This window comes from Gossypium hirsutum, chromosome A05 (assembly GCF_007990345.1).
Source record: "Gossypium hirsutum isolate 1008001.06 chromosome A05, Gossypium_hirsutum_v2.1, whole genome shotgun sequence".
NCBI lineage: Eukaryota > Viridiplantae > Streptophyta > Magnoliopsida > Malvales > Malvaceae > Gossypium > Gossypium hirsutum.
The window spans coordinates 82,385,426-82,457,514 of record NC_053428.1 but is presented as its reverse complement, the minus strand read 5'-3'; the positions used below and the strand labels follow the sequence as shown (position 1 = coordinate 82,457,514).

At 34.2% G+C, this 72,089-nt stretch overlaps 3 protein-coding genes and 1 non-coding gene across 5 annotated transcripts in view; 1 reads left to right on the top strand and 3 right to left on the bottom strand.

The window, feature by feature from the left end:
• Positions 1–21,985: 21,985 nt before the first annotated feature.
• On the bottom strand, positions 21,986–22,092 carry LOC121229906 (small nucleolar RNA R71). The gene has a single exon (XR_005927859.1). It is a non-coding gene; the product is annotated as a small nucleolar RNA R71 (small nucleolar RNA).
• A 12,323-nt stretch (positions 22,093–34,415) lies between these two features.
• Positions 34,416–38,194, top strand: LOC107948506 (V-type proton ATPase subunit C-like). Its single transcript, NM_001327547.1, is given in 11 exon segments — positions 34,416–34,539; positions 34,621–34,689; positions 34,914–35,041; positions 35,152–35,251; positions 35,357–35,424; positions 35,505–35,646; positions 36,804–36,920; positions 37,077–37,202; positions 37,288–37,377; positions 37,464–37,543; positions 37,899–38,194. Coding segments are annotated over 11 exon segments (1,134 nt in total). The 5' UTR covers positions 34,416–34,425; the 3' UTR covers positions 37,999–38,194.
• Positions 38,195–38,928: 734 nt separating this feature from the next.
• On the bottom strand, positions 38,929–41,789 carry LOC107948507 (pentatricopeptide repeat-containing protein At3g26782, mitochondrial). The gene is made up of 2 exons (XM_016883080.2): positions 40,562–41,789; positions 38,929–40,451 (listed from the first exon to the last, which is right to left on the bottom strand). The coding sequence occupies exons 1-2, from the start codon at positions 41,495–41,497 to the stop codon at positions 39,408–39,410; spliced, it is 1,980 nt and encodes a 659-aa protein (XP_016738569.1). The 5' UTR covers positions 41,498–41,789; the 3' UTR covers positions 38,929–39,407.
• A 29,325-nt stretch (positions 41,790–71,114) lies between these two features.
• LOC107948508 (probable alpha-mannosidase At5g13980) overlaps positions 71,115–72,089 on the bottom strand; it is a 13,894-nt gene continuing 12,919 nt past the window's right edge. For both annotated transcript variants that reach the window (XM_016883081.2, XM_041112530.1), the window contains exons 28-29: positions 71,620–71,688; positions 71,115–71,510 (exon numbers count right to left, since the gene is read on the bottom strand). In XM_016883081.2, coding sequence (XP_016738570.1) covers positions 71,262–71,510; positions 71,620–71,688 — 318 coding nt within the window. In that variant the 3' untranslated portion in view covers positions 71,115–71,261. The remainder of the gene's footprint in view (positions 71,511–71,619; positions 71,689–72,089) is intronic.

Here is a 72,089-nt window from a genome sequence, read left to right as displayed (position 1 = left end):
TAGATTATGAGTCCTTATTGATAAATAAACAAGTTTTGTAAAGTGATTTTTAATGAAAATGACATTTAGGGACTTGTTTGTAAAAGTAGTAAAAGTTCAAGTTAAACTTATGAAATGATGGTTTGTATGAGTTGATATAGGTCCCTAAAGAAATCGGCTAGCTTGAGAAAAGGATGAAAATGCTTAGATTTCAATTTATGAGCTTAAGAACTAAATTATAAAAAAGTTAAAATGTTAGGGGCAAAATAGTAATTTTTTCAAAAATATGAAATGTGGACTTAATTGAATAATAGATATATTAAATGGATTGAATTTTTCTATTTAGATTAAGATAGATCGCGTATGGATTTAGATCAGGGAAAATCTAAAGCCTCGGATTAGTTCGACTTCGTTTTACGCCCTAGTAAACAAGGTAAGTTCGTAGTGTTTTAATATGTAAACGAATTTGTATTTGTGTACTTATATTATGATTCTTTAATTATTATTTATTTAAAAAAAATATTTTTGAATTGCACATACGTGCCACTGTTAGTACTTGATACCCCTAAATTGCACATACGTGCCCCTATTTGTTCTTCGGTACCCCTGAATGCACTTTTGCACCATGTTTACCCTTTGGTAATTCTAAATTGAATAATTTATGAATCGTATTCAATTCATTGTTTGATTAAATGATATACTATGTTCTTACTAAGCTCTATAAGCTTATTCATTCTTGTGGATTTTTTTGTAGATCGTTGTTGCTGACATTTTGGACGGATCAAACCGCTAGCTCACACTATCCATGGATATTGGAAGTTTTTGTATCTCTTAGGGTAGTGGCATGTATAAACTTATGTAGTTAAATTGTGGTTGAAATGTATTTAGGATGTTTTAAAGTTGTGTTTTATGAATATGTAAATAATAGCTAAATGTGTTTGTGATTTGGTGTCATGTATGCATAATAGGTTGTAATGTTCATTTTAGAAAGTACCTTTGGTCACTTTTGATAATTAATGATAATGGTTTATTAGTATCATTTAATTGTTTGTGTCATTAAGCTACCTTATGTTGTATGTTTATTAAGTTCTTGGAATTAGTAGTTGATGAATGGTAAGTGGTAAAATTTGCATGATTAGGTAGGTTTTGGTGATTGAAATTGAGGTGCCTTGAATGGCATATTGGTTAGTTGATTTAGGAATCTTGAAATGGTATTTATATTTATGTTTTGATACGGTCTTGTTGCCTTGAATAGGTGCACAATTGGCCTAAAGGGTCATGCATAAGTTGTGTTGGAAATGGCTTGATTTTTGGCAAATTCATGTCCACACGACCTAAGACACGGGCGTGTGACTCAGCCGTGTGTCCCCTGTAAGTTCTATTGCATACAAGTTAGACAGTTACAGGGCCTAACACACGACCTGGCAAACGGGCGTGTAGGCTATTTCAAGAGTTACACGGCTTGGCACACGAGCGTGTGACTTGGCCTTGTGACCCTACTCAGAGAGTTACACGAGTGAGTACACGGGCTAGGTCACGGTCGTGTCTCTCTAATTTTATTGTTACACAGCCTAAAATATGGGCGTATGTCTCAGTCGTGTGAGGCACACGGCTTGGCCACGCGACCATGTGATCCCTACAGTCAAATTTTTATAACTTTTTTTTGAAATGTCCAAATGTTTCCAATTTAGTCCCAAATTATTTCTAATACATTCTAAAGCCTCGACGGCTCAATTTAGGGATGATATGTATAAGAATGAATATATTATGATATGTTTTCAATGATGAATGAAATGTATATTAATGTGTACTATTTGTATGGTAAAGCTTTGTAACCCTAATCCGGCAACAGATACGGGTTAGAGGTGTTACACGAATATCTAACATCTAACGTATATCTACAATTCAAAAATAAAATACCTAGTTATTTCCTGAGTATTTATAGTCTAAAGTTTGTCTATAGTTTTTGTAATACAGTAACTAATTAGGATCGGCGTTGGAGTCTCGAATTTAATTTTTGAAAAAGCTTTATAAAAATCACTTGTGACATGGTTTCCCTAAATACCCCATTTTAAAATATACATGTAGACCCAAACAAAAACCATAGTCCAAGTTTTGAACTTGACTCTGATACTACCAAACATAACCTCATCATCGGTTGCTTAATGTCACAGCAATAATGTGCAAGCGTACACTGTTGATGCAAGTATAGTAGACAAATATGAGTCTGTCTGATATCGATCCCACAGGATGGTTGTTTTTTGTTTATCAAAGTCAGTGCAATAAATGGATAGAAATGAGATAAATTGTGAGAGTAGGTGTCGAAGTAATAACTTGAAAACAACAAGATAAAATATGATAATGATAAACTGGGATCCCCAACGTGAATAGTCAACAGAATGCTAAGTGCTCAAAAGGTATAAAAGGATAGGTGATTGTTGATGCACTAAGTTGCAATGAGTATCTTACCAAGCTTAACTTCTATAGTTAATCAAAGACTTAAACATGCATATTAGCCATACCTTCTGGTGATGGCTATGGAACACTATTAAGAACAGGTGGATTAAATTCCTCTAATCCTCAAGCAACTTCCGTTGAACTGTTGCTGCACCTTTCAGTGTCAGTAACCACAATAACATTTATTTAACCTAGAAATCATGTGTACTTCTATACTAACATGAAATAGAAAGTAATCAACAGTGTTTAGAACATAAAAATAGAAGAAACAAGTGGAGAATACTATTCCTAAACAACTCAACTTGAATCTATCTATTCCTTCTTATGTCGCACTCAGAGCTCCTCACCAAGAGCTAAGCTGCATCTTTTTCACTTCGGTTCACACATCAGAGCTTAAGCCGCCATAGCTGAAAGTTTCAAGGGATAGGTTGAAAAAGATGATCCAAAAAGCTCTCCTCCATTTTTTTTCCATTTTTTTTAATCTTTTTTTAAATAGCCCAGGTGTCCTTTCATCAGAATCATGTTGCCTCTATACATACAAGTTAGTTGTACCAGACTGGATAGCTTACAAATTTTTTTCCTATCCAAATAGTTGTCATGTGCGGTGACAATTCTAGGCACAATCTGAAATTACTCATGTAACGACATCAATACCATAATATGACAATTAAGGGTAAATAAACTGAGATCCATTGAACCATAACATGTAAATTACTAAACTAAAAATGCTAAAATATGTGCTAAAGATAACTAAATGGGGACAAATTAACCAATAAGTAGGGAGAAAACATGTGTTCTTTCTAGTACTATTACACCCCCAAACTTGAGTTTTTACTTGTCCTCAAGTAAAACAAAAACTAGCAAGGCTACACAAGAATTCACTAAAGCAACATTCTAGCAACTTGAATCACCTAACATCCCAATGAATGAGTCACATTCAGATGTAAAAATATTGCATCGAGAATACATAAATATGAATGAATAAGATTGCAACTTCATCAAAACTAGCATCATGCTTTAAATACTAAATTTTATCTACCAATACAAAATTTATTGCATAATATATGTCTCTTTTTTTTGTGAACAAGGGATATCGTTGACTTACTGTACTATTGTTCCAGAAAAGTAACGATGGAGTGCAACAAAACCCTAAGGAGTATGTAATTGTGCGACATACACTCATGCAGTAACAACCTTTAGCCAGATTTATTTTTCTAACGCTTGCATTGGAGTGTTCCCTCTTTAACATTTCATAATACACCCACTTTGGAGTGTCTCTTATTCATAACTATATATACATATGAGTAGCTGTAAAATGTAGATTCATTCAAGATTCAAGAAAAACTACTAGTCATATATTATTAATGCAACCTAAATCATTCATCAAAGAATTGAAGATACAACATTCAGTCAAATTTATCTGGCTCATTCATTGATAGTTCACATGATTCAAGAATTAAGCATCGAATGAAACAAAAAATTTTAACACATTTGCATTAACCACAAATAAACTTGCATGCTTTATTAAAAAAAATAAAATGTGGGAGTATTTCCAAACCCCATATGCATTCCCCCCAACTTAAAGTTTGCATTCTCTCCAATGCACTAACATTAGAATACGATGACAATAAAAATGCAACGACAATGTTCACTAACAAAATGAAAATTACAGCTACATGCAATGCATGAATACATTAGTTAAAACTTAAAATAAACTAACTCAGTTTTCCTCGACCATCAATGTGGCTACACGATGTTTCTTCTTCCTCTTCTTTTTCTCTTCCTTCTTGCGCTTTTTGTGTTTGGAGCGCTTTCTCTGCTTTTCTTTAGGCTTCACATGGTCCTCGGATCGCTTTTCAGTTTCCGGCGCTGTCCAGGCATCACCAGCTACTTCTTGTATAGGAGGGGTCACCTTAAGTGGTCCTATATAGACCACTATAGCCAATGAGTTGTGGTGCTCCTCATTTGTTACCTCTGCAACTTCCGCCAGTCTAACTCCATCTTGCTCCAGGTTATCATTAGTTGCATCCACAAACTTAGAAGCATTGACAATGTCCTTAACAGATTATTTTTCAGCAACTTCTATCTCAATATTTTCTTCCTCGGTCTTCGCATTCACAACTTCAACAAGGAAATCTTCCTCTTCCATAGCTACGTCCTCCTCAACAGCAGACACCTTTTGACCAGTAATGACGTCACCCTCGATCAGGTTATCAATCCTTCGCATGCACTCCTCAACACCCTTTGAGCCCTCTTCTTTTTTAACATTAGAGACATGCATAATGGGAAAGGATTCCACCGATCTGTTTCAGTCCCCTAGGTTATCTTCCTCGGAGAAGGGTTCATACTCTTGTATGATCAGTGGGAACACTGGAAATTTTGGGAGTGGGGTCGGGCTTAACTGACATAAAGTGTAAAAGTGGAATTCTATTAGCTAAAAGTATCTAATAGCTATAGAACCTTAAACTAAAGGTCCTTAAGTATTAATTAGCCCAATATGGAGTTAATGGAAGTTAGTGGCTTGGTATTTATGTGAATATTAAAGTTATTAAAGGTTAATTTAGTAAATTGGTTAATTTAAGCTAAATTAAAATAAAATAAATTAAATTATCATCATCTTTCACTATTTTCAACCGAAACATAGAGAGAAAAAAGACATTTTTTTCTTCAACATTCGGCAACCTTAATCTCTTCAATTAGGGTATGATTTTTGTCTCGTTTTTAATAATTTCTATGTTTTTAAGATTATTGCAGCTAGGTCTAGCTAGTCCAGGGACTATTTTGCAAAACTGTTAAAGATTTTGAATGATGCCATTGATGAATACATGTGTATTTTGAAGTTTCTTGATAGATTATGAATGCTTGTTGATAGATATACAAGTTTTGTTAAGTGATTTTTAGTGAAATTATATAGGATAAAATGTGAAATAAATGAAAAATATGGGCTGCTAAGGGCATAATAGTAATTTAGCTAAGCATGGGTATTTTGAAATTTCATGAATTTGTGATTTTGTATAATAAGGACTAAATTGTAAAAATATGAAAGTTTAGGGGAAAATGTGTAAAATAGCCCTAATGTATATTTTGGATTGAATTGAATGAATAGATGATTGGATAAGTCAATCTTGAATATATTTAGATCAAGAAAGGAGAAATACGGACTTAGATCGGGGAAAGAATAAAGTTACAGAATAGTTGACTCGATTCGCCGTTTTAGCATCCGAGGTAAGTTCGTATGTGATAAATTTCAATACAAATGTATTTCATATGCTTTGATATTGCCTAAATTACGAATATAAGACTGTGGATATGAACGATAGTAATTCAACGATGATTCGACAATCGAAATCCCGGTTGAACCTTAGGAATAGTTTAGGATGCTAGTGACATGTCACTAGGGAATAAATTAAGTTGGCTTCGGTCCATGATATTAGCACTTTGGGTGCGAGATATACCGATTTGGCTTGGGGTCATGCATATCGGCTGATTTGGCTTCGGGCCATGATATCAATACTTCATAAATAAGTTACCTTGATTTGGCTGCGAGTCATGGTATAGGTACTTATCGTATGAGACCCTTGAGTATCTGACTTCTATTCCGAATGGTTCAACGGGTAAATGTAAGACGAGAATGTGTATGAGATTTGTTCGAGATGGCACAGGTATGTGCATAAATTATTTTAGCATTGAATCTAATAAATGATGATGAAAGTATATAGTTTTGTGAATGAGTATTTGAAAGGTTTGTTAGCTAATGTAAGCTACATGTTGATGTATTCAAATTATTGAATTATATGTATGTGATTGCATTAATTTTATTTCATATGAGCGTACTAAACTTTATAGCTTACTTTTTTTTATTTTTCCCATGTTTTATAGTGTTAACAAGTTAGCTCAGATTCGGGGATCGTCAGAGATTATTTCACACTACCACCTATCACTTGGTACATTTGAACTTTGGTATTTTAAGTATATGGCATGTATAGGTATTTTGAGTCATTTTGATTATGGATTGATAATGATTTTGGTTATTTGTAATGACTTGTAATGACATATATTTTGGTTTGTAAATATGGCCATGAGTGTTGACTTAATTTGGGGAATTTAGTTATGTGCATATATAGTCGATATTTTGAGTTCATGGATGGATATTTGAATGGCTTATATTATGAAGCTTGTGGATATTGATATAGCATATTTTAAATGGTTGATATTAGATATGAATTATGTTTGTGAAATGGTGCAAAATGATGTATATTTGGTAAAGGTTTAGTTAGTTGATTTGTATATGTGTTTTGGTATGTTTTGATTGAGTAAGACTTAAGGTTATAAGTATGTTGGTTGTTAGCATTGGAATTGGTATGAATTAGCCTTGATTGTGGCTAAATTAAATGTTCATTTATGCTATGAATTGGTGTCATTTTGGTTGTGTAGGTATATGCATATTTTGGTGGCAAATTGGCTTGGTAAATAGCCTATTTTTGTCCACACGTGCAGAGACGCGGGCGTGTGTCTCAGCCGTGTGTGACACACTGTTAGTGCAGGTACCATAATTTGAAATTACTCGGGCATGTGACTTGGCCATGTGGCATAAGTCAGTATACCCTACAGGTTTGGCATGACCTGGCACACGGGCGTGTATGGCCATTTTTAGCGCACACGGGCGTGTGTGTTGGCAGTATGACCCAAGTTAAAAAGTTATACGAGGTAGGACACGAGCTGAGACACGGCTATGTGCTCCCATTTCGAATGCCCACACAGCTTGTGACACAGGCGTGTCTGGTGGCCATGTGAGACACACGGCCGGGCCACACGAGCGTGTGTCCCCTGTTTTGAGAAAAATTTTCAAAGTTTTGTGAAAGTTTCTTAAATTATCGGTTTAGTCCCGAACCACTCCCAAAACATGTTTAAGGCCTCGTAGGCTTGTATTAGGGACAAATTGATTGATATTGAATGATGAATGGTTGAATTAAGAAAATGTATGCTAAATGAATGTTTAATTGTTTTGTAAGTCCAGTAATGCTTTATAACCCTATTCCAGCGTTGAATACGGGTGAGGGGTGTTACAGCGTCTACTAAAGGAATATTGACTTGAAGTTGCTTAAGTGTGTTCAAGAACTGTTGGTACTGCTTGTCCTACTCATTCTCTTTGGATCTTTGCCAAATAGGTAAGGGTGGAGATATATCTGATTGCACCGACACCTTTGGTTGCGTCAACATTTGCGAGGGTCGAACATTAGACATATTAGTGACAATTTGTGGAGCTTTTTTCCGGTACATTGACAAGCTCTTCAGATTCAACTTTCTCACTAGGGATTACTTCATCAATATCTTGAGGTGCAATAATAAAGTCTGTAGTCGACTCGCTAGTCTTTTTACCACTCCTAAGTGAGATAACCTTGCAGTGTTCTTTCCCTCTCGGACTGGGATTTTTCATGTCACTAGGTAGTGTGCCTGGTGGTTGAGTATTTAGATTCGAAGCAAGTTATCCTAATTGTGCCTCCAACGCCCAAATGAAAGATGAATTCCCTTGCACAATAGCTTCTGTGTGAGACATATGCTCCCACATTAAAGCCTCAAGAGCAGCTAACGGGCCAGAAGGAGAAGCTTGCTTGTACTGTTTTCTTCGATGGTCCGGAACACGCTGATTCGGCATTGAAGAATGTTGTGACTGCATTTGATTCTGGTACGGGTGCATCTAGCTTTGTTGTGGATGTATCTGACTGTGTTGATTGTAGTTCTGTTGTTGTTGATTGTAATTCCCTTGTCTTGAATTATAATTTCCTTAAGTAGATATATTCCCATATCAGAATGTCGCATTATTTTGCCCAGCATTCTGAGTTCCCTAAGACTGTTGATTGCGTGCATAATTATTATAAGAGTTGTCATAATAATTGTTGCAGATGTTACTGACATACAAGGCATTCTCTGTATGTTGTAGACAATTTTCATAATATGGTTGTCACTGTAAATCTCACAACAAAAGGTAGGAACATCAACTTGTTGAGCAACTTGTATAAGGGCAACGTCACTAGCACCTTGCATATTTTTATCATATTTGCACGAGAAGAAACTTGAGCACTAAGTGCAGATATTGCATCCAGTTTAACAACTCCTAGAGTAGCTTTTTTGTGCAACTCTAGAGATTGGATATTGGTAATCATTCTAAGCAATTCTCTCCAAAATTTCAATAGCATCATTATAAGTACAATCTAGCAAAGGTCCATTGGCTGATGCGTCGACAAGATTCCTCGTGTGTGAATTTAGTCCATTATAAAAAAATCTCAATTTGTGTTTCCTGTTGAATGCCGTGCATGGGACAATGTTGAAGCAAAGATTTATAACGTTCCCATGTGGTGTGAAGATTCTCATCGTCCAGCTGATAATAAGCTGTAATATCATTTTGGAGACGAGCATTCATTGTTGGCGGTTAAATCGCAAAACAAACTGTATTGCTAGTACATTCCACAAAGTAATTGATTCGGTAGGTAGCCCAAGGAACCAAATATGAGCTCTTCCCTACAAGGAATAAGGAAATAATTGCATCTTTAAAGCATCATCAGGAACGACTTGTTGACTAAAGGAAGCACAAATCAATAAAAATGATTTAAGATGTTCTCATGCATCTTCATGTGGCAGTCCAGCATATTGCCTATTAGAATTCAGCATTTGAAACATTACTGTCTTGAGTTCAAAATTTCCAGCTTGGATTGCTGGCCTAACAACTCCCGGTTGTAAGTCATCCAAGACAAGTACAACAAAGTCTCGTATAGTTCTGTTTTGTATTTGAGCGTCTTGCTGCAATGGTGGGTCATCAGCATTTTGGTTTTACATTGGGGGTATGATTGCATTCCTTTATTCTCGAAGTCTCCTCCAAAAGGTTCTTTCAATTTCTAGATCAAAATCGACAATAAACTCTAAATTGCTTTGGGTCATACAACACCTAAAATAAAATGTGCAAATAACAACAAAAAGAAAACAAGTTAGTAGCAACTAAATATTATGAAATAAAAACAAACACAATAAAAATCAAACAAACGCCATCCCCGGCAACGGCGCCAAAACTTGATCGACTGTTTAATGTCAGCAATAATATGCAAGCGTACACTATCGATGCAAGTATAGTAGACAGATATGAGTCTGTCAAATATCGATCCCACGAGGATGATTGTCTTTTGTTTATCAATGTCAGTGCAATAAATGGATAGAAACGAGATAAATTGTGAGAGTAGATGTCGAAGTAATAACTTGAAAACAACAAGATAAAATATGATAATGATAAACTGGGATCCCCAACGTGAATATTCAACAGAATGCTAAGTGCTCACAAGGTATAAAAGGATAAATGATTGTTGATGCAATAAGTTGTAATGCTTTAGAGGCTTTTACAAATTTATCAAGAGAGTCTTTTTGTGATTTTATTAATGCTTCAACTCTTCTCTCTCTTTTTAGTTTTGATTTATTAGATTCATTGACATTTTTTTTTATTTTTTTAATATAAGATGCCTTCTCTTAATATCTATTAGAAAAACAAATATAAAAACAATATTGATTATATAGGAAAAAAAATAAGTTCCAATAAACCAATAATCCAAATTAGGTAAAATATAAATTAGTAATATTAACATTCAAAGTTAGAATAATATAATCTTATTAAAAGTTGGTTACCAATGACCACCCAATAAAATTTAAAAAGATATTTTTCAATCTTGATTCTGGGCAAATGGATTAGAGGGTTAAGAAGCACTAAAAATATTTACAAAGCTAAAATCTTTTATAAGAATGAGAGAATTACAACACTGAATGCAAGTTTTTCGATTATTTTTAATTAAGAGCTGGTAGAAAATTACTTTCCAAAACCTCATAATGATGGCTTTTTGGCTTCTAATAAGTAAACATAGAAAATTGTAAAGTAATAAATGAGTCATTTAATAGGCTTACTTAGTGGAAAGTAATGAATGCTTTTTTTTTTTTTTTGCTAAATGACCCAAACATATTTATTTCATAGGATCTTCTGCTTTTTTTATTTTAATTTAAATTTCACATTTTTTAACTATTTAATCATTTTACTGATTTAAGTTTTTAAATAATTAGTTCAACTGTTTAAACAGATGACATTAAATGTCTTTGAAAATTAAAATAAATTATTTAATTACATTTATAATTATATTAATTGGATTTTTTAACTCAAAAGGAAAAAAATAAAAATTGAGACCAACTGTAAAGTCTTGAAGGCAACCATAGCCCTACGCAAAAAAATAATCACTAATTCATCAAATATCGCCATTAAATTAAAATTTGAAAGTATTTTATTTTTTTATTTTAAAAAATTAATAAATATATATACAATTAATTTTTTTTATTTTAAAAAATTAATAAATATATATACAATGAGATTTAAATTCACATCAATTACATTAATAAAATATTTAATTTATTGTATAGTTAAAACTTTATTTTAATATATTTGTATATATTTTTATTTTAATATGCATACTTTATTGCCTCTATTAATTGTATATATTAATAATTTATTTGATTAATGATAACATCATGATAAACAGTTTATTCTTTTTTTTCATTTTAATATCGCACATATTTCATGTAATACTATTATTAATTAATTTCAAATCATACATTTTATTATTAATTATATGTTTTTGTTAAACACATATTTGTGTTCTAAATTTATGGTTTTCATACAAATATGCATGTGATAGGAATTTTTGTACTAGGGCATGTTTATTTCACTGAAAATGGCTTTCAAAAAATAATTTCTAGAAAATGACTTATTTTTCTGAAAAAGTTAATATTTTCTGGTATTTGGATGAATCTGTGTAAAATATTTTTTATTATTTGACAAATTTCTTTAAAATATTTCATAAAAGTTGTTTTTAATGAAACAAACATAAATTTGAGATTTCATTATCTTTTCATTGTTTAATTGAGTTTATTTTATATCTATAAATTTATATTTTACATTATTCTTGCATATATTAAAAGTATTTTGTTAAATTTAAGTTTATTACAACATCATTTTTTAGTTACATGACTACCAAGTGAATATTTTTAATTTAAAGACATCAATAAAACTAAAATATTAAATAACAAATTATATTAATAATTTATTATATGACTAAATATAAATAATTAAATATGTATGTTTAATAATATTGAAAAATATAATATTTTATTTTAAGATTTTTAAGATTTTTAAAAATAAAAATAAAATTTATTATCAATATAATAATATTAAGCTTGATTTATGTTAATTTTTATATAAAAAAATTACCTATAGAGGAGGTCTTTTCCGAAAAATGACTTATACTTTTTTTTAAAATTGTAAGTCATTTTACAAGAAAAAGAGTTGATTTTACGTTGACTTATAAGTCATTTTCCGTTGATCAAACTGTTTTCTGTTAAACAAACACAGGAAAATGCAGAAAATATTTTCCTATTTATATGTAAACAAACGGACACTTAATAATATTATTGATTGAGTTAGTGTCACAAATTAACTCAACATCAACTCATGATTGACGACAACACCATGATAAACAATTGTGTTTATTTAATATTCTTAATCAAATTTATTTGTGTGTTTAAATTTTGTTTTATTTACAATATTTTATTTTTTTATTTTAACATTATGCATATTTCATGTGTTATTATTAATTAGTTTCACATCATACATTTTATTATTTATTATATATTATTTTTAAGTGCACATATGTATTCTAAATATATGGCTTCCACACGTAAATGTGTGCCATAGAATTTTTATTTTTGAATAAAATGGTTGAGTTAATTAGGTTTGGATATTAAATTAACATTGTTTAATGCATCAATGTGGTTTGTTTCTTCAAATAGTAATTTTTTGAGCATTAATCTTATTATAGGTTCTTCTCATATCTTCTCTTTTTAATACAAATTTAGAATTACCCATAGCTCCTCCCCAACCCTAAAATTGGAGGATAATATGCTTTAGCACATTCGAATCTACGTCCTCTTATACTGGTAATAATACCAATACCAATCGAGCTAAGACTCAATCGGCCTTTAAATAGTAAATTAAACTTTTGTTGAAAGATAATGTTTGAGTTTTAACTATAGTATTAAGAGAAAGGATTGTATGAAACAGTGACGCCATGTCATCTGTATCCCTTTCCAATAGTTTTATGCCACATCAGTATTCTTATCCTGAATTTCAAGATTTTATCCTGAATTTTAGTATTTTAATTTGGATTTGATTTTTTTCATGATAAAATCCTGAAATCTAGGATAAGAATACTGATGTGGCATAAAACTATTAGAAAGGGATACAGATGACGTGGCGTCGCTGTTTCATACAATCCTTTCTCATAGTATTAAATATTGGTCGCTGCTATAATATAGTTTCTACACAGGCTTTTACATATAATATTATAAATTGATTTTAAATTTTATACAAATACCTATACACAAAATTTGTATTAATATTAAAAAATTCTTTTACTTTTATAAATTTTATTAAATTAATTTAATACCATATAAATTTAAGGGTTTTTTTTACAATAATGATATGTGTTATTTTGTATTTTTATAATTAATTTTTTAAATCTTATATATGATACCTCATTTACTTTCAGTAGCAACATAATTACAAATACGAAACGAGATTTATTTGTGTAAACACCCAAATTTCAAATAATTGCAAATATAAATATCAATAATTAATTCATGTTTGCTTTAGATATTCAATTTATTATATTCTTAATTTATATTTATCATAATTCTAAAAATTAAACATTTATATTTTTAAAATTTTTTAACCGTAGTATTATTGAAATGTTATAATTTTTTTTAATAAATAAATATAAAATGTTAAAATTGATACATACAACTGCATAGGATAAAAAAGAACTAGTTAGTGCATATAGGATTTAATGAGTGTACCAAAATAATTTATAATTATAGAAGAGAAGAGAAATGGTTCAATTCATTCAATTATGATATTATGCAAGATGTGCTCTGTCTTATGCTAACAACGATAATTACAACATCTGATACAATACTATTTTAGTTGGCAATTTTTCACTGCGTTTTTATATAATATTATGCAACAAAAATAGTAAGTAGATAAGGCATGAGGCATGAAGAGTTCTTTTTGAATTGAAGATTATATTACCGTAGATAATGAAGGATTTGAGGGTGTCACCATTTCTAATAACCACATCTTATGAGATTTTGAAAATAAAGATATAACTTGTCACAGTTGATGTTCAGCTTAACTCATTAATATTTATATTGTGTTTATTTTAATAGATTTGATTTCTAAGTATAGATACTCAAACTTAGATTAAGTATGAATTATGTTAATAATCTTTTTGAAGTGTAACATGTATGGTACAATTACAAATGCAAGTTCAAGTAATCACAAGTATCAAACTATTACAAACAGACTGTCTAAGTAACCACCAAATAGAATTAAAGACTAAAACTCATATAATTGTGCATGTTAACAATATTTATGTGTAAATTTTTATTGTTATTATTTCTACTATTGTGGCCACAACTCTTCCAAAACATAAACTATCATGAATTCAAGTGGTATCACAGTAAACACATGAAATTAAATCATATGAAATATGTTTCAATGATTTTAATTAGATAAAATCTTACTTACCAAATTGTTTAAATAATATATTTAAATAATTCAATTAAGGACGTACATATTATTTTCAAAAAATATCTTATTTAATTTTAAAATCTCTTAATCCTCCGAGAACATGATAGCGGTTATTCAAAATAATTTGAATAAGACAAAAAGTTATTATCCCATTATTCGAACTTAGCCAAAATTCTATGTCTAGCACATGAGTTTTTCAAGAAAATATTTGAAATATTCATGAGAGAATTTTAATCGTATTTGCCGGGTGAATTATGTAGAGGCCAAAGTTTTTCCAAATTGTTACTAGAGGTTTGAAAATAGCACTTAGAACACACATTCCTCTTAGGCAGATTTGGCTCCTACAATATCTAATAAAATTTTAAAATGTTTTCATTTGGATATGTTATCTCACACTTGAACTATGAACAAGAATGACCCTTTTTTTTTCTTTGCTATGTTAACGGTGCTCCAATGACCTAATATTCTCAACATGACCTAACTTGTTCAAAAGTTAGGTACTCTTCTTTGACATTCCTGCTACCTTTGTAAATCTTCCATTTTCCTTATTTGAAAGGTCTACTAATCTTTCTAAAAGATCTTCAAGTAGTAGATGAACACTTAACCTGACTTGGTCAACTTTTATACTCCACATACTTTGTAATTAGGTTGAAGTTTTTCCTTTTTCAACATGAGTATCCACTAGAGTTGTCTATGTTCAAGTGGCCCGCCTAGCTCAAATGTAAATAAAATTATGTTATTTAAATTTGATTATAAAAGTAAATAAATATTAATATAAAAATTTATTATTTTATTATTTTTAAATAGTAATATAGGCTTTTTGAGCGAGACAAGCTCAAGCTTAGAATATTTTATAAAATTGAGCTTTAATCCTGCCCATGTACACCTCTAATTTCCACACAAGTTTAATGAAAAGGGTTTTAAAACTTTGTATCTTTAATCCCCAACCCACCTTCATTTTTTTTGTTTGATTAAGGTTTCTCAATAGACACAATGGAGCTTCCTTTTATTCTCATCCCACCACAAAGGAAATTTTTATTAATGCGTTCGAGATCTTTAGAGGGAATCAATAGCAGCTTTGCACATAGAAAGTAAGTATTGTAGCAGTGGTGGATTGTATGAGTGTGAGTCTACTTGCAAGGAACAACAATCTAGCTTTTCACGCATTCCAACTTTCTCCATAATAAAACAACAGACATGTTTCACTCTTTTGTGATGGATTAGGAGACCCCATACTAGTCTCATAAATGTTCAAAATTTGGGAAACTAAATCACATTGCATCCAGTGAAGTTAATCAAATTTTATTTCACCATTTTCGAAAAGTTTGCTGCTTCAACCACTGGAAAAGTGATTTATGAAATTTCTATTTTCTATAATTAACAATGTTTAAAATAGATAGGAGACATATCTATTAACAGTAGTTTCCTTTCTTTAATTTATTTCCCATTATTACTCAAGAAGCCCATATTTTTATTAAATCTTCTTTGCTTAAAAATGAGTAAGTGAAAAAAGAAAGTACTCTCGCTCATTATGATTTGGCTTTATTTAGCTTTGCTTTTGAAAAACACTTTTAGGACTTTTAACTTTAAAAGTTGTGTTAAATAAGAACTATTTGCTTGAAAATTTTGACTTCTGAACAACACTTTTGCTTTTTTAAGCTAAAAGAACTTTGGGCTGCTAATTTAGTTTTTCATCCTCCATTTTTCTTCCCCCAAAACACTTGGTATACTTCCAATTTCCTTTTCTTTTTCTCTTTCAAAGTCGGTTTTCTGGTTCTCCTTCTCTTTTATTTTCTTTAATTCTTCCATTTTCTTCAAGGTTTTTGATGCTCCCTCTCTCTTTCGCTCTTTCTACTCCCCTAATCTCATCTTCTCATTTCAACTCTTCATTTAATTTTTGTTTTTATTTTTTCCCCATCTTACGTTAAACTATTTTTGGTTGCTACTTTTTGTGTTAGCTTCTTTTTTATAAATCTCAGGTTAGCTTCTTTTTGTGTTATAGTTTGTTGGGTTTATATATATATATTCCATTTTTAACTGCAGTTTTCCCTCTCATGGAGAATCATGGAAATTTTAGATTAGTTTTTGGGATTTCATTTCACTAGGATTCAACCTTGTAGATAACTATTTGATAGATTATGGATCCTTCAAAAATAGATTATTAGGTGTTCGGCAATTTGTAGCTGATAATACAAATACTTCATCTTATACACTTTCAGCCTTAGAACATAATTTTGCCAATTCCAGTTCAAACTTCATCTCACTTTACCATGATTCAACACTATATCAAATTGCTAGTGTCACAGAGCTAGATCTCTTGTCTCGTGATCCATGCGGCCTTAGGCGATTCGTTCATTCCAAACTCGCCTAAGTCAGTCTAACCACCACAAGTAAGGGTTCCTTTAGAATTCCTCCAAGGTACCAATTTATATAGCGAAAGCAATTGTGCCAAAAAGAGCCACAAAAGAACAAGAGAAAGCTACAAAAAAGAATGCACAAGAGGTGTTTGAGTAAATGCTCTCAAAATGCTCTTATTCACAAAGAATAATGAAACAATGAATGAATGAAGTGAGTTACAAGTGAGGGGGAGGCTCTTTATTTATAGTTAAGTTCCCCTAAAACCTACGATCTAGATTAAGTTACATCGACGAACAAGATTAGCCTATCCCTTAAATCATGGGATTTAGAAGATATATAATATCAAATCTGATATGATCTATACAAGATATTATTCCTATCAATCTTCTAAGATTAGTTCCTATATTTACCAAGGTAGCCTATGTTGCCGTATCTTTATCATTGGGCCACCCAGGCTTCTCCAATAGTTTTTTGAATCGGGCTAGTTCTCTTGGGTTAAATGATCCTCATCTAATCGATAGACCTCTATAGGGTGCATCTTGTGCCATGGTCACGAGCTTTGCATTTTGGTCCATGACACTAGAATCTTCAATGGACCTTCCTATTACAGCTTTTTAATCAAAGAACAAGGGAGGCACTAAATTTGCCTTCATTTCTTTCGATTTTTATTTGAAGAGTATGATGTGAGCAAGGCTAAATTCTCTGTTTCAGCTCAAAACTTTAGCCTTACTAGAGAACCCCAATCAAGGAATATTTATGTTGTTAAGGAATATTACTTAAACATTACTTCTAATAACTTGATTCTTAGTTTTATCCCTACATCCAAGTCATTTGCTTTCATGGGAATAAATAGAACTTATCTTTATTAACAGGATATATAATTTTTATCCTTAGAACAATCATTTAGCATTTGGAATAATCATGTAATTCAATAGTTTCTTTATAAGAAATATATGTATTTATCTTATTTGATTCCATGGCTAATTAAAACCCTATAATTAACCATTATAAAAAACTAACTAATCATTTCCATCTTTCTTCATTGGTGTTCAAATTTATTTATTTATTCTTTATAGCACATGCAATCAATTAAGAAAAATTTAAGCATTTTCTTTATTACACATAATTGGCTATACATAGGATGTGAAATGGATTCAAACAATCACCACATTGCCAATTATGGTGAAGGGTGTACTCATTACTGAAGATAGGTGTTTTAATTGTATAAGATGTGTATGATGGAGAAAGTGATGATGATGAATCATCAAACAATTCAAGTTGTCGAAACCATTTTTAAGTTTGAAAAAACGGGGATCGACTTTAAAAACGAAAATGGAGTCGCCATCAATCCTTTTTGTTTAGGTTTGATCGGATCACCTAATAAAACATTTTGATTTACTAAAATACTAATTTTGGCCTACAAAAATCAAGAAAACAGGTTTGGGAGTCGGTTACGTACAAGGAAGGATTAGCACCCTCGCAACGCCCAAAATTAGTACCGAAATGATTAATTTATGTCCTTATGTCTAAAATTTAAAAAGATTTTGGAATACGGTTTCTTTTAAAACATTTGAATAACTCAAATTGGATGTAAAAATTTTCTTATTACGAAGGAATAAAATATCACATCCACTACATTAGGACATGACCTTTTAAGCCCTCGAAGCCAAAGTCAACTCTTGAACTTCAAAAATTCATACATTTGGAAATTACCAAAAGATATTCGGTTATTTGGTCTAACGAAAAACCGAAACATGATTCATCGGATTTCCAAACATGGAATATTGCCTTGTTTTGAAGTTAAGAAAACACGAGCAAAATCTTAAAAGGATGTTTGTTTATTTGGTTAAATGGAAAATCGAAACCTAATGCGTTAGGGCACAATTTCCCTAATTTCCAAACACCAAACGTTGCCTTTTTTTTAAGAAATTTTCAAATAGGCAATTATAAAACCGGTTCAAAATGCATTTATTTAACTTACTTGAAATAAAAATGAGACGACCAATTTTAATCAAAACATTGAAATTTGAATCACGACACAATAATGTAGAAAAATCAAAGTTACAAACATAGAACAATATACATAAATGAAATATTATACAAATGAAAAACACATGAGAGGGCTTGAAAATGTTTACATATATAAAAAAAAACTAATAAAATATAAATGAGTATTAAAATAAATATTATGAAAGAAGGAAAAAAAAGAATATATATACATAACAACATGGAATTGATAATGTACATAGAATAAGGTTGATCTTATTACAAATTATATATATAATAATATACAAAGGTATTGTTATTAAAAATTATAAAAAACTTTCAAGATAATATAATATAAAAGAGAATTTTAAAACAATACTTTAATAAAACAAATATAAAAACATAAAAATAGCATGCTAAAATAATGTAAAATTAATAAACAATTTATGTCATAACAGGTTTAAAAACTGAATAATAAATAAATTAAAAGAAATGAAGAACTACAAAAACTAAAATGAACAAGCTCACTTGAAATGAATGCAAACTAAAAGGAGTAATTAATAAATAAAACCAACTATTGAGGCAAAATCAGGGACTAAAACTCAATGCGCACAAATCAAGAAGGATTAAATAAATAAATAAAACAAATATCAAAACAGATCATTTAAATGCGTACCAATTTGAAACAGCGCGCAAATTCCAGGAGAAAATTAAAAAAAAAACAAAGAACATAGAAATAAGGTCAAATTGAACGCATTCGCGAAAGAGGGGGACTAATTGCGCAAATCCCCTATTCAGAACCAAAATGCATGGACCCTCCCTGCGGGTCGGGTCAAGCGCGAGTCCTGCCCCCACCAAACAGCGCCGTTTCATTCTTATTACTTAAACCAATTTTTGCTTAAAAAACATTTTAACCTTTGTTTTAAAAAAAACCTAAAGCTTTAAGATGTTTTCTCAACTTCCTCACTCTCCCCTTGTTTTCCAGTCGAAAGGCTAATATCCAAGCCCTCAACCGCCCGAAATCCGATTGCAACCAACAGAGCAGGGCCCTCCGACGTCGCGAGCACGACGCTACTCCAATAAGCCTCTTCCTCTCTCTCTTTCTCTTATGTTTAGCATATGTGTTGTGGGTTCGAATGAAAAAAAGAAAAAAGATAGAATAAAAACAGCGGTAAACCGCCTTTGAAATGTATTTTCCTGACTGTTTCTTGTTGATTTCTGTATATTTGCTAATTTTTTTGGATTTGTATCCTATCTTTCTCGGAAAAAAAAAAGGAAAAAAATGTCTCTTTACAACGAAAATTTGAAGGCTTTATAGCTGAATACAAGCTGCTTCTTACTATTTTCTTGCTCAAGTCGCAGGTTGTGAAGACGTGGAGGAGGAGTGCACGGACGTGGGGCATGCGGCGCGCGAGTTGGGGGTCGTGCGGGCGTTGATAAACCGTTAATTATACATATTTTTACCCCATGTTTAATGTATTTTATAGATGATTTCTCATTAGAATTGGTGAATTTGATACTCCTAATGCTTTAATTTCATGTTTTGTACTCAGGAGAGCACCAAGAGTCAAAAGGAGCCAAAAACGAGCCAAAAAGGAACAAAATGGACCAAATCGAGAAGATGACATGGCCTAAGCCTTGCCATACGGGCAGCTCATACGCCCGTGTCTTTCGAGGGTGTCGACCAAGGCTTTCACAATTCACACGGCTTGGCCATTGACCCATACGGTTGTGTGTAATTTAATGGATCGAACACGGTCTGGAAATCACGTCACACGGGCGTGTCCCTGCCGAGCCCAAGTTAAGTCCAATTCAGAAAAGACCACTTTGGAGGGTTTCGAGGCATTCCAAAGCCTATAAATACACACTAGAGGAGGAGAGAAAAGAAGACAGAGAATAGAGGGTAAGGAATTACCTTAAAGAAGTCGATTGATCCATCTTAAATGCCGGATTCATTATCAAGACTGAAGATCTCTCCTCAATTTCCCTTCAAGAGTTTTGGGTTTTCTTTATATTTTGTACTCTTTATTCTTTTAAGATGTTTTCTTATTTAGTTATGAACTAAATCCCCTAAATACCTAAGGGGAATGAAACCTAAGACGAATCTTGTTATTATTTTCTGAATCGTATGATAAATATTTAACTTGTTCTTAATTATGTGTTCTTAATTCTTGTTTTGATATCCCAGAATACTGATTCAAGACATGCTCTTATTCAGAGGAGGAATAGACCCTGTCTAAGAATACTTTTTTCATAATTAAGTGGAGTTGATTGCGCACTTAGAAATAAGGTGACAAGATTTTACCGGATTAGGGTGAAACTTAATAAGGGGATCCATAGATCGAGTTAATGCAACCCTAGAGTGTTAATTAGAGAAAAGTCTCGGTTATTCAATCTAGGGATTAGACGTTATTATTCTTGAATAGGAATAATAACATAACTTAGGGATCTCTACGGAACAAGTTGAATGAATAAATCGTCCAATTCGGAGCCCGAATAACAAGTACAGTCTAGGTGGATTTTTCCTTAGGTATTGTCTCAAGTTAATCGATTTTCCCAAAAAGAATTCTCCAATTCTTTTCTCTATGCGTTCTTGGTTTAGATAATTAGTTAAATTAAAACAAAACCCTTTTATTCTTAGTCTAGATAATAAAAAGATAGTTATTACTAGTACTTTTGGTTCCCTTGGGTACGATATCCCGGTCTTGCCATTACTATACTATTGTTCAATAGGTGCACTTGCCTTTTCATCATGATAATAGTTAGTATAGGTTTGATCTTCATTATAAATATTTATTACTTGTTATGAATCACGCGATCAAGTTTTTGGCGCCGTTGCCAGGGAACTGAAATATTAGGAACACTAAATTTTTATTACTTTAGCCATTTATTTTTCTTGCAATTTCATTTTATTTTATTTATTAATTTATTTATTTTTTCTCTCTTGGCAGGTTTTTATAGTTTATGACTAGAAGAAACCCATTAAGACCATTACTCTTTGACGAAGAAATCGATCGTACAATTCGCAAAAATCAAAAAGAAATAAGGCGTAGTTTACGTTACACAGAAAACGAACGAGAAGGCGATACTCAAACCCCAACCGAAGAGATGGCCAAAAATCCAGTCAATCAGCTGCCTCCTGCAATTGCAGCTAATCAAAATCCTGCTCCACGTACTATGTATGACTATGCTAAACCTTCTTTAACAGGAACTGAGTCTAGTATAGTTAGACCTACTATTGCTGCAAATAATTTTGAACTAAAACCTAACACAATTCAGATGATACAGCACTTTGTTCAGTTTGATGGTTTGCAGGATGAGGATCCCAACACACACTTGGCGAATTTTCTTGAATTTTGCTATACATTCAAAATCAATGGCGTTTTTTATGATGCCATTCGTCTTCGGTTATTTCCCTTTTCACTGAGAAACAAAGCTAAACAGTGGTTGAACTCGTTACCACGAGGGTCTATCACTACTTGGGAACAAATGACCGAGAAGTTTTTACTAAAATATTTTCCACTGGCTAAAATAGCTAAATTGTGTAATGATATCTCTTCTTTTGTGCAAATGGATTTAGAAACACTTTACGATGCATGGGAGAGATACAAGGACTTACTGAGAAGGTGCCCTCACCATGGGTTTCTGCTTTGGCTGCGAGTTCAAACTTTCTACAATGGTGTGAATCCCTCGACAAGGCAAATGATTGATGCAGCTGCTGGCGGAACCATCAACAATAAAACACTGGAAGATGCCTATGAATTCATAGAGGAGATGTCACTAAACAACTATCAGTGGCAAGTTATGATGATAAAGCCAACGAAAACAGCCGGCGTCTATAACATCGATTCAGTCACCATGCTCTCTAATCAGGTAGAACTTTTCAATAAAAAGATTGATGGTTTACTTGGTTCTACGCAGGTACATCCAGTAATGAGGTGTGACTCAAGCGGAGGAGGTGTGCATACAGAATACCAATCCTTCAATCCTACAACCGAAGAGGAACAAGTCAACTATATGGGTAATAATAACTTTAGATCTCAAAATAACCCATACAGTAATACTTATGATGCAGGTTGGAGGAACCACCCAAATTTTTCCTAGGAGGTCAAGGAAATCCAAAGCCACAAAATCCTTAGGGTTTTCAACAGCCACCTTATCAACAGGAGAAAAAACCAAACCTTGAAGAGATGCTTTCTAAATTCATCTTGTTGTCAGAAACCCGTTTCCAAAATACTGAGACAGCACTTAAGAATCAACAAGCATTGATCCAAGGACTCGAAACTCAGGTAAGCCAGCTGTCTAAGCTAATCTCGGAAAGACCACCAGAAAATTTATTTAATAATACCAAATCCGGAGAGCATGTCAAAGAAGTTACACTAAGGAGTGGGAAAGTGTTAGCGGAATCTGAAAAAAAAAGTTAGCACAAGAAGCCGTGGAAAGTGAAAGGAGGGAAGAAAAACCCAAAAATAGTGACAAACTAGTACCGGAGGAATATTCACCACCGGTTCCATATCCAGCAAAATTAAAAAGAGATCGCATTGATGTACAATTCGGTAAGTTTCTTGAACTTTTTAAGCAATTACATATCAACTTACCTTTTGTTGAATCTATCTCGCAGATGCCTACATACGCAAAATTTTTAAAGGAGCTTTTAACAAATAAAAGGAAGTTTGAGGACTTATCTATAATAGAACTCAATGAGGAATGCTCTGCCATACTCCAAAATAAGCTTCCAACCAAACTAAAAGATCCAGAAAGTTTTACTATCCCTTGCTTAATTGGTAATCTGAATCTTGAAAAAGCACTAGCTGATTTAGGCGCTAGTATTAATTTGATGCCCTATAAAATGTTCAAACAGCTTGGTCTTGGGGAACCTAAACCCACTAAGATGAGTATTCAATTAGCCGATAGATTTGTTAAATATCCCAAGGGTATTATAGAAGACGTCTGAACCCTAACATGAAGGAAGTTGTAAAAGCCAAGGTAATTAAACTTCTAGATGCTAAAATTATTTATCCTATTTCTGACAGTTCTTGGGTAAGTCCAGTGCAGGTTGTCCCCAAGAAAAGAGGCATGACGGTTGTGACCAACGAGAAGAATGAGCTAATCCCAACACGAACGGTTACAGGATGGAGAGTTTGCATAGACTACAGGAAACTAAATGACACCACAAGAAAAGATCACTTTCCCTTGCCATTCATTGACCAAATGTTAGAAAGATTACCCGGACACATGTATTACTGCTTCTTAGACGGACTCTCTGGTTACTTCCAAATCCCAATAGCTCCTGAAGATCAAGAAAAGATTACATTCACATGCCCATATGGTACGTTCGCTTATCGTAGAATGCCTTTTGGATTATGTAATGCCCCTGCTACTTTTCAGTGCTGTATGATAGCTATATTCGACGAACTCGTGGAAGATGTCATGGAAATCTTCATGGATGATTTTTCGGTATTCGGTAAATCTTTCCATCTTTGCCTTAAAATTTTAAAACGAATTTTAATAAGATGTGAAGAAACAAACCTTGTGCTTAACTGGGAGAAATGCCACTTCATAGTTCAGGAAGGTATTGTACTAGGGCATAAAATTTCTAGTAAAGGGATTAAGGTGGACAAATCTAAAGTAGAAACAATCGAGAAATTACCACCTTCTAGTTCAGTTAAGGCTATTAGAAGTTTTTAGGACATGCTGGTTTTTATAGAAGATTCATTAAGGATTTTTCTAAAATAGCTAAGCCTTTAACTAAATTGCTAGAAAAAGATATACCTTTTAACTTCAATCAGAAATGTTTAGAAGCATTTAACACTCTAAAGGATAAATTAATTAATGCTCCAATTATAATTGCACCTGATTGTAACTTGCCATTTGAACTAATGTGTGATGCGAGTGATTTTGCAGTAGGTGCAGTACTGGGACAGCGAAGAGATAAGCATTTTCAACCTATCTATTACGCCAGCAAAACCTTAATGGCTGCACAAGAAAACCATACTACTACAGAAAAGAGTTGCTAGCTGTGGTTTTTGCTTTTGATAAATTTCGATCATATCTCATATTGTCTAAAGTTGTTGTTTACACTGACCATTCCGCCCTTCGCTATCTTTTAACTAAAACTGATGCAAAACCTCGACTCATCCGATGGATTCTCCTTTTGCAGGAATTTGACTTGGAAATTCAAGACAAGAAAGGAGCTAAAAATTTAGCGGCTGATCATCTGCCCAGGCTCGAGAAAACCAATACCAGAGAACTAGATGACGTAGAAATAAATGATTGGTTCTCTGAAGAACAATTTTTCGCTATATCTGACTCCGAGGTACCTTGGTTTGCAGACATCGCGAATTTTTTAGCTGCTAACATTATCCCAAAAAGGTTAACACACCAGCAAAAGAAGCGATTCTTTAATGATGTAAAAAACTACTTTTGGGACGATCCATTTCTATTTCACAGATGTACAGATCAAGTCATTAGAAGATGCGTTACAGGATCAGAAATATCAAAAATATTGGAACACTGCCACTTAGGGCCAACCGGAGGATACTATAGTGGAACAAAAACCGCACACAAAATACTTGAATCAGGTTTTTATTGGCCTTCGTTATTCAAAGACGCTATCAAGTATGTTACTTTATGTGACAAATGCCAACGGGCATGTAACATATCTAAACGTGATGAAATGCCTCAAAACTATATACTTTCTTGTGAAATATTTGACGTGTGGGGTATCGATTTCATGGGCCCATTCCCCAGTTCATTTGGAAATAAATATATCTTAGTAGCAGTTGACTACATATCCAAATGGGTAGAAGCTCAAGCTCTACCTACTAATGATGCTAGAGTGCTAGTACGTTTCCTTAAAAAACTCTTTCTGAGATTCGGAACACCTAGAGCAATTATCAGCGACAGTGGCACTCATTTTTGTAATACCCAATTTGAAAAAAACCCTTAAGAAATATGGAGTTCATCATAGAACGGCCACCCCATACCATCCTCAAACTAATGGACAAGCTGAAGTAGCAAACCGAGAACTCAAACGGATCCTTGAAAAAACGGTAGAATCAAACAAACAAGACTAGACTACAAAAATAGACGATGCCTTATGGGCTTACAGAACCGCTTTTAAGACTCCTATAGGGACATCACCTTACAGACTTGTTTATGGAAAAAATTTTCATCTCCCATTCGAACTAGAGCATAAAGCTTTTTGGGCTATTAAATTTCTAAACCTTGATCCTAACCTTGTAGGAAAAAAAGGTTGATACAGCTGAACGAGCTAGACGAATAGCGAGCCAATGCATATAAAAATTCACGCCTATACAAGGAAGCAACAAAGTGGCGCCATGATGTTCGTTTAAAGCAACGAAAACAATTTGAAGTTGGAAATCTTGTCTTACTATACAACTCAAGACTCAAATTATTTCCCGGGAAACTAAAATCACGATGGTCAGGACCCTTCGTAATTCAATCTGTTCATCCATATGGCATGATAGAGGTAAGTCACCCATCATATGGTACTTTCAAAGTAAACGGACAACGTCTCAAACTTTATAATGGTGAGGATTTTAAAGTCGATGGAGAAGAGTTCTGACTCCACAAACCGCCCTGAGTATACTAACAAGGTAACAGTCGAGCTTAGATTATAAACAAGCGCTTCTCGGGAGGCACCCCATGTACTAACCATTTTAAATTATTTTAAATTCAAATTTTAAACATTTAGGTCACTAACAGAGTATTTGAAGCACAGGTTCCCAGCACACGCTCGTGCAGTTAAGCCGTAGACGACAATACACAGGCGTGGTACCTTAACATGGGCAGTGGGAGAAGCGAACACCACTAGGCACGGTCGTGCCATATGGCCGTGTACCACACATGCCCAAGAAACACGGGCATGGGATAGTAGCCAAGTACGAACTAAAATTGCAAAATTCGAAACACACGGGCTTAACCTCATAAGGACACGGGCGTGGCCCTAGGCCGTGTGGCCCTCCCCTATATAAGAAAATCACTATTCATTTTCCTCTTCCTTTCCAAAGCCCTAGCCGAAATCTCCCTGATCCCTATTCTCAGCCACCACCACCTTCTTGTCCAGTTCATATGGCAGCTTCATATGCTAACGTCTCTGAGCACCTCACCCAATTTGAGCTTCAGTGTTTTCAACAATTTGACAACATTGATGCTACTCTTCAGCAGAGTTGTCAGCACCTTCCCATCTCATCGCCAGTCTCGCCTCGTGAACCATCCAGCGACAAAGATATTTAGAGATATTTATTTATTATTTTTTGTTTTTACTTATTATTGAAACTATTTCTATTATTTTTATTATATTTTAGAATTTCATTTTTATTCTTTATTTTGGTTATTTATTTTCGAATCCTTATACTTCTAATATCTCCTAAAAAGTTCCTAATTTTATCACAGTTATATAGAACTCCTAAGCTCATCATCACATAGGAACTACAACTCCACCGGGGAAGGTTCTCCACGACTGCCATGTCCTGCTCGACCACGATTATAGCTACCACTAGATATAATATTCTTTTGGTGCAGGACTTATGGCCTAATGAACCTCTATGACTGCCGGAGTATCCTCCTTCACTCTCAAATCGATCACTCTCCAAAACTCTAAGTTTGAGGAATTCATCATACAAGAAGTTTCACTTCTCTCTCTATCTTATTTTTATTCTCTAACATCTATCTTTGTACATTGAGGGTAATGTACATCTTAAGTGTGGGGGGTATTTATTTCACTATTAGAAAAAAAATCCCTGAATAATCACCTTGCTCTCATGAAAAACTTTCATATCATATTTAGGATAAATTTTAATTGATTTATGATTTTGATTGATATATCTTGAATTAAAACATAGGGATTTATGCATTGGTTATTTAAACTTTAAGACATTAGAGAATCAAGCATAATAAGTTGATTTTTATGAAATTAAAACCATAGGTTGTTTCCCCAAGTCTAGGTATTACTTTGAATTAGAATTCACAAGTCTAAACATTAAAAAGCCATAATTTTTGTGAGATTTTTAAGCCTTTTGAGCATCTATTCATCCTTTCATGCTCATTTTTATTATTGCTTTGAGTGCGTCAATATTGAACTGTTATTCTAGAACTTGCTTGATTATACATATCGAGACCACACCATTTGATTTGATATATCAAAATGATTAAGGTACTTAGGATTAACCCACTCATGCTATGAAAAGCCTACCTCCACGATTAACCCCTAGTAAACCCCCTTGAACCTAACAAGCCATTCCTTGTATTACCTTTAATATTAACCATTAACCCATTATTGTTGAAATCCCCCAAATTAATGTCGAGATCTGAGTTGAAAAGTTGCTTAGCTATGTTTTTTTCTTTATTTAACTTGTTCTTAAAATAAATAAATAAATAAATAAAAATATGTATACATATTAGTAATTCTATATTCTAAGAAGAAGCTCTGTTGTACGCAAGTGAAGGTTAACTCTTTTTCTAGTTAGGCAATTTTGCAATTCAATATCGATTCTAACCCTTTCTTTCAGCTTGTGACCACACCCCCTAACCAAACCTCATTACAACCCTCTAAAGACCTTTTGATTGATGTATCATCTTAAATTATAGTGGTGGAGATTTGATTTTCATGCAAGCCTATGGTAATGACTTTTCATTATTGACTATTGAGTGCTTTATTTATTATCCTTAAACACCTCGAGTGATTTGAGTGAATCTGTAGTGAGGATGTGAAACTCTATGATATTCTAAATCAAAGGTAATTACTTAGATGAGGGGAGACACCCATGTTTGCATAAATAAAATACTCAAGTTGGAATGTTTGAAACTTTTATGTTATTTTAGTTGAACTCTCAATGTATGATTACCTATGGATTATTTTGAGATATTATCGATAAGAATTATAAGTTGAGAAGAATTTATTTTGATTATGAGTTGAGAATTTTTCTTGAGGACAAGCAAATGCTTAAGTGTGGGGGTATTTGATAAACCGTGAATTATACATATTTTTACCCCATGTTTAATGCATTTTATAGATGATTTCTCATTGGAATTGGTGAATTCGATGCTCTTAATGTTTTAATTTCATGTTTTGTACTCAGGAGAGCACCAAGAGTCAAAAGGAGCCAAAAACGAGCCAAAAAAAGACAAAACGGACCAAATCGAGAAGATGACACGGCCTAAGCCTTGCCACATGGGCAGCTCACATGCCCGTGTCCTTCGAGGGTGTCGACCAAGGCTTTCACGATTCACACGGCCTGGCCATTGACCCACACGGTCATGTGCAATTTAATGGATCGAACACGGCCTGGCAATCACATCATATGGCCGTGTCACACGGGCGTGTCCTTGCTGAGCCCAAGTTAAGTCCAATTCGGAAAAGGCCACTTTAGAGGGTTTCAAGGCATTCCAAAGCCTATAAATACACACTAGAGGGGGAGAGAAAGAGAGACGGAGAATAGGGGGTAAGGAATTACCCCAAGGAAGCCTATTGATCCATCTCAAAAGTCAGATTCATTATCAAGACTGAAGATCTCTCCTCAATTTCCCTTCAGGAGTTTTGGGTTTTCTTTATGTTTTGTACTCTTTATTCTTCTAAGATGTTTTCTTATTTAGTTATGAATTAAATCCCCTAAATTCCTAAGGGGAATGAAACCTAAGACGAATCTTGTTATTATTTTTTGAATCGTATGATAAATATTTAACTTGTTCTTCATTATGTGTTATTAATTCTTGTTTTGATATCTCAGGATATTGATTCAAGACATGCTCTTATTCAGATGAGGAATAGACCCTGTCTAAGAGTACTTTTGTCATAATTAAGCGGAGTTGATTGCGCGCCTAGAAATAGGGTGACAAGATTTTGCCAGATTAGGGTGAAACTTAATAAGGGGATCCATAGATCGAGTTAATGCAACCCTAGAGTGTTAATTAGAGAAAAGTCTCGGTTATTCAATCTAAGGATTAGATGTTATTAGTCTTGAATAAGGATAATAACATAACTTAGGGATCTCTACGAAACAAGTTGAATGAATAAATCGTCCGATTCGGAGCCAAAATAACAAGTACATTCTAGGTGGATTTTTTCTTAGGTATTGTCTCAAGTCAATCGATTTTCCCAAAAGCAATTCCCCAATTCTTTTCTCCGTGCATTTTTAGTTTAGATAATTAGTTAAATTAAAATAAAACCCTTTTATTCTTAGGCTAGATAATAAAAAGATAGTTATTACTAGTACTTTTGGTTCCCTTGGGTACGATACCCCGGTCTTACCATTACTATACTATTGTTCGATAGGTGCACTTTCCTTTTTGTCATGATAATAATTAGTCTAGGTTTGATCTTCATTATAAATATTTATTACTTGTTACGAATCACGCGATCAGGCGTGCCGACGTGGAGTGTACGGAGGCTGGCGCATGCGGCGCAATGGGAAGGAGGGGAACCTAGGGTTTCCGAATTTGGGCCTATTACTTTTGGGTCATTGTAATTTGGTTTGTATTTTGGGCCTTGGGGTGTTACTTTATTTGGGTATTGGGTTATAATTTGTATTTGGGCTAGAATTAGGTACTTGGGTCCGAGCTAAAATTGGGTCTTACACAAGTGATTTTGAAATGAAATTAATAAGAGATGTTATAGCTTCTAGTTTAATAAATTCACTTTAAATTGTAAATGCTAATGTAAAATTTTTAATATTTATATTTGGTATTTAAGTATTACCCCTTTTTGAAACTTTAATCTAAACACATGTATTATTTTAATTTGTTAGGTTTATGTTTTCTATCTAATATGGGTTATATATTCAAATTATATTTTTAAATAAAATAATGTAGATGTGTTAAAATCATTAATTAAAAAATATTTTTAAAAATAATAAAATTGTGTTAATATCTAATTACAAATATTTAATGGTTATATTTAAATATTTAAAATATAGTTTATATATTCTAATTAATTTTATAAATAATTAATATTAATTACAAAGAAATATTTAAAATTTATATTTCATATATTAAAATATTAACAAAAAGTAATAATAAATTATTTTTATATTACTTCTAAAATATTATAATATTAACTAATTTGAACATTATTTAAATGCATATTTGTTACTTTATAATACTATATCTAAAATAGATATTTCATTCTCGAAAGTATTTTTTAATAACAATACTAAATATTTAAATTTTAAACTAAACTTTTCAAAAATATTTTTTCACTAAACTTTTTAAAAAATACTCCAAAAGTAATGCTAAACTAACATTCAATTCACTTGAGATTTGAGCGTTCATAATTCTTCCACTTCTTTAATGAGTGTTGTTTGTAACTAGTAAAGGGATTCATTTGAGCTTAACTCAAGTGTTTCCTTAATGTTTCGTTTCTTTTTTTTTAAAGCATATTTCTAAAAGTGTTATGATTTCATTCCTTAAAATATAAAATAAACGCCTGAACCATGCTTTGGTTTTGGTAGGTACAGAAACCATATTGGATGCTTTATCCCCATCTTTTAAAATCTAATACAATCCCACTTTTTAAGCTTAAGGTTAAGGTTGAGCAAAATATGACAGTCATCCAATCTAACTCTATGTAAATGCGTAACTACCACCTTTATTAGGAGTTTGCAAAAACACAGCATGTCTCTATTGCATTAAATTCAGAGGATTTTTAAGGTCTGACCCACTAAAGCCCAATGGCAATCATAGAAAGTCCAAAATCTCACTAGAGATAGGGCTAGAGCACTCTTGACATGAGGGGGCAAAATCTCGTTAAAATCTTCGGCCATGAGCCAAGGGAGATTATGCATACAAGAAACTATTTTCATATTGCCCCAAAAATAATTAAACTAGACAAGATCCAATTATGATTAGAAGAGTGTAACTTGAAGGTTGTGTGAATCGTTTACTTGGTGTTGCAAACCTCCTTAACCATAACCATATTCGAGCATTGTAAGATCCACAATCTTTTTTGGTAACCAATAGTATTGGTATATTTTCAGATATCAAAATAAGAGGCAGTCAATAATTTATCTAATAAGGAGTGTTACTTCCTTATCAGCACCTAATAAAAGGTTATGTATCAATACATCTCTTGTACCATTGAAATTAATTTATATAAAAAGTTAAATAAATTAATTGATGATGATCATGATGTTTAATAGTATAAAAAGTCAGAAAAATTTTAAAGAAAAAATCTATTAACTTAATTGGCAAGGGCACCTTAACTTAACTTAAGCATTCACAACATTGGGTCACATGAACTTAGCATAACACATACGGATATATATATATACCATAATAGTTTACTAAATCATATCCAAAATGAACCACTCAAAAACTATTGAATTGACTTTTGGATAGTATGATAGATCTCCGACTAGTTTTCAAACCAATCAAGCTTCTGTAATCTATAAAATAAAGGAAAGAAACTACGTAAGCAACGAGTGTTTAGTAAGCCTGTAAAAACCTTAAACATAACTTACCATTTCAATAATACAATACATAGATTAAACATAATTCAACACCAATGTCATAAGCTTAGCAAAGCTTAATCAACATCACCAACTCACAAGTTAGTATGTCTATCCATAACATAAATGAAATCAATCATAAAATATGTAAATTTCCATGTATACAACATCATTTAGTTCATCAATCCTTTCATTAAGTCATAATTCAATCTATTTGCATACTTACCATTTTGTTCCCTTTTCTTGCACATTGAACCATCTAGAATTACATCGGATACACGAGAAAGCTAACACGAAGTGTACCTTTACATATAACCATAACATTTCCTTTACATCAATGCTCACACGATCTGTGAAATGGGCCTACTCACACAAGCTATGGGTCGAAATATAAGCTACACGATGCTGCTCACATGAGCTATGGAGAATCCGTAACAAATGTAGGACCTCAACCATCAGTAGGACATTCAAGACCAGCACTCGAAACATGAAATCTCTAATGACATGTCATTTGTGAAGGCAATGCTTCTGAGGATAGGGGATAACAAATGAATAAGTGTGTGAGCCTTTTAGTTTTTTTTTCTTTTTTCTTTTTGGGGATAACAAATGAGCGTTTTGCTTATTTTTGTTGCACTGCACTGGTTTGTAGTGTGAATATATATAATATATAAAATTTACACCAAATTAAACTCCTGAACTGATAATTTTGATAAGTGAAATCCTTTTGCCAACGTTAACCTTTAGAAATAATAGCAATACTGATATGGTCGTTAAAGGTCGTTGAGTCGGAAAACATATGATAATGTGTCAATTCATGTCAATATTAATTGTTAATGTCGTACTCAAAATAAAAAATTTCAAAATTTTTAAAAAAATATTTTAAAATTCAAATTTAAAATCACCTTAAAAAATGAATTTCCTAAAATTATTAATTTTTGTTTAAAAAGAAAAACACACGGGCTTTTGTTTTTGTCTCAACCAGTCCTGGATTTTGATTTGTCTGAAAGGATTCTGGTAGTTTGGTGTGAAAATTGTTGAAGGCATTGATGCTTTAATCTATCATTTCATTAATTAATATTGCTGCCTTATATTTGGTGTTTTCCTCCACCAGCATTTCTCAATAATGATATTTTTATATTTTGAGTAATCTACAAAAGTAGTCATTCAACTATGCCCTTAGTTCTATTTTGATCACTCAACTATTAATTTTTTCAATTTAGTCACTCAACTCTTTGAAATTAAATATTTTAGTTGCCTTTTTTATTGGCCAAATAATAAATTTAGCCCTTCAATATTTACAAATTCTATCAATTAGATCCTAAATTTACAAAATTCAACAAATTTAATCTTTTAACATCTATAAAATTTACTGATTTAATTCTAATTCTAAAAGTTAAAAAAATATTTTAAAAACAATCAATAAAGTTGTTTATAGTTTACAGAATGAATTTTGAAAAAAGTGTAAACAATGGTGGTGGATCAAGACCTTGAAGGTAAGAAGGCAAAAACTCATGATTATGAAGGAAAGCAACAAAATATAGTTCATAAAGTTAAATAGAGTTTTATGGTTTTAGTTTTCTTCTAACCTTCCTTTTTGGAGATGAGATTTGGGTTTTCTAGTTTGATTATCATAATGTTTTTTTATTAATGGTAGTCAACATTTTTGTCGGAATCTTCCTTTTGGTGATATAGAAGTTTTTTTTTTTTTTAAAAATATTTTCCTCTTCAATTAGAGTTATATTGAATTTTAAAATTTGAATTAAAATGATAATCTTTTTTAACTGATGGGTGAGTTGATTGAATTTTTTAAATTTAAGATTAAATTATTAGAACGTGTAAATATTAAAGAATAAATTATTATTAAACTAATAAAAAGAAGGCGTCATCACTCATATCATGAAGAGTGACTAAAATATTTAATTTCAAAAAGTTAAATGACTATATCAAAAAATAATAATAGTTGGGTGACCAAAATAGAACTAAAGGCATAGCGGGGTGACTATTTTTGTAGTTTACCCTTATTTTTTTCTATAATTTTTACTAAATTTAATATTTTCTTTTCTTTTTATAATTTTAAAATTATTTTAGACAAATAGATGAATGAACATGACAATCATAACTTGAATTCTCTTTTAAAAATATTATTTTGATTTTTTATTTTCTTCTAAATTTTGAATCGGTGTGGATGTGAATTAAGTGAGTTTTAATGGCCATGTCAACAGTTAATATTTTAATTAATATATTTGTTTCGTAAAAAGATGAGAGGGACTTAAATTGAATTTTGAAAAGTATTTTGAATAATAGAAATAGGTTTTTTATCGTAATAAAATAAGAGGAAAGAAAAAAGAAAAAAAGAGAGATAAAGTGGAAGTGGAAGTGGAAATAATAGTGGATTTTATGATACTTCCTTACGTTGGCCTATTATTGCCGTAGCCACGAGAAGCAACCTTTGGACCTCAATCTCTGTCTTTGTGTTTCTCTGTTTTGTATTATTTTACCTTTGTGTCATCAATGGCGAGCAGATACTGGGTGGTGTCTCTTCCGGTTCAGAGCTCAGCCTCCACTCTTTGGAATAACTTACAGGATCAAATCTCCAAGCATTCCTTCGACACTCCTCTCTACCGAGTATCTATCTATCTTGTTTCTTTTCTGTTCCTCTCTCCCCCAATTAGATCTGATTTCCTAATCCTTCTCTTTTGATTGCAGTTCAATATACCCAATCTCCGTGTTGGAACTCTTGATTCCCTACTCGCTCTCAGTGATGATCTCTTGAAAGTAATTTCCCTCTTTTTACTCATTCAATTCTTCCTCAATTTATTTTCTTTCTGCTTTTTCTTCACCGAATTCTTGTCTACCTTAGATCTGTTCTTTTTCTAATGATTACACCGAAGCCCTCAGATTAATTTTTATCAACTTCTGATTTAGACACTCTTGATTTGGTTTTGAGTTTTAATCTTTTATTTCCTCCTTTTCTTTTGGTGATTTCGATGTATGTGCAGTCAAATACCTTTATCGAAGGAGTTTCCCACAAGATCAGGAGGCAGATCGAGGAACTGGAGAGGGTATCTGGCTTGGAAACCAATGCTCTCACTGTTGATGGAGTGCCCGTTGATTCTTATCTAACCAGGTAAAAATTTTCCTAACTTCAATAAATGGATGTGGCATTCGTTAAAAATCTGATAGGGTATTATGGATGATGGGTTTCAATTCAACTTGGTTTTGGTGATTTGATGGCAGGTTTGTTTGGGATGAAGCAAAGTACCCAATTATGTCCCCTTTGAGGGAAATTGTTGATGGTATTCACACTCAAGTGGCAAAGATTGAGGATGATCTCAAGGTAGTGATTCCTTTTCTGGATTTTCTTATTTATAATGCATGTTGGTTTTTTACTCGAATAGGTTGAATGGGAATTTGGGCTTTAAAGTGTTGTTTATTATGTTAGGTTCGTGTTGCTGAGTATAACAATGTGCGCGGGCAGCTTAATGCCATCAACCGAAAGCAAAGTGGAAGGTGTGACTACTGCTTCACTTGATTGTTGCATATGCCAGAATGTTTTAGTTTAATAGCTGATTTATTTCTGCCTATTTTAGCTTGGCTGTTCGTGATCTATCTAATCTAGTGAAGCCAGAGGATATCATTACTTCGGAACACCTGGTGACTCTCCTTGCAGTTGTTCCTAAGTATTCTCAGAAGGATTGGCTATCAAGTTACGAAACATTGACTACCTATGTGGTAAAGCAATATCATTCTTGGCTCAAAGTGCTAACTCTAGCCGTCAATTCATAGCCACTTGCTATATAAAATGCTACCTGCCAGAGCAGTTATTCTTGTGATATTTTTGAAACATCTGTGGTGCCGGAGCTTTTTATTTATTTATTACTATATTATATATTTATTTATTTTTCATTAACATATGACAGACGGCTAGGATTGTTAGTTTTTTTTAGAATTTAAATCTAGGGCTACGAATAAAGTTTTATTTACAAGAAAGCTTAGTAACTTTACATGCAAGAAACCTAGTATATATAAGCAGTAAGCTTTACAGCCAATAACTTTATTATTTTTGTGCTTATTATTTTCTTTAAATTAAAAGTGAGAAACTCCCTATCTTTTCTAGAGTTCCAACTTTCTAGCTCATTTTCCAGCCTTATTTCTTTTGACTACTGTTGTTTTCTCCCTAAACGACATCAATTTTGGTATGAGAACCTAACTAGATTCTAGTGTTTACAGTTGGGTTTGCCTTTTAAGCCATGGTTAGACACATTAGAGGTCAAGGAACAGGAAATCAGGGTCAAGAAACAATATTGGCTGCAATAAGACATGCCTTGAAGAATTGTCATGTGCAATTTATGCTAGGTTGCCACAAGATCTGCCTAGCTAGATTGCATGTGACAATTCTTCAATCGCACGTCGTATCGCAGCCAATTCTGTTTTTTGGCCCTGATTTTCTTTTCACAATGCCAATCTGGAAGAGTTGAACATTGTGAAGCGGACCAGTTATTCCTGTTTATTGCTAGTGATGCAAGAAATAGAGTTTTTATTTTGGGGATTAAATTTGTAGCTTTATTGATGATAAGGGTTGTTTTAGCCTATGCTTGGACTCTTCATTCTTCTTGAAGCACCTGTGTTCGATACTCATGTCCGACACATGAACACAAGGATATGATCTTCGAGGATTCTCCAAATACAAATCTAATTACACCCATGTCCTATACATACTTGTGACCGACACACACTCAAGTCCGAGTAGCATAGGTTTTAGCTTCTTATCTAGAACTATTTCTCATATTGATTGTAGTATTCACTCATTGTATCGGCAAACTCGTAGCTATTAAACTTAATTATTGTATGTTGAAGTCATTCTGTGTAACAAAGCAATGCATTTTCAGGTCCCTAGGTCCTCCAAGAAGTTGTATGAAGATAATGAATATGCTCTCTACACTGTTACGTTATTTGGTCGTGTTGCAGACAATTTCAGAACTAGCGCACGTGAAAGAGGCTTCCAAGTGAGTACATTCAATGGTTGTTTTTTTCTATACGAGTACTAGTTTTTGGCCATTCCATGTATGGAGTACGTGATCTTTAATTTAAAAAATAAAATAACTCTTTTGGAGGATATTTTATTCCCATCTTTTTGGTGCATTACTTTTGATGCCATTCAGGTTCGTGATTTTGAATATAGTCCAGAAGCACAAGAGAGCCGAAAGCAGGAACTAGAAAAATTGGTACAAGACCAATATATGTTGCGAAGCTCTCTTTTGCAATGGTGCTATGCTAGTTATGGAGAGGTATTGTGTATTTTCCATTTCCTTTGATATTCTCGAGTCTTTCTAAGTTTTGAACTGTTTTTTTGAATAAGTTGCTTGCCTGTAGGTTTTCAGCTCCTGGATGCACTTTTGTGCTGTACGCGTCTTTGCAGAGAGCATTCTGAGATATGGTTTACCACCATCACCATCTTTCTTGGTAATTGTGAACTCGTTGATTCTTTTATTGTTTCTGAATCAACATTTGGTAGATTTGTCTGACTGCTGGTTTTGAACTGATATCAGGCCTGTGTTCTATCCCCATCTGTGAAGGGTGAGAAGAAAGTGCGGAGCATCCTGGAAGGGTTATGTGATAGTGCAAACAGGCAAGTGTAAAAGGCCTCTATTTTTATTTTTGGTGTGAGTATGTTGTAAAAATGTTGAAACATGGGGTCAGGCAGCTGTCATGGCTACATTTTGCTAATCTGTCCACTCAACTGGAAATTTTGTTGAAATGAGTTATAATACACATAGTGCGTTTTCTCAGTTTGTGTGTACATGAATAACAATGGATATGCATGCATGCAAATCCTGAAGATACCGAGGTAATAGGTGATAGTGCAAAATCATTGTGAAGTCCTGAAAACAGTTGCCTAGGTAGATTGGTTTACTAAAGTTATACCCTTAGATTGATCCCTGATTTGACATTGATCTAATCCTCTCCTTAAACAAAAAATGCAGTACATACTGGAAGACTGAAGATGAAGGTGGAGCAATGGCTGGTTTAGGAGGTGACACTGACGCCCATCCCTATGTCTCCTTCACGATCAATATTGCTTGAAACTGTTGTTGATTTCTTCAAGCATATCCATCAAGACATCAGTAATCATAATAATAATAACAGTTAATAATAAGAAGAAATAAGGTAAATCGTTGGAGATGCATTTGCCGTCTGTATATTTGGTTTGATAGATCGATTCTTTAGTTATTTATGGGCATACTCCCCTCACCTCAGCATAGCCTGCCTGCCTTCCTTTCCAGGAAAGGTTAGGGAAGAGAATAGAAGCTCCATTTTAAGGATTTTTGTGGAACATGGTGGATGAACCCTTGTGGAGAAGCTGTCTGCAACTTTTGTATTCTAAATTTTCGAAGCCTTTTAAAAATTTATTTATTCATATATATAATTACAAGTAAGATTTTGATATCAGTAAATGAATTGAGTCGATGGCAAATCAGTGAATTTAAATTTTTATATTAAACCACTGTTTATTTACCTATACTTTTAATAAATGAGTGAAATTAATTCACAAATCTTCACATTCTGTCTCCTCGGTGCAAATCAGCTTAGAGGCCTCTCATTCTACGTTAAAGTGATTCATAGAGAAATCAATGTTTCCTTCCATCCAATTAAGATTTTTGGTTAAAATATGGCACTAGCCCTTATGCTTTTTGTAAATTTGATTTTTACTTTTAGGAGTTTAATCCTCTTACCTTTCAGATTCAAATATTAGTTTAAATTGTTAAAGATTATTTTGTTAAATTTAAGTTCAGTATGTCATATTTTAGTTATATTATTACCAAGTGATAAAAAAGTATATTAAGAATTAAATTTCAAATTTGTAGAGATTACAAAAACATTCGACATTGTAACCAAAAGCTTTAAACCAAGACTAGAAAAAAATAAGTGAAATTTCACCTCTAACTATCAATAAGACCAAAAGTTTTCCACACTCGGAACCAATCCTATGAGATGGTTTTGCAGGCCTATTAAAACACCGAACACCGCAATTGGTATTGATTCATTAAAGAAGGATTCCAAATTGAGCAGCTCTTATCTTACCACTTCACTTAAAAGAAATTGTTAGTTGAGCATTAATGTAACAGTACAAATCATGACATAGCTTTAACTCCAAAGAATGATGATTTTTTATTATTACCTACTGCCGGCAGATGCTTGGTTTCTTCTTGTTTTGGAATTAGAATCGAATTGTATTTGTTTAGCTATATGTATCTGAAAATAAAATACCTACTCTTCTCTCACAATTCATCCATCAACCATCTAACTCTGCTCAATCTGTACTGTTAGAAGGTACTAATGCATGCATCCCTTCATATCACTCCTTAGGATGGAATGGAGCATCTCAACAGTCGGCTCTCTTTTCACACTTTGGACTCAAATTTCTTACATCCCAAATCCTTTAGACAGCCCTCATCAACACCTTGTCAATCCATGTCAAAGATGTATATATGTCACCAATAATCTCCACAGGAACAGAATCCATCTTTGAAATGATGGAATCGTTTTGAATCTCTTACAACAATTTCCCTGTCAAAAATCTTTGAAATCAACTTAATGAAGGTATGACAGTCCCCACAAATCCTAAGATTCTTAATAACATGGATTGTTGCACCAGGAACCGTATGCATAATTGCAAACACAACCGCCAACTTCTCACTATGAACCCGCAATGTCAATCCTTTCTCTTCCTCATCAACATCATAGAGAACTGATGTCAACTTGGGTGTATAACCAACTCCTTGCAGCTTCACATATAGATCTTCCAGATACTCGTATATTTTCTTATGTTGAGGATGCTCTTTATCTCCAACCAAGAAAACATGTATCCTCCCTTTCAGTTCAACCAAACTGAAACCAGGATGTTTAACCAACCCACGATCCTTCATAAGAATTCTCATTCTCTCGACGTCTTCCCACCTTCCAGCATCAGCGTATATGTTAGAAAGTAGGACATAATACCCGCAATTATTCGAGTCTAATTCAAACAACTTATTGGCAGAAATCTCTGCAAGCTCCACATTCTTGTGAATCCTACAAGCCGAGAGAAGTGAGCCCCAGATTACAAAATCAGGTGTTACCTTCATTTGCTTGATCAAGTTGTACGCATGGTTGAGATGTCCAGCTCGTCCGAGAAGATCAACCATGCAACTATAATGTTCCAACCCAGGTTCTACTTTGAATTCTTCCTTCATTGCATTAAAACAATCCCAACCCTCTTGTAGCAGACCTGCATGGCTACAAGCTGCAAGAACTGACACGAAAGTTATGTAATTTGGTGTGACCCTATCACTTATCATCTTGTAGAAGACCTCCAAAGCTTCTTTGGCACGGCCATGCATTCCATAACCAGCAATCAGGGCAGTCCATGACCTAACATTCTTCTCTCTCATACAATTAAATACCTTCCTTGCCATTTCAACTTTCCCGCATTTGCAATACATGTCAATAATGCAGGTTCCCACTATCACAGTATTCTCCAAATCCATCTTTATAACCTATGTAGAAAAGCACAAATCCTAGACCCCATTAAAGACTTGACACTTCACAAAATAATTCTACCAAGAGATTAATTATATTAGGGAAAGTAAAGAAACTGTAATAGTACCTGGTCATGCACACACTTGCCGACTTGCAAAGCACCAGAATGAGCACAAGCTAACAGCACAGAAGAAAGTGTAATGACATTGTAATTGACATTATTATCCCTTACCATCCCATAGAAAGCCTCCAAAGCCTCATTAGACAATCCATTTTGTGCATAAACAGAAATCATAGAATTCCAAGAAACCTCATCCTTCTCAACCATCGCATCAAACACTTTCCTAGACAGAGCCACATCCCCTCTTTTAGCATATGCATCCAGCAATGTATTTCCAACACCCACTTCTCCATCAAAACCCTTCTTTATGACCATTCCATGAACCCCTTCACTTGCTCCTTTTATAGGAACACGAGAACAAGCCGAAAGGACAGAAACAATAGCTACTGAATCAATAAAAACGGGTTCGTTTGCAACATCTCTATCATTTTCACTTTCCTGAATCAACAATTCCTTGAAAAGCAACAAAGCTTGACAGGGATTATTGTTCTGGACATATCCTGTAATCATAGAAGTCCAAGACACGATATTTGGTTGAGGAATTTGATCAAATAAGATTCGGGCATCTCTGAGTTGGCCACATTTTGAGTACATATCAATGAGAGCTGAGGATACAAAGAGGTCAGAGTGATAGCCAAAGATTAAAGCTTGTTGATGGGTTTGTTTTCCGGAATAAAGATCAAGCAAAGCGGAGCAAGCCTTGATAGTGCAAGGGAAAGTGGATCGGTTCGGTTTAAGAGAAAGCTTGCGCATTGAATGGAAGGCTTTGAGAGCTTGGGTAGAGTCGCCAGCGCGAGCTAAGTCGGCGATGATTGAGTTCCAAGAGAAGACGCTGGATTTGTCTAAGTATTTGTTGAACCATATTGTGAGGTTGGAGTTCGTTGAGAAGTGACTTTTCAAAGCAGTTTTGGTGAATGCTGAACTTGGATTTACAATCTTCATTGGCTTTCAGCTTTGGGTTTGAATTTCAAGTTGCCAGTGCAGTGCTGCTTTCCTGTATGTTATATACTTACAGCACGTTTGGTTCGCTGTATTGGATTAGAGGTGTATTGGATTAGAGGTGTAATGGAATAGAGGTGTAATGGAAAAACTGTGTAATAGCAAATAAACTGTTTGGTTGAATGTAATGGAATAGAGGCGTAATAGTAATCCTGTGTTTGGTTGAGTGTAATAGAGGTGTAATAGCATAATGAAAAAACTAAAATGACTAGAATACCCTTAGCAGAAATTTGTTTTGATAAATGATTATTGTTATTGTTATTTAAATTTTAATAAGATTATTATTATCAATAATAAATAATTTAATCATATTTAAACATAATTATTATTAAATATATTTTAATTAAAATATATAATTTAATAAAATTCTTAATAATTAGCATAAATTTGTTTTGGTAAATTATTATTGTTATTGTTATTTAAATTTTAATAAGATTAATATCAATAATAAATAATTTAATCATATTTAAACATAATTATTATTAAATATATTATAATTAAAATATATAATTTAATATGAATTTACTCAAATCATAATATATGATACTGTAAAATATAAATTAACATAATTATTATTAAATATATTATAATTAAAATATATAATTTAATAAAATTCTTAATAAATAAAATTCTTCTATGAATTTACTCAAATCATAATATATGATACTATAAAAGAAAATTTCAAATAATTAATATTAAATATGATTTAATTAAATATATGATTTAATAAAATTTAAAATTATTATAACTAATATGATTATAGTTTATGAATTTGTATAATTTAAAATAATAATTATTACATATAATTTAATAATAATATATAATTTCATAAAATTCTTGATAATAAAAATTTTCTTATATGAATTTATACAATTTAAAATAATTAATATTAAATATAATTATATAGTGATATATAATTTCATAAAATTCTTAATAATAAAATGTTCTTATATGAATTTACTAAAATCAATATATAACTTGAGAATTATATTATGCATAAACATAATTAACTTATATTAAGAAAAGGTTAGATGAAAATGAAATTGTACATTAAAATCCATATGTTATATAGTTTTACAACATCAAAAAGTTTGAACATTGATATTTAATGGTAAGAAAGAAATCTCCTAACCCATTCCAATCGGGCAACTGAAGGTAAACTAAAGAAAACGATCATTTGAGTTGGATGGTCGGGAATTTTACTCAATGCATCATATCGCTGATCGTCGGTTAAACCCTCAATTGACCATAAGGCTGAATATAAATTTGAAGCTCTCTCTTCCATATGTTGTTCTGACTTCTGCTGAACTACCACCTCGGAGGCAAAACTCCTACTGATTTGATCGCCAACGGCCTGGATTTTCTCCCCGAACAAAGTGGCAGCCTCATTAAATGAAGAAAACACATTATCACGAGCATCAGATTTCTTCTTTCTCTTGTTTGAAGATGAGGAACCCCCTTGGTCTCGATCTCCTCGCGGATCCGTACCAGAAACATCCATGTCATCTAAAGAGACGTCAGCTTCGCAGTCATAGAATGTGTTTCTCTCTTCATTCATATCTGTAGTACGTTCATCATCAGCATGTATTTCTTCAAGAACATCAGCAGCTGTTTGAGCATCTCTCCCAGTTGCTCGATCTCTTGCGTATATGGTAGTAAGCTGGTCATAGTAAGGGAAAGTACGAAATCTGAATTGGGCGGCTTCTTTGTGACTCTAAAGAAATGAGGAAATCATATTAGTCGTAAGTTTGGTAAAAATAATATAATAAAGACTTGAAATAATCTTACCTTTAAATAGGACTCCCAAACCGCATCTTCAGCAACAACGAGCTGCCTATGCTCGTCCCAACCAAAACCGCTATTGTTTTGGCCATTAAGCATGTCGTAGACGATTGACCACTCCCTTTTAAGTAACCTAATCCTTGATTCAATATTAGGTTTCGCCTTCAACATTGCATTTGGTAAAACCGTTTGTAGCATTCTTTCCAACTCGTTCAAATAACCGGCTTTGAACCCGGTATCAGCATTAAATGTTCCAACATTGTGCAGGTCCACCATGCTGGAAACTAATGCTGCATCTTCCTCGGGAACCCATTTTCTTTTGCTTCCTCGAGAAGCTTGAGCATTTGATTCTGGAACACCTGACATAATGATCTTAAGAACAAAAAAAAAATAAATTATATTAATTACTATTTTAATATCATGATTCAAAAGGTCTATACTTTATAAAATCTAAGTAATTAAGTTGAATATCATGAATCAAAAGTTCCATAGCACAAAAAATTTAAAATTATAACACATGCTGAATTAGAAGAAATTATATTATAATTTCTGTAGTTTAGTACAATACAAAAATCAATACAAAAGTTTCACAAAAGTTTCACAAACTAATTTCTAGATGCTTGCCATTCATCGAACATTTGGTTGGCTAGTTCCATCCTCCAAGTAGCCCAAGCATCCGATGGATGAATATTTGTGATATTCGGTTCATCGTCATCCACCACATTAATTGTAGGTAATCCTTCTCCCACCTCCGCTTCAATGGGATCAATACTCATATGAGTTCGAATAAAATTATGTAGCAAACAACATGCTATAATAATTCTATTGTGCACCCGTACAGGATAAAACGATGGACTCCTAAGTATTCCCCATCTAAGTTTTAATAAGCCAAAGCATCTTTCAATGACATTACGTGCTGAGGCATGTTTCATATTAAAAAACTCTTGCGGGGAACTTGGCTGATAACCCTGACGCCAGTCGTTCAGATGATATCGCTGTCCTCTAAATGGTGCAAGAAATCCCTCAGAATTTGTGTATCCAGCATCAACTAGATAATAACAACCTATAAAATAATTTTTACCCAACATGATTAATTCAGCAAACAAAGTTTGATCTTAATGAATAACTCAAATTCCTCTAACTATACACTGTACCATGAGGAACTTTTAGTCCATGTCTTCTACTAATGGCATCTCGAAGCACCCGTCCATCGGCAACTGAACCTTCCCAACCAGGAAGAACATAAACAAATTGCATCTCAGGTGTACAAACACCTAGCATGTTTGTTGCTATGTCCCCTTTTCGGGTTCGATATCTAGCTTTATCTATTGTTGGCACCCTAATCTTGATGTGGGTTCCATCAAGAGCACCTAAGCAATTCTATATCACATGATATAAAACCTTGAGTTAGAATACTAATTTAAATCTAAGTCAACTAAATGTTGTACAAGCTATATATAAAACTCAGTCTAATACCTTAAACCATTTCCACCTTGTGTCAGAAGAATCGGCTGTAATTGGCTCCGGCTTTTTAAATAAGACATCTTGTAAGCGTATGACAGCATTTAAAACACTATGAAATGCTCTGCTAACAGTTTCCCCGGACCTTCTAAAGTGATGCTTGATAACTCGATTTTTCAGGTGATGGGAGATGATATGTAAAAACATTGCTACTTGCTCATCAACCAGCATGTTTCTTGACGACTTCAATCCCCCTATCGATTCTAACATCTCACATAACTTAAAAAAGGCAGTTCTATTCATCCTAACTTGTGAAACACAGGTCTCGTCACTAGCATATACAAGCCTTTTCACATAATCTCGTTTTGCATAAAAATCTAAGGTATATGACCTAATCCTTGGTCTATAAGTATGTAGGCTAAGGCTGGCACCCATTCTAAATAAGAACCAAATCGCAATTCTACAGAGTTCCAACCATAATGTCAATGCAATACCAATTCTTTTTCGCCTCACACTTTGTGCAATTAAAGGCAGACGAGCCATTACTGCAACATATTAAAATTAGAACACACTATCAAAGAATTGAAGATGCAAATTAAATTTTATAAAAATAATTGAGAGACAAACAAATTAAAAATGAAAGCAAATAGGTTATTAATTTTGGGGGAGTTGATAGGATTATATGGGGGATAACTTGACAAGTTGCTTCTCAAACAAAAATGCTTATAAGAAATTACAGGAATGAACATTGAATCTAAAAGAATCAAGATGGCACGTGTTTATTTTTATTTAGTAAAATTATTAGTAAAAATTTGCATAAATGATTGATAGCTATTAACAAATTTAATATTTTAAAGATAAATAAAATGATAATATTTTGTAATCAAATAATAATAAAGAGGTAAACACTCCATAAGTAATAAATAATTTATAACACACACGTAAAAAATATTATGGAAAAAAAATTTGAATTATTAATATCAATAATAAATATGTTTTTCTATTAATATTAAATTTTAATTGTTATGCCATGTTTTATTTATATTTTCAATTTAAATGTATAGTTTTATATTAATATTATATAATCAAAATGATTTTAATTATATTTCAATTAAAAATATTAAATAATAAATAATGATTTTAATTATATTTTAATATACCTTAAATAACATAAATAAAATTTTTATTTCAGCTTAAAGTTAGCACAATTTATTTTAATAATGATTAAATTTGAACGAGATCTTTGAAAGTATCAAAATCGTTATATTTTTATCATAATTGATATTAATACAAGAATTGGTACTAAAGTTTGATGTCCTTTTTAAATTATAACGAAGAATTGGTACACCATTATCTTTAAGTATCAAAATATTTATCAAATACAAATAATAGATTAAAAAAAGAAAAAACACAAGTACCAAATTATATATTGCTCGTTTTTATAACAACATTTTGTCCATGAATTTCCTTTTTAATACAAGAATTGGTACTAAAGTTTGATGCCCTTTTTAAATTATATAGTACTCATTAATGGTTTTGGGGACAAAGGAATATAACATATGATATCCAACCTTAAATCAGATGTGTGCTCACATGCAATTTGCAATCATAAGCATAACCTGGTTTTTTAATGAATGAAAACAATTTATAAAACATCTTTTAAGGTAGACATATAACCATAAATATTCGACAGTTGCATGTTAATCTTCAAAAGATCCTAGAATTCCAATGATTTGCTTGAAAGTTGGACAATGGAAGGTGGAGGAGAGAGAGCAAGTGAAAGCAGCAACCACGTGAGACCAAATTATATATTGTTTGGAAAGAAAGGAAGTACATCCACAATTGAAAAATGGGTTAATGTTTGATATATTGACAGATTATAAGTTTGACAGATAATTTAAAACTTTTAAAAGTAAGATGACAGATTTGGTAATGAAGAAAGCTTTGGGTAATTTAAAACTGTACAGGTCATGGCTTCATTTTCACTTCAATATATATATATATAGCCGAACAAGAAAGGGTTCTTGGTTTCTCATATATGGCCAGAAGCAGATACAGTGGAAGGAGACCTTATCAGCTAATTATTTCAGAAAGAGTGAAACGTAAAAGCAACATATAGGAAAATACTCTCTTTGTTTCATAATTCCACACCAACTTGGAGATTAAATTAGCAGTAAATGTACTTGGGTGTTAACTCATTTCAAACATTTCAAAGCATTCAAAGTTAACAGTACCAAATTAACAGCACCATTTCAAACATTTATCAGTGATCAAACATTTCAAAGCATTTCAAAGTTGAAGTAGTAACAGCACCATTTGAAACATTTCAAAGCATTAACAGTACCAAATTAACAAAGCCATTTCAAACATTTCAAAGCATTCAAAATTAACAGTACCAAATTAACAGCACCAGGACTATGCATGACATTCTAGAGCTCATTATATGCACTTCAACATTGCAGTAGCCATGAAAGAATATCAGAGTGTTTCTATTCAACAAAAATCTCAAAAAGCATACAAATCCAAACAGGACATGAGCATTCATAGTCCTTTGTTTTCATTTCTGACTGATCAAGCAGATGGAGCCACTGCAAATAAATTATATAGCCACTGCAAACAATTGTATAGCCACTGCAAACGGGGGAAACTAACCTGTAATGAGGAAATCGGAGAGGAGACCGATGATAAACTGCAGTAACAAAGAACCTGTAATTCAGGACAAACAAACAAACAATGAAGTTAGTTGTTGTATAATTCCATGTCATTCGGTTGAATTTAGATTTAATTTTCAGTAACAGCAGTGTGTAAATGATAGAGAAACAAAACATGCTAAATAAAATGGCTACACAAGAACCATCATATAGGCATTTGACTAGAAAAATAAACATGTTTTCACAAAAATGAAAATGGAATACCAGTGCAATTAGAGTTTGCTTACATACATATTCTCATACAGCCTTTCAAAGATAATTTAATTACAAAAGATAAATAATATTCTTATTTCTGTCATGGAAAAGCACAAGATTGTTAAATGAGTTTATTGATTTAAATGACTAAGAAAAATGCACAGCAAGTACTTTCATCATAACAATATCATGAGCTGGTTGCACTGGTTTTAATATTTCACAATCTTGTCTCTACTGCTTTAGTTTGATAGATAATGATGTGTGGATTACATAATCAATATATTAAACTGCAGATGGGAACTTGAGACAATATTAAAGAATTATAGAAAACAAAAAATTAATGGATGGGAAAATTATAAGGAAAATTATGAAATACTGACAACAAGCCTTTAACAATGCACAATGCCAAATGACAAACAAATTAAGGTCAAGAAGATTATTTAAATGGAAATACAAAATCTAGCCTTTCCTGGACAAGTTGGAACACAAACAAGAATATGATACCTCTAGGAATATCAGTTGGAACAGATCTGTTAATTTCTCTACAAATGTCCCACTACTGATATGCGTTCATGGTTTATAAGTGAGGAAAAGGATTATTAACTTCTAACAATGGATTGAAATCATGTTTTTATTTGAAGTTAGTTGTTGTATAATTCCATGTCATTCGGTTGAATTTAGATTTAATCCATTGTTAGAGAAACAAAACATGCTAAATAAAATGTCTACACAAGAGAACATGCTGATCATTGATAATAAATTTGACGGAGAAACAGAAACAGAAAATGGCAAAAATGGCAAGAGGAACAAAACATGGTACAGAAACAGAAAATAGAGAAACAAAAAACCACTACAGAAAATAGAGGAACAAAACATGGTACAGAAACAGAAAATAAAGAAACAAAACACGGTACAGAAACAGAAAATAGAGAAACATAAAGCAGACAGAATATGAAAAATGTTGGAGCAAAGAACCTGTAATTCAGGACAAACAAACAAACAATGGAAAAAAAACCATAACCGGTAAGAAACGAAACGCCGATTTACCAAGGACTGAAACAATCGCATGCAGAGAGAAAAGAAATAGGGAGCGGGAGATTACTGATTCAAGCCGTCCGGAGATCTGACACCGTCGAGTCGGAGAAGGATGCAAAGCTGAAATCGGGAGCGGGTAGAGGTTTGGTTCGCTGGCACGTTCTGTTTATGTTGGGAGGGAGAGGGTCGGCTGGAGGCGATTTCGGCAAGGGGAGGGTAAATAAGACACCGATTAGCTAATCTTTGTTGTTGCAAGGGATTTACAAATCGGTGGTGAAGCAGCCAAAATGTGGAATCCGTCCGCAACGGATTAGAGGTGTATTAGAGAAAACAGCGAACCAAACGCTGTATTCAGTGGGGCCACCGATTCGGGGTGTAATGGATTAGCCATTACACCCAACCAAACGCCCCGTTACTGTTTTGACGTATTGTGGGGAAAATTCAAGCTGCATCCATAACATATGGAAAATTTACTAATAAAAGCCCTTTTATATTATTATTTACTGAAATAGCCCGATTCTTTGATTATTTACCGGAAAATGCCATTTTCCCTGAAAGCGCGTCCATATCAACGCAAAGTCAGGGAACGTGTCAGCAAAACGCTCCCCCAGGGAAGTGTTTTGCCCCCAATGGTCACATGACCGTTTGAACTCTAACGGTCAAATAAAAAAAACTATAAAAGGCCCCTCCCACTTTCGTTTTTTCACACAATAATCCTCTCACAATTCTCTCTAAATTCTCTCCAAATTCTCTCAAATTTCTCTCAATTTTTGTTAAGCTCTCTCTAATTTTTACAAAAAAGCTTTGTTTAAATTTTTTTTGAATTCGTTTTATTTTTTAAATTATAAAAATATTCGATCGTGTTAGCAATGGCCGGAGAATTAATTCGTCTCGATACGAAACACATCTTCGTCGATCCAATGACAATGGTAAGTGATAAGTTTAATTAATTTTTGAATAGTATTTATTTTTTTTCATTTATGCAACTTTAATTAATATTTATTTTATAATTTTTTATAACAGTCTGTAAATCGGGTGTTGCAATGCTATATCGTAATATGTCTGGTCTTCCATCGCCATTGATAGAGAATTACCCACAGGAAGCGGATTTTTGGCACGTGGCTGCGATAAGTCGGGGGTGCAAGTTGGACCCGAAACTAATCAGTGCATTGATAGAGAGGTGGAGACCCGAGACGCACACTTTCCATCTTCTATGCGGAGAGTGTACTATCACTCTAGAAGACGTGCAATTGCAATTGGGATTGCTGGTCAATGGGTAAGCAGTCACCGAGGCTGCTCAATCTATTGATTGGGGGGTCGTATGCTACGAGCTTTTCGGTGCTATTCTAGATAATATTAACGGAGGTCGGATCGAGACGGGCTGGTTACGAGACACATTTTCAGAGCCGGATAATGATTTGAATGAATTAGAAAGAATACGATATGCTTGGGTGTACATTCTTGAGATGATTGGAGGTTATCTGATGCCGGACTTGTCACAAAACCGCGTACATCTGAGATGTCTGCTGAAACTCGTTGATTTTAGAGTAGCAGGTGAATTAAGTTGAGGGTCTGTCATGTTAACAATATTGTACCGGGAGATGTGCGGGGCGACGCTACCGAATGAAGCCAAAATGGGAGGATGCCTATCACTACTACAATCATGGGCACGGTTTCGCTTTCCATTTTTACGTCCTCAAGTGAACCACTCATATACATTCTCATCAATAACAAGGTAAATTTTATATTAGATTTTACAATTATTACGTAGATTTAAAATATAATTGTATGCTAAAAAATTATTTAATTAGGTGGAACCATTCGATGAGTTATGTCGGAATACCTACATCTCTTGAAGATATGCTGCTTCTATTAGACCAACGGTCGGAAGCACAAGTAAATATTAAATAAAATATATATACATAATAAAATAGTCGTTTCGTATTTAGTATTTGTATTACCTATATAACTAATATTTTTATCATGTTCATATAGTTTCAATGGACACCATACGAGGATCTGGCAATTCAGGCAGTAATTCCGGATGAATTTTTTCAAAATTCGAACATTTGGCATGTGAAGGTCCCATTGGTCAACTATGCTATCGTGGATATGCACCAGTCAGATAGGGTCTTACGGCAATTTGGATTCCGAAAACCTATTCCCGTGGAACCTGAGGTGCTCGATGATGAGCAGAAAGTCGACTTACGGCTATTGAATACATATTGATCGAGACACTGGTCAAAATATATTGAAATGTGGGAAAATCGATATAACTATATACCTACTCGGGAACCGATCATCGTTCCTGAGTTAGCATGCGTGCCTGAATACATGCCATGATTTAAGATCCATGGCAAGCCATATTTACTGTCGGAATAGGAGAGGTGACGGAAAATTCGTGTGCAAAGGGAACGACGGGGCCCTTTAAATCCAGGAAGAAGGGATGACGACGCGGGCTTATCAACAGCGCCCACACAATCACCAGGCCCATCAACAGCGCCCACACAGCCACCTGGCCCAACACTTCAATTGACGACACCTATATCACAGCCTTTTCAGATTATGCCAGGGGCGTATCCTAGCTATTATATGTATCCTAACCCTTTTATATTTTCTATTCCCAGCCCTATGGTAGGTTGGAATGCATGGCCCGGTTCATCTTCGCTCCCAATTACTCCGAGTCAACCGCAAATCAATAGGCCACCGACACATGAAGGATCACACGAGGCGCCGTCGGGGAGCTCTTCTTTTTACTATTCTCCATCGTCTTATGGGATTCAAACACCTCCACCATTGGTGATTCAAACACCTCCGTATTCATTATTCTATCAAGGTGGGTCATCCTCCCAACACCCACAACTAGATCCCCTGCCGGAGGAACCACAATCCCCACCAGAGCAACCACAACCCTTGCCGGAAGCTAAACTAAGGAGGAATCCAATGCGTAACTGTCGACGACCCCCATGTGGCACTAATTTCAACTGGCACCAATATTGATTTTTTTAATATATTTGTAGAAACTTTTTTTATTTAGTTTCATATAATAAAATAAAAGTTGTTTTTAATATTTTAATTGTACTTATCTTTTTTAAATTTTATTAAAATAAATGTTCTTTTAAATTAGGCAATATTTTTTATTATTTTTATATTTAATTTTTATACAGTTTCAATTAATAAAATAAAAATTGTTTTTAATATTTTAATTTATTTTAATTTTATTAAAATAAATATTCTTTTAAATTAGCCAATATTTTTATTATTTTTATATTTATTTTTTATATAGTTTTAATTAATAAAATAAAAGTTGTTTTTTTATATTTTAATTGTACTTTACTTTTTTTAATTTTAATACAATAAATGTTCTTTTAAATTAGCCAATAATTTTTATTAAAATAAATTTTATTTTGAATATGACTATTTCTAATAAAATATAAATAATGCAACATAATTTTATTACAACAACTATCAGCTTGTAACAATCCGATTTAGACCCTAATCGAAACGGTGGTTTCGAGACCACGAATCCGAGTCAGAAAAATATTTTAAAATTATTTTCTGTGTTTATTATGTGTGAATTTTTATGTGTGAAATTTTCGTGATTTAATTTTGTCATTTGAGTGTTCGATTAAATAAAAGGGCTAAATCGCGTAAAATGAAAACTTGATAGTTTAATGTGTGAGGGTCGAATTGTTGTTGTCTTTTTAAATTGAGGCATCTAAGTTGCAATTATACCATTAATATATGGGATGGACGGTTGAAACCTTATGTTATAATGGTTTCATATTATATATTAAAGGTTAAATATGTAATTTAATAATATGTTAATATATGTTATAATATAACATAATTAAAATAACCTTTGTTCATACTTTTTCTTTGACCGAATAATAAAAAGAAAAGAAAAGAATAAAAGCTTTAGGTATTCAGCCATTCTCAAGCTTGATTCAAGGTGAGTTCCAGCTCGATTTTTAATAATTTTTACGTTTTTGAGATCGTTCCTATATTACCTACAAAGCCCATGCTTGAATTTTTGATTTGGATGAATATTTTGAGTTATGCCATTGTTAAAAGCTTGTGATTTTTGTTGTTTGATGATGGAAAATAAAATATATGTGATAGATTAACATGTTTTGTATTGGAATTTTTGATGATTTTGAGTAATTAGGACTAAATTGAAAAAATAATAAATTGAGGGACTAAAATGTGAAATAAATGAAATGTAAGGACTTGTATGAACACATGGAACATTCGACCTAAGCATGGTATGTGCAAATTTTGCACGTTTTGTGTTTTGTGCAATTTGGACTAAATTATAAAAAGTGTAAAATGGTAATTTGCCCATTTATGTGTTTTTGGACTAAAATGAGAGAAAATATGTTGAATGAGTTTAATTTGAATATGTTAGATCAAGAACCAAGGAAATCGGATTTGGATCGGGGGAAAACTAAAGTTGTCGACTAGTCGTCTCATTCCGTTTTTCATCGTCCAAGGTAAGTTTATAAGCGAATATATATTGTTAGTATTGATTACTTACGAGTTTATATGCTGAAATTGAATTATGTGAATTTATATAAGTGAAAGTCGAATGTATATATGCATGAGAACTAAGTTTACAAGTTTGATTCGATCGAGTTATGACGTCCAGAAGCCCCGTACGAACCATAGGACTATGCTATGTGTTTTCATGTAATACCACGTCTGAGACATTGGCATCGATATATGTGGTTAAAGTAAGACCATGTCTGGGACATCGACATCGTATTTGATTTGTGTAAGACCCTGTCTGGGACAATGGCATCGATATAAGACCCTGTCTGGGACAATGGCATCGATATGAGATAGCATGTAAGACCACGTCTGGGACGTTGGCATTGTTTGATATTTGTGATTATCTGAGTATCTTATTCAATCCCTAATGGTTCAACAAGCAATATTAAGACAAGATCGAATGTGAAATCGAGCTAAAATGTTAGGCATGTATTAAGTTAAATGATTTAAAAGACAAGGTAAGTATATATTTGATATAAACAAGTGAAAAATGTATTGTGAAAGTGAGAATTATATATGTTTATGACCTTATGTGCATTCGGCCTAGTTAATATATTTACATATCATTCGTGTAATGGTATATGAGTTTTAAGCATGAAAAATATGTATTTGATTATAGATTACTTAATTCGGTCTAGTTGATTCAATACTCATGTTCATTTAATGATTTATTTGCTTATGACTTACTAAGCTACAATATCTTACTGTGTGTGTTCTTGTTTGCCTCTATTTTATAGATTTTGGATTCAAGTTACGAGCTCAGGGATCGCCAGCAAAGTCTATCACACTATCAACTGTCTTGGGTATTTTTTTATAAGTGAATTTTCGAATCTATGGCATGTATAGGCTAGATTATATTTTGAAATGTTTGATTTTTGGGTAATGTAATCTTGACCTTTGCGAAAATGGCTTAATACTTTGTTATGTTTGGATTTAATGCTTTGTTTTGATGATGGTTATGCTTGGTTGTGATTTTGGTGTTTCAGCCATTACATATCTTCATGTGAATTATGGTTGATTATAATGCTAATGGTTATATATACATTTGGACTTGGTTTGAACTTATATTGAAAGTGTATCCAAGGTATATGATGTTGTGGAGTGTGTTTATGTGTTTCGGCCATAAGACAAATAATGGTTGATAAATGAGCTAAAGTATATCATGTATTAGTTAGGTAATAATCAATATATTTGTATGGGGTATATTCGGTGTTCACTTAGGGTATATATATATGATAATGGATGAGGTTATGTCAAAGTATATGCTTATGATATTTTTGGTTTAAAGTAAAATTGTGGTTATGTTTGAACATGGTAAGAGATTAACTTGATATATTTGTTTCATGGTATGTAAGTTTTGAGTTGAGTAAATATATATTTTTTGGTTAGGTGATAAAATATAAGTGATAGTTATGAACTTATTGGAATTCGACATTTGTATGTGTATGCATATATAACATATTGGTATGATATTTATATAAATATATATATGATAAGATATGTTTGTAATGTATTTGATTTGAAGTGTAGATTATGGTTGGTATATATATGTATATTAATTCATTTCCATGATAGGATATATGCATATGAAGTGATAGGGTAAAATGAAGAAAATGTAACTTAGAACATGGTATGGTTATCAAGCATGTAATTCATATTCGGTTAAAACAAAGGAATAAATAACCAAATGAATAGTGAAATTTATATTGGTTAAACAAATAGGTAATATGAACTTTTATAATGCATTTATGCTTGGGTTAGTCAAAATGATGTGATTATGTGTAATTGGTTTGGTAAGTAATATTCGGCTATATGGTCATGACATTAGAGTTAATTATGAGTTTAGATAAGCATTAATGTATTAGTTTGTTTGATTTGTAATATGCACAAATGATTTGTCATGATAACTGGATATATTGGCATATAATCAATATTTGTGTTTGAATGTCTTAATATTTATACGTGAAATTTGTCATGCAAATATCTATGTTATGATTTGATTAGTCGAATGCTATATCGGTGATGAAAATATATTTTGTTTAATTGAGTTGTATTGTTTTAGGCATAAATAACAACGAATGATATCTTTTAAACTGTGTATGGTTCGGTAATGCCTTATAACCCTAATTCGATGACGGATACGTGTTAAGGGTGTTACACAGCTATTTCGATTTGGACATGATCGAGTTATATGGCCTGGGTTCCTACACCAACCGCACAACCTCTGTTGGTTCGTTGTTTCTCAGATATCTATATTGTTATGTATTCTAGTCGAGTAAGGTCGACCCTTTAGTTTGCGACACAATTCTCTATCCAGTAACAGCTTAAACGGAGCAAGTGATACAGACAGCCACTTACATTCATCTAGGATCGGTGGGGATACGTGTCTCCACACGTTGTACATGTATTCTCTTTTGTACACTTGGTCGACATACGTTATGGGATCCAGACGAAGATTCTGACAAGCTACAATTACATGAGCGCATGGATAACGTAGTGCATCAATCACCCATAGTCGGATGTCCTATTTCTTAAGCGTACACGATATTGCCCACCAATAATACATTGGTTTGGTCTGTCAAACTTTGTCACACGAAACCATAGGTTGTCGTGATCATGAGACACTATGTGCATGGTGTTGGCTCGTGCCTTCGCCTTGTTAATCTCTCGCAATACATTCGCGCACCATACAGGGCCTTCCTGCATTTGGCCTTTATAACTTGCTGCTCGCTTTGGAAATAGTGTCGCTAAACAAAAATATGTCTCTCGTACAACGGCTGTTATCGGAAAATGGTGCGTTCTTTTTAGAACAAAATTTATGCATTCAGCCAGGTTTGAGGTCATATGACCATATCGTAGGCCGCTGTCGTATGATTGTGTCCACTGTTTGAAAAGTATGTTACAAAAGTAGTCTGCGCCTTCTTCATTAACTGAACACAAAACTGCTAACAGCTCATGAAAACGGTCTTTACTTATCTTATACCCTGCCAATATAAGTTGATAACGAAAATTACATACCACTCTTCCATTCAGAATAAATTGAATATTACAAGCGAAATTATATTAATAGAGATTAAATACCTATGTTGATCACTTGTCGTCGTTCAGTTGTAGATCGATATTGCCCGTAGTAGTTGGACGCAACGTGCCTTAGGAATACCGATGGTGTGTGTGATGCCATTGGCTTCCTTGTCGCTCAATTGCGGCTAGTATTCCAGTGCCCCGATCTGATATAACGCATATATCAGGTTGGGGGCAGACATGCCTCCTTAACCTAAAAAGAAAGAAATCTCAGTCATTAGCTAACTCCTCCGGTGTTATTGCAAACGCAATTGGAATGATTCTCCCACTGTCATCCTGTGCCACAAATAGCAATAGCCGATGGGTATATCTACCATACATAAAGGTACTGTCAATTTGTACCAATGGCTTACAATATATAAATGTGTCCCGACATTGCTTAAAGCTCCAGCGCAGACGCTTGAACACTTGGCATCCACGGAGCAATCAGTCGTTGTAGTATGCAGGTGTCGTTTCAAGGTCTGTTATGCAACTTGGGACATATCTCTCCAGCACCTGACACCCACTGCTACACTTCATTACTTGAAGCGTCCCACCTACCATGCATCTTTTCCAACGCCTTCTGCTTAGTTATCCAAACTTTGCGGTAAGAAGGCGCGTACTTCAATTGGCTACGAATATTAACAATTAAGACCGGCACTGAAGTCTTCGGATCTACCTTCACCGTCAGTAGTATTAAGCTAGCTAACATATCTGATTCCATCTTGGGATGATCTTGTGAAACACCTATCAACGAAGTATGTTAACTAATGCAACATTACGTAATAACAGTATTATTCAAAAACTCTAAATACCTAGTGATACTTTACCGCCAACACATGTATGTGGACCTTTGTACTTTTTTATCTCCCACAAGCCTGTCATTTTCCTCAATGAGGCCATGATTTTCCATGAACATGTACTGTCTTGCACTGCACATTTGGCCTCAAACTTATCGGATTTGGATTTAACCACGTTGTAGTTAACCCCGTCAATGATGCTATGTTGTTTCAATGTACCAAGAAAACTATCCTTATTGGAAAACTCCCTACCAACTTTCATTTCACCCAAATCCAATGACGAACTTGTACGACCACGCCTTTTGTGTGGTAGATCTGGAAACTCCAACGCATCATCTTGAGATAGATCGACATTATGCATGTAGGCTGAAGGCGAATACGCCCTGAATCGCGGATCTTCTTCTTCATCTGAACCCTCTTCAACATTTTCAGGTATGATTGGAATAGGCTCCGATTCAAACAATAAACCAACTTTTACACCATCGGGTCGGGCTTTTGAGGTGGATCCACATCGGACTCATCATCCAACCCACCATCATCTGCAACGAATGAGGTCCCATCGTCGATAGATGTCGTAGGGAGTACATCATCCCTTCTTCTAGATGTTTCATAATGTCCCCACTCCGATGTGGATTCCCAACCACTAGAAGTTGATGTCATTCCCCAGTATGTATTTCCAGTATCAAATATCGACCCACCGATGTGCATGTCCCATCCACCAATGGAGTGTCGTGCAGGAGTTGTGTGTTCCATACTGCTACCAAACATGGGCATTTCCGTGTTTTTCCACCAGCTAACAGAGTGTCGGGCAGGGATCGTGTATTCCTCTCAAATAGCATTAAATGTTGAAGTCGCAAATACATCATTTGGCGATAAAAATTGTACATATAACTCAAGATAGGGTGATCCACTAGCAAGATGAGTCTGCAACATTGCCTCCAAGCTACGAGGACCTTTGATGTCGAATGAGTCATATCTCACGGGATCAACCGAAGTACAAAATCAATACTTAATAGACAAAAATTTTATTGGTGTCGTTCTGAAGATTTTACGCCTAATTCTTTTACGAAGTTCTGTCAAATCTATGTTTTGGTTAAAAACCAGTCGCGCTGTGTTCTCCGATAAAAAAATAACGCCATTCTCGGTGTCACGGACCTTGCCATCATAGTAAATAACAGCACTAATATGTTCACGCATCTTCAGTTTCTATTTTACTTTAGCCTCAATTTCTCTTGCTGTAACTTATACAACCTGAGAATGAAATTTGACTTATTTATAGCCTAAGGCTTTTTCAGATACTACTGTAGCAAAATAGCATCCACGTAGGAGCTTTTTCTGTGACAGCCCTAATGTGACCCTAGTCGGAAAGTGGTTTCGGGACCACAAAACCGAGTCGTAAAAATAATTAATTGTTATATTCTATGCTTATTATGTGTGTACATGCATATGTCGACGTTTCATTCCCTAATTTTGCCAATTGCATGAGAAATTATTAAATAGGGATCAATATGAGACATGGTGAAATATGATAGACTAATTTTAAATGGTTTATTAGTGCATGTCAACACAAGGGTGGACTTGCATGTCAAATTGCCCAATTTTCTTTATAGTGGCCGGCCAAGATGGGTGTTGATGGGCAAATATATATGTTTAATTAGTTATTAAAATAAGAAATGGCATTATGTGAGAAAAAATAATATTAGTGAAATAAAGTAAAGAAAACAAAGAGGAAGGAAGGCTCATCTTTCATCTCCTTCATTGCCGAAATTGAGAAAGGAAAGATTGAAAAAAAGAAACCAAGGCATTCGGCCATGGCTAGTTCAAAGGAAAGGTATGCATTGTGATTTTATTCTAATTGATGTTGAGATTAAGTTGATAAGTGTATAGTCTAGTTAACCCATAGCTAAATTCATGAATTCATTGTTGGGAGATAAGAATGGAAGTTGCCGTATGTATGGGTATATATGCACTTTGAAAAGGAGATTTTTGGGTGTTATTTGAGTTCTCTCTATGTATGTATGTGCATGAGTATTCGGTCATGTTATAGATTCATGTTGAAAAATGTTAATGATATATGTGTCATATAAATGTACTTGTGAATGAACTTGAGAATATCTAAATTATAGGTTGGAGGTGCCGAATGTAGTGTTGGATGAGTTTTAAAGAATAAAAATTTAGGTGACTAGAGGTTAATGACATTCGGCCAAAGGCTTGTGTGCTAGCAAAATCGGTATAAATGTTGTTCGATGTGTTGAATTGAGTAAGTTAGATGTTGGAACACTTAAGGATTTGGCATCTCTATGACATTAGATATAAATGTATGAAAGGCTAAGTTTAAGTAGTAAGGCCGAATAGGTTATAGATAAGGCACTTGTGAGTCTTTGGCCAAGCAATTTGCAAATTAGATTAGGGTTCTTGTGACATTTAATGTTGAGTTTAATTTGGTATATTCGGCCATCTAATTAAGTATATAGGTGATGTTGAATTTAATCTTGCACATTCGGCTATATGGGTGTACACAATTGTGATACTATCCTTGATTGGATTATCGACAATAGGGTGATAGTATATGGTTGTTAACCAAATAGTTCAAAAGCATGGGGTAGAAAGATAAGAATTGGCCATGTGTCTCCTATGCTATGAAATCATTAATATTTTGATATAAATATTTAGCAAGACGGTTAAACTAGTTAATTTATCGATTTAGCTCAAGAAGTTAAAGGTGGAGAGGCAAGCAAGGGCAAAGGAAAGAACATCGAGTAGCCGAGTTGGAATCGTTTTCCCCAACATAAGGTAAGTCACCAAGCATATATTTTGTATTGATCTAAATAGACATAATGTCTATGTAATTATGCCGAATGGAATGATAAATTTATATATATGTATGCATGTGGTGATTAAAGTGTTGAATGAAAAGAAAAGAGGTGAGATGTATTGAATTGTTGATTTCGGCACTAAGTGTGCGGGTATAAACATTTATGATCATGAGATTGGCACTAAGTGTGCGGGTTTAAATTGTACAGCACTAAGTGTGCGAGTTTGATTATATAGCACTAAGTGTGCGAGTTGATTATATAGCACTGAGTGTGCGGACTTAATAAATATTTTTGAATCACTATGGACACTAAGTGTGCGACATTATTGAGTTGATCACGGACAGCGGATCGGGTAAGTACCTTGAGTTCATGGCTAATAGGCGCTATGTTTATATTTGGAGTTGAGCTTGGTAAGTTTGAACCTATGTGACAATTATAATTGAAGTCACGTACATAAGATTTATCGTGGAATAGGTGAAAGGTCGTTTACTTGTATGATTGTAACGAAAATAAAATGATGTATGAGAATGCCTCAAATATCCTATTGATTGGTATATAGAATGTGAATGCATGACTTGGTATGAGATTGAACCGATAGGTCTAAGGAACTATGGCATGGTTCGGTATGCATGGTAGTGCATTGCCTATGACTTACTGAGTTATATACTCACTCGGTGTTTCCTTGTCACCTATTTTAGGTTTCTTGGACTCGTCTCTTTTTGCGTGATCGGGCCGTCATCGAAGTCATCACAGCAGCTAGCAAGTTTTGGTACTTTCTTCTTAGTCGGTTTAGGAGAACATTTCGGCATGTATAGGCTAATATGTTTTGTTGAAATTTGGTATGTAAACTTTTAGCCATGCGAAAATGGCATAAATATTCGGTTGGATTTGGTTCTATAATGTTAGGTCGTAAGTCTTGGTAATTCGATTTTTATGCCATATGTCATGGTTGATTATTTTTGGTGTTAAAATTTATGATATGGCAATAGTGTAGTAAGGAGATGTTTGACAATGATTAGCCTTTGGCATGGCTAGTCATGATCATAATTTGTGATATGTATGATGAATTACTAGTTAGATCAAGGAGAAATCACGAAATAGGCATAGTTGCTTTAGTAACAGATGCTGGCAGCAGCAGTGACGTGAGATTGAAAAATCACTAAAAATAGTAGGAATGTAATTAATTAATGAATAAATTATGTAATCGAAGCTCGATGAGTCTATTTTCATATAGAAGAAACAAAACGACCATATGAGCTGTATGTTAGGAGATAATTAAACTCTTGTGAAACAGGGATAGAGCGATTTCTAGATCCCCTTTCCCGACTTTAGAAATTCACCCTAAATTAATCAGAGACAATTAGAAGTCATGCTTTATATGTATAGATTCCCTTTTGAGTCTAGTTTCATTAGAAACCAACGGCATAAGTATTGGAGCTCTGTAAAGGGAGATATCTAAGTCGTAATGCACAAGGGTCAGAGTAGTCGAACCCAGGAACAGGGACGACTTTAACTAATAAACTGCACCAATTGGCCCTACCAAAAATTCTACAAAAATTCTACCATATAGATATATGAGTCTAGTTTCAGGGAAAATTTACGGAACTGGATTTCGAGTTTCATAACTCAAGATATGAGTTTTAAAGTGACTAGTACGCAAATTGGCAGGTTGTCTGGGAAATTTTTAATAAGTGGTTTGAAGTCTGTTAACACCTCGTGTTCGAATCCGGCGACGGTCTCGGGTTCGGGGTGTTACAATTTAATTGGTATCAGAGCTATGGTTTAGTAGGTTCTAGGACTACCATAGCACGTATGAGTCTAGCTATACATGCCGAATGTTAATGTTTAAATGTGTGATGACTTCTGACGGTTAAAATTTATGTTTTGATTAGTAAATGGATCCCGGTGTAGAGAGAACCTTGGCGGATGATGTTGAAAGTGTAGCGGCTGCTCCTGCACAAGGGACGCCGCCTGTTGAACCTCAGTCATCTGCGGATAATCAAGGTGAGGGGGCTAAACAAGCCTTCTTTACCATGATGAATGAGTGGGTCGCGCAATATGCCCGAACCAATCCGGCTATCCAACAATTCCCGAATTTGAATAATCCACCCCAAGAGCCCGTAATGCCATCAGTTACTAATCCTATGAGGCTGAGTAAGCCACCTGTAGACTTGATTAGGAAGCGCGGGGCTGAGGAGTTCAGGGCCATAGTTACTGATGATGCTGAAAGGGCCGAGTTCTGGCTTGATAACACCATTCGGGTGTTTGATGAACTGTCATGCACGCCCGATGAATGTCTAAAGTGTGCTATATCCTTGTTGCGGGACTCAGCCTACTATTGGTGGAGGACCCTGATTTCCATAGTCCCAAACGAACGAGTTACTTGGGACTTCTTTCAAACGGAATTTCGAAAGAAATATATTAGTCAACGGTTCATTGATCAAAAGCGTAAGGGATTCTTGGAACTCAAGCAAGGCCGTATGACAGTATCTGAATACGAACATGAATTCGTAAGACTCAATAGGTATGCCCGGGAGTGTGTAGCTGATGAGGTTGCTATGTGCAAAAGATTCGAAGAAGGATTGAATGAAGATTTAAAGCTACTAGTGGGTATTTTGGAGATAAAAGAATTCGTAACACTAGTCGAACGAGCCTGCAAGGCGGAAAAACTTGGAAAGGAGAAGAAGAAGGCTGAATTTGAAGCTAGAGACTATCGTAAAAGATCGACGGGTAAAGCTCCGTTCTCAGCTGTAAAGAAGTTCAGGAAGGACACTAATAAGTCGAGGACGACTGCGGGAATTTCCATCAGAGCACGACCATCGACGGACTCCCGAGCTACTTCGGTAGCTAGTGTGGGCAATAATCGTCAAGAGAAACCTGAATGTCCCCAATGCGAAAGACGACACCTAGGTGAATGTTGGGGTAAGTCTACTAACAGGGCCTGTTACGGATGCGGTTCGAAGGACCACTTCATTAGAGATTGCACGGAGCTTGATGAGAAGAATAAGATTCAAGGTGCAAGACCTAGTGGAGTGACAACTAGAGGTAGACCACCGAGAATTTTAGGAGGTAGGGGTGGTAGTCAGAGAGGGGCCTCTGATACGGCTGTTCGAGCCGAGAACCGTACTCCTGCTAGAGCATATGCCATTCGCGCACGAGAGGAGGCATCCTCCCCTAACATCATCACTGGTACCTTCACTCTCTTTGATACTAATGTGATTGCATTGATTGACCCTGGCTCTACTCATTCATATGTATGTGAAACCTTAGCATCCAGTAAGACTCTACCTGTTGAGTCTACTGAGTTCGTAATTCGAGTGTCAAACCCTTTGGGTCAATACGTACTTGTTGATAAAGTGTGTAAGAGATGCCCTCTAATAATCCGAGAATCCTGTTTTCCGGCCGATTTGATGCTTTTGCCGTTTGACGAATTTGATGTTATTCTTGGTATGGATTGGTTGACCGTACATGATGCAGTGGTGAACTGCAAAAGAAAAACCATCGATTTGAGGAGTGCAAATGATGAGGTAGTCCGAGTTGAGTCTACCGATTTGAAGGGGGTGCCAGTGATAATATCTTCAATGACCGCTCAGAGATATGTGAAAAAGGGTTGTGAAACATACATTGCGTATGTATTTGATAGCAAAGAGACGGAAAGGAAACTTGAATCAGTACCAGTGGTTTGTGAGTATTCAGATGTTTTTCCTGAGGAGTTACCGGGGTTGCCACCGGTTCGAGAGGTGGAATTCGGCATCGAGATTGTACCTGGTACCACGCCAATCTCAATAGCCCCGTATCGTATGGCATTAACAGAATTAAAGGAATTGAAAGTTCAATTGTAAGAATTGATGGATAGAGGTTTCGCTCGACCGAGTTTTTCTCCATGGGGCGCACCCGTATTGTTTGTGAAAAAGAAGGATGGAACCATGAGATTGTGCATCGACTATCGTCAGTTGAATAAAGTGACCATAAAGAATAAATACCCGTTGCCACGTATTGATGATTTGTTTGATCAATTAAAGGGAGCCTCAGTATTTTCCAAGATAGATTTGAGATCTGGTTATTATCAGTTGAGGGTTCGAGACTCGGACATACCCAAAACCGCTTTTAGAACGAGGTACGGTCACTACGAATTCTTAGTGATGCCGTTTGGGCTCACTAATGCCCCTACGGTATTTATGGATTTAATGAATCGAGTATTCAGGCCATACTTGGATCGATTTGTGGTTGTGTTTATTGATGATATTTTAGTTTATTCACAAGGTGAAGCCGAACACGCCGAGCATTTGAGGTTAGTATTATAGATTTTGCGAGACAAGCAGTTATACGCAAAATTCAGTAAATGTGAATTTTGGTTGAGAGAGGTTAGCTTTTTGGGGCACGTGGTGTCCGCATCAGGTGTTAGAGTGGATCCGAAAAAAATTTCGGCCATACTCGATTGGAAACCACCGAGGAATATTACTGAAGTTAGGAGCTTTCTGGGACTTGCCGGATACTACCGACGGTTTGTAGGGGGTTTCTCGATGATAGGTGCACTGTTGACGAAACTACTCCAAAAAGATGTTGAGTTTGAGTGGACAGAGAACTGTCAGAAGAGTTTCGATCGACTAAAGACTTGTTTAACCGAAGCTCCAGTGCTAGTACAACCGGAGTCCGGCAAAGAGTTTGTCATTTATAGTGATGCATCCTTACTTGGGCTAGGTTGTGTGTTGATGCAAGAAGGTCGAGTTGTGGCTTACGCGTCGAGACAATTAAAGCCGCATGAGAGAAACTATCCGACCCATGATCTTGAATTGGCGACCATAGTGTTCGCCCTGAAAATATGGCGGCATTACTTGTTTGGGGAAAGGTGTCATATTTATTCAGACCACAAAAGTCTTAAATATTTGATGACTCAAAGAGATCTAAATCTGCGACAAAGACGTTGGCTTGAGTTGTTGAAAGACTATGAACTTGTTATTGATTATCACCCGGGAAAGGCTAACGTGGTTGCCGATGCTTTAAGTCGGAAAGCACTGTTTGCTTTGAGAGCGGTGAATGCTCACTTGTCCGTCTCACCCGATGGGGTGCTAGTAGCTGAATTAGAGGCCAAACCATTATTGATTCGTCAAATACTTGAATTCCAGAAAGTCGACGCTGAATTGGTCACTAAACGAGCTGAATGTGCTTCGAATGAGGAATCGAAGTTTCGGATTGACGACAATGATTGCTTGACGTTCAGAGGTCGATTATGTGTTGCAAGAAATTCGGAACTTATTTCAATGATTTTGGACGAGGCTCACAGTAGTCGAATGTCAGTCTACCCAGGTAGTACTAAAATGTACAATGACCTGAAACGTCAATTTTGGTGGCCCGGTATGAAACGAGACATTTCCGAATTTGTTTCAAGGTGTTTGATATGCCAACAAGTAAAAGCGGAACATCAAGTGCCGTCGGGATTACTTCAGCCAATCATGATACCCGAATGGAAATGGGATCGAGTGACAATGGACTTTGTATCTGGGTTGCCTTTGACTCAGAGTAAGAAAGACTCGGTCTGGGTCATTGTTGATAGATTGACCAAGTCTACTCATTTTATCCCTGTCCGTACGAATTTTTCGCTCGATAAATTGGCAGAATTATATGTCTCCCAAATAGTTCGGTTGCATGGGGTACCTATTTCCATCGTGTCGGATAGAGACCCAAGATTTACCTCGCGATTTTGGAAGAAGTTACAAGAAGCATTGGGTACCAAGATGCACTTTAGCACCGCATTCCATCCTCAGACCGATGGCCAATCTGAGCGGATAATTCAAATACTCGAGGATATGTTGAGTTGTTGTGTTTTAGAGTTTTGTGGTTCATGGGAAAGATATCTGCCTTTGATCGAATTCGCTTACAACAATAGTTTTCAGTCAAGCATTAAGATGGCACCTTACGAGGCTTTATCCGGTCGTAAATGCCGTACCCCATTATTTTGGACTGAACTTAGTGAAAGTAAGATCATTGGGGTTGATTTGATTAAGGATGCCGAGCAGAAAGTCCGAGTAATTCGCGAAAGTTTGAAAGCCGCTTCGGATCGTCAAAAGTCGTATGCGGATTTGAAAAGAAAAGACATTGAATATCAGGTTGGAGACAAAGTATTTCTCAAAGTTTCACCCTAGAAGAAGGTGCTTAGATTTGGTCGTAAGGGCAAATTGAGTCCGAGGTTCATCGGTCCGTACGAAGTATCCGAACGAGTTGGACCAGTTGCATACTGATTAATTTTGCCCCCTGAGCTCGAAAAGATTCACAACGTTTTCCATGTCTCGATGCTTCGACGATACAGGTCCGACCCGTCGCACGTAATCACTCCATCTGAGATCGAGATTCAGCCTAACTTGAGTTATGAAGAAGAACCGGTTCGCATTTTGATGCGTAAAGTAAAAGAGTTGCGAAATAAGAAAATCCCATTAGTGAAGGTGTTGTGGCATAAACACGGAATTGAAGAAGCCACTTGGGAACTTGAGGACTCTATGAAGGATCGATATCCAAAATTATTCACTGGTAAGATTTTCGGGGACGAAAATTTCTTATGTGGGGGAGAGTTGTGACAGCCCTAATGTGACCCTAGTCGGAAAGTGGTTTCGGGACCACAAAACCGAGTCGTAAAAATAATTAATTGTTATATTCTATGCTTATTATGTGTGTACATGCATATGTCGACGTTTCATTCCCTAATTTTGCCAATTGCATGAGAAATTATTAAATAGGGACAATATGAGACATGGTGAAATATGATAGACTAATTTTAAATGGTTTATTAGTGCATGTCAACACAAGGGTGGACTTGCATGTCAAATTGCCCAATTTTCTTTATAGTGGCCGGCCAAGATGGGTGTTGATGGGCAAATATATATGTTTAATTAGTTATTAAAATAAGAAATGGCATTATGTGAGAAAAAAATAATATTAGTGAAATAAAGTAAAGAAAACAAAGAGGAAGGAAGGCTCATCTTTCATCTCCTTCATTGCCGAAATTGAGAAAGGAAAGATTGAAAAAAAGAAACCAAGGCATTCGGCCATGGCTAGTTCAAAGGAAAGGTATGCATTGTGATTTTATTCTAATTGATGTTGAGATTAAGTTGATAAGTGTATAGTCTAGTTAACCCATAGCTAAATTCATGAATTCATTGTTGGGAGATAAGAATGGAAGTTGCCGTATGTATGGGTATATATGCACTTTGGAAAGGAGATTTTTGGGTGTTATTTGAGTTCTCTCTATGTATGTATGTGCATGAGTATTCGGTCATGTTATAGATTCATGTTGAAAAATGTTAATGATATATGTGTCATATAAATGTACTTGTGAATGAACTTGAGAATATCTAAATTATAGGTTGGAGGTGCCGAATGTAGTGTTGGATGAGTTTTAAAGAATAAAAATTTAGGTGACTAGAGGTTAATGACATTCGGCCAAAGGCTTGTGTGCTAGCAAAATCGGTATAAATGTTGTTCGATGTGTTGAATTGAGTAAGTTAGATGTTGGAACACTTAAGGATTTGGCATCTCTATGACATTAGATATAAATGTATGAAAGGCTAAGTTTAAGTAGTAAGGCCGAATAGGTTATAGATAAGGCACTTGTGAGTCTTTGGCCAAGCAATTTGCAAATTAGATTAGGGTTCTTGTGACATTTAATGTTGAGTTTAATTTGGTATATTCGGCCATCTAATTAAGTATATAGGTGATGTTGAATTTAATCTTGCACATTCGGCTATATGGGTGTACACAATTGTGATACTATCCTTGATTGGATTATCGACAATAGGGTGATAGTATATGGTTGTTAACCAAATAGTTCAAAAGCATGGGGTAGAAAGATAAGAATTGGCCATGTGTCTCCTATGCTATGAAATCATTAATATTTTGATATAAATATTTAGCAAGACGGTTAAACTAGTTAATTTATCGATTTATCTCAAGAAGTTAAAGGTGGAGAGGCAAGCAAGGGCAAAGGAAAGAACATCGAGTAGCCGAGTTGGAATCGTTTTCCCCAACATAAGGTAAGTCACCAAGCATATATTTTGTATTGATCTAAATAGACATAATGTCTATGTAATTATGCCGAATGGAATGATAAATTTATATATATGTATGCATGTGGTGATGAAAGTGTTGAATGAAAAGAAAAGAGGTGAGATGTATTGAGTTGTTGATTTCGGCACTAAGTGTGCGGGTATAAACATTTATGATCATGAGATTGGCACTAAGTGTGCGGGTTTAAATTGTACAGCACTAAGTGTGCGAGTTTGATTATATAGCACTAAGTGTGCGAGTTGATTATATAGCACTGAGTATGCGGACTTAATATATATTTTTGAATCACTATGGACACTAAGTGTGCGACATTATTGAGTTGATCACGGACAACGGATCGGGTAAGTACCTTGAGTTCATGGCTAATAGGCGCTATGTTTATATTTGGAGTTGAGCTTGGTAAGTTTGAACCTATGTGACAATTATAATTGAAGTCACGTACATAAGATTTATCGTGGAATAGGTGAAAGGTCGTTTAGTTGTATGATTGTAACGAAAATAAAATGATGTATGAAAATGCCTCAAATATCCTATTGATTGGTATATAGAATGTGAATGCATGACTTGGTATGAGATTGAACCGATAGGTCTAAGGAACTATGGCATGGTTCGGTATGCATGGTAGTGCATTGCTTATGACTTACTGAGTTACATACTCACTCGGTGTTTCCTTGTCACCTATTTTAGGTTTCTTGGACTCGTCTCTTTTTGCGTGATCGGGCCGTCATCGAAGTCATCACAGCAGCTAGCAAGTTTTGGTACTTTCTTCTTAGTCGGTTTAGGAGAACATTTCGGCATGTATAGGCTAATATGTTTTGTTGAAATTTGGTATGTAAACTTTTAGTCATGCGAAAATGGCATAAATGTTCGGTTGGATTTGGTTCTATAATGTTAGGTCGTAAGTCTTGGTAATTCGATTTTTATGCCATATGTCATGGTTGATTATTTTTGGTGTTAAAATTTATGATATGGCAATAGTGTAGTAGGGAGATGTTTGACAATGATTAGCCTTTGGCATGGCTAGTCATGATCATAATTTGTGATATGTATGATGAATTACTAGTTAGATCAAGGAGAAATCACGAAATAGGCATAGTTGCTTTAGTAACAGATGCTGGCAGCAGCAGTGACGTGAGATTGAAAAATCACTAAAAATAGTAGGAATGGAATTAATTAATGAATAAATTATGTAATCGAAGCTCGATGAGTCTATTTTCATATAGAAGAAACGAAACGACCATATGAGCTGTATGTTAGGAGATAATTAAACTCTTGTGAAACAGGGCCAGAGCGATTTCTAGATCCCCTGTCCCGACTTTAGAAATTCACCCTAAATTAATCAGAGACAATTAGAAGTCATGGTTTATATGTATAGATTTCCTTTTGAGTCTAGTTTCATTAGAAACCAACGGCATAAGTATTGGAGCTCTGTAAAGGGAGATATCTAAGTCGTAATGCACAAGGGTCAAAGTAGTCGAACCCAGGAACAGGGACGACTTTAAATAATAAACTGTACCAATTGGCCCGACCAAAAATTCTACAAAAATTCTACCATATAGATATATGAGTCTAGTTCCGGGGAAAATTTACGGAACTGGATTTCGAGTTTCATAACTCAAGATATGATTTTTAAAGTGACTAGTACGCAGATTGGCAGCTTGTCTGGGAAATTTTTAATAAGTGGTTTGAAGTCTGTTAACACCTCGTGTTCGACTCCGGCGACGGTCTCGGGTTCGGGGTGTTACATTTTCCGTAATTTTGCTGACAGTGCATCCTTCTTGAAGTGTTTTTGACACTATTTATTCAGAAACATCTTCTCAAAATTATTTTTTAGATACTACTGTAGCAAAAGAGCATCCACGTGGGAGCTTTTTTCCGTAATTTTGCTGACAGTGCATCCTTTTTGAAGCATTTTTGACACTATTTATTCAGAAACATCTTCTCAAAATTATTTTTTCAGATACTATTGTAGCAAAAGAGTGTCAACGTGGGAGCTTTTTTCCGTAATTAATAGTGAATTTAATTAATAAACCCTAAAAACCCTAAACCCTAATTTAATTGATTTTTTTAATTTCATAATTAATTTAATTAATTAACCCAACTCTAATTTAATTAATTTTTACCTTAAAAAATCTAAAACCTTAAACCCTAAAAAACCTTAAACCCTAAAAATCCTAAATCACTAAACCCTAACCCTAAACCAATAAAAATCTTAACCCTAAAAAAAGGGCAAAATACTCCCACAGGGAAGCATTTTGCTTACACGTCCCCTAACTTCGCGTTGACGTGACGCACTTTCGGAGAAAATGGTCCTTTCCGATAAATAACCAAAAAGTCGGGCTATTTCGATAAATAATGATATAAAAGGGCTTTTTTAGTAAAATGCCCCATAACATATTTATGAAATCACCACTAGAATTTCTTTTCTTTTTCAATAATTTATTATAGTGGTATATACTGTTATAACAGAGGCCCATATTTTCCGTACATGATTATACATTCTTTCTGGTGCCAATTTTTGAAAGGCAAACAACCGTTGATACCTACAGCTTTCAAATCATATCCATAATGGTGCCGGAGTTGCCCTCCTAAGTTCGAATCTGAAGCAGCTCTTGTTGGAGTTGGTAAGTTTGAATATGAAGAAGCACATTGAGTGACTTGTAAGAGAAGCTGAATCAACTTCCGTACACAACGTTGTTAGATTGAAGTATTGGTTGGAACTAAAAACCGATTGAATAGATAGTTAAACTGGTTCTCTTATTTTTTAAAAATTTTCTAATAATTTATTTAATTAATCAACCTGAAAATCAGTAGATCAGTTCTGAAAGAGAGTATTAAAAAAAAGGCTAGGAAGGAGGCGTTAAGATTAGATTAGTTGTCATAAAATTACTCAAATACCGCTGTTTAGGAGGAGCTCTGTTCACTTTTCCATGTTTTGATGACTTGGGGATTGGGTTCACGTACTGCAACAGCAAATGACAGTAACGTAATACTGTCATCCCCTCCGATGCCATTTCTGTCAGGTTCAGGTTCTAACAAGATTGGCTTAAGCTTCTAATTCTAATTCTAAAGCAGCAGCAATTGATGAAAGTTGCAGACAAACTTTATACCCTTTATTAGACTCACATGCTTAGTCCATACACACCTGCCCAGCTAACGGTGCCCACAACAGTTTGCAAATTCCACACTATACAAAATTACATCTCTCAATTGTAAAAAACAAACTGCAGGCAGCCACTTATGCATCAACTATTCTCTTGAAAGTAGTAGACATCAGATCAACTTCAAATTCCATGACAAAGGTGCGAATTTCCATCGGAGCAAGATCCACCTCCAATTTTTTTGGATCAACTGGTACACCTCTCACCACCTTGGGATTTTCATTTTGATTTTCAGTTTCTCCTTCTACTTTCCAAACAAGCCTCCTCTTCTCCATTTCTTCTCTTTCTTGATTCGCAGATAAGCTCAACTCTCTCACCTTCACTATCTAAACAAATGCATCAACACTATAGACATTACCACCACTTCAAATTTAAATGGTTTCTAAAATAAATAAACAAAAAGACAATTAAGCCTGGAAACTTCATTGCCTGTACCTTCTTGCCTGGAAACAGCTTCTTCAGTTCCACTTTACTCATTACAGAAAGATCACTGTCCTCTCCAACCTGTGTAATCCAATAAATTTTGTATAGAAGGTTATTTAATTAAAACTACTTTGTTATGGAAATGAAATAAGGAAAACAAACAACTATAAATTAATCCAGGGGCTCTTCTGCACCATCGCTGGGTTGGCTGGCTGTCCTTAAACACCATTTATAGTTAAAAGAATATATATGAAGTCGACTGAATTCATGGTAACACTTGTTCCTGAATTGTGAAAACCATTCTGATATAGATGTTTTCATTGGAAAACAATATCAAAGAAGGAATAGGAATTAGAGTTTTACATTTATTTAATTTCTTTAGGAGTCTTAGCTTTACTAGGTTTTTTATAAACTTTAAATTAGGAATTCTATTCGGACTTTAAATTAGGAATTCTACTCAGACTTTAAATTAGAAATTAGAT

Excerpts from the sequence above, each read along its gene's own strand:
- LOC107948507 (XM_016883080.2), bottom strand. The coding sequence starts at position 41,497 with ATGAAGATTGTAAATCCAAGTTCAGCATTCACCAAAACTGCTTTGAAA. Across the intron at positions 40,452-40,561 it reads GCAAGTGTGTGCATGACCAG|GTTATAAAGATGGATTTGGA; the intron begins GTACTATTACAG and ends TTTTCTACATAG.